General features: G+C 38.6%; 2 protein-coding genes across 2 annotated transcripts; both read right to left on the bottom strand.

The window, feature by feature from the left end:
* Positions 1-6,846: 6,846 nt before the first annotated feature.
* LOC124269496 (sodium-dependent multivitamin transporter-like) lies at positions 6,847-11,162 on the bottom strand. The gene is made up of 4 exons (XM_046704523.1): positions 10,772-11,162; positions 9,070-9,176; positions 8,514-8,629; positions 6,847-8,280 (listed from the first exon to the last, which is right to left on the bottom strand). Exons 1-4 carry the CDS (start codon positions 11,008-11,010, stop codon positions 8,209-8,211), a joined length of 534 nt encoding a protein of 177 aa, XP_046560479.1. The 5' UTR covers positions 11,011-11,162; the 3' UTR covers positions 6,847-8,208.
* Positions 11,163-13,584: 2,422 nt separating this feature from the next.
* LOC124269491 (sodium-coupled monocarboxylate transporter 1-like) lies at positions 13,585-39,360 on the bottom strand. The gene is made up of 12 exons (XM_046704509.1): positions 39,083-39,360; positions 24,313-24,381; positions 24,145-24,196; positions 23,857-23,924; positions 21,307-21,387; positions 20,517-20,590; positions 18,621-18,758; positions 18,182-18,317; positions 17,571-17,659; positions 17,297-17,415; positions 14,274-14,344; positions 13,585-13,850 (listed from the first exon to the last, which is right to left on the bottom strand). Exons 1-12 carry the CDS (start codon positions 39,278-39,280, stop codon positions 13,743-13,745), a joined length of 1,203 nt encoding a protein of 400 aa, XP_046560465.1. The 5' UTR covers positions 39,281-39,360; the 3' UTR covers positions 13,585-13,742.
* Between the last annotated feature and the right edge of the window lie 15,101 nt (positions 39,361-54,461).

Below are 54,461 nucleotides of genomic sequence, written 5' to 3'. Positions count from 1 at the left end.
CTCAGAAGGAGTTAACTAACTGTAATGTTGTTAGACCTTGCTAATGTGACCAAGGTACTCAGAGAGTGAACTCAGAAGGAGTTAACCTAACTGTAATGTTGTTAGTCCTTGCTGTTATGTGACCAAGGTAGAGACTCAGAAGGAGTTAACTAACTGTAATGTTGTTAGTCCTTGCTAATGTGACCAAGGTAGAGACCTCAGAAGGAGTTAACTAACTGTAATGTTGTTAGTCCTTGCTAATGTGACCAAGGTAGAGACTCAGAAGGAGTTAACTAACTGTAATGTTGTTAGTCCTTGCTAATGTGACCAAGGTGTAGAGACTCAGAAGGAGTTAACTCACTGTAATGTTGTTAGTCCTTGCTAATGTGACCAAGGTAGAGACTCAGAAGGAGTTAACTAACTGTAATGTTGTTAGACCTTGCTAATGTGACCAAGGTAGAGACTCAGAAGGAGTTAACTAACTGTAATGTTGTTAGTCCTTGCTAATGTGACCAAGGTAGAGACTCAGAAGGAGTTAACTCACTGTAATGTTGTTAGTCCTTGCTAATGTGACCAAGGTAGAGACTCAGAAGGAGTTAACTAACTGTAATGTTGTTAGTCCTTGCTAATGTGACCAAGGTAGAGACCCAGAAGGAGTAAACTAACTGTAATGTTGTTAGACCTTGCTAATGTGACCAAGGTAGAGACTCAGAAGGAGTTAACTAACTGTAATGTTGTTAGACCTTGCTATGTGACCAAGGTAGAGACTCAGAAGGAGTTAACTAACTGTAATGTTGTTAGTCCTTGCTAATGTGACCAAGGTAGAGACTCAGAAGGAGTTAACTAACTGTAATGTTGTTAGTCCTTGCTAATGTGACCAAGGTAGAGACCCAGAAGGAGTTAACTAACTGTAATGTTGTTAGTCCCGCTACTAATGTAGAGACAAGAGTAGAGACTCAGAAGGAGTTAACTCACTGTAATGTTGTTAGTCCTTGCTAATGTGACCAAGGTAGAGACTCAGAAGGAGTTAACTAACTGTAATGTTGTTAGTCCTTGCTAATGTGACCAAGGTAGAGACTCAGAAGGAGTTAACTAACTGTAATGTTGTTTTGAGACCTTGCTAATGTGACCAAGAGGTAGAGACTCAGAAGGAGTTAACTCACTGTAATGTTGTTAGTCCTTGCTAATGTGACCAAGGTAGAGACTCAGAAGGAGTAAACTAACTGTAATGTTGTTAGTCCTTGCTAATGTGACCAAGGTAGAGACTCAGAAGGAGTTAACTAACTGTAATGTTGTTGAGTCCTTGCTAATGTGACCAAGGTAGAGACTCAGAAGGAGTTAACTAACTGTAATGTTGTTAGACCCTTGCTAATGTGACCAAGGTAGAGACTCAGGTAGAGGAGTTAACTAACTGTAATGTTGTTAGACCTTGCTAATGTGACCAAGGTAGAGACTCAGAAGGAGTTAACTAACTGTAATGTTGTTAGACCTTGCTAATGTGACGACCAAGGTAGAGACTCAGAAGGAGTTAACTTGCAACTGTAATGTTGTTAGTCCTTGCTAATGTGACCAAGGTAGAGACCCAGAAGGGAAGTTAACTAACTGTAATGTTGTATAGTCCTTTGCTAATGTGACCAAGGTAGAGACTCAGAAGGGAGTTAACTCACTGTAATGTTGTTAGTCCTTGCTAATGTGACCAAGGTAGAGACTCAGAAGGGGAGTTAACTAACTGTAATGTTGTTAGTCCTTGCTAATGTGACCAAGATAGAGACTCAGAAGGAGTTAACTCACTGTAATGTTGTTAGTCCTTGCTAATGTGACCAAGGTAGAGACTCAGAAGGAGTTAACTAACTGTAATGTTGTTAGTCCTTGCTAATGTGACCAAGGTAGAGACTCAGAAGGAGTTAACTCACTGTAATGTTGTTAGTCCTTGCTAATGTGACCAAGGTAGAGACTGAGAGAAGGAGTTAACTCAACTGTAATGTTGTTAGACCTTGCTTAATGTGACCAAGGTAGAGACTCAGAAGGAGTTAACTCACTGTAATGTTGTTACTCCTTGCTAATGTGACCAAGGTAGAGACCCAGAAGGAGTTAACTAACTGTAATGTTGTTAGTCCTTGCTAATGTGACCAAGATAGAGACTCAGAAGGAGTTAACTAACTGTAATGTTGTTAGACCTTGCTATGTGACCAAGGTAGAGACTGAGAAGGAGTTAACTAACTGTAATGTTGTTAGACCTTGCTATGTGACCAAGGTAGAGACTCAGAAGGAGTTAACTAACTGTAATGTTGTTAGACCTTGCTAATGTGACCAAGAGTAGAGACTCAGAAGGAGTTAACTCACTGTAATGTTGTTAGTCCTTGCTAATGTGACCAAGGTAGAGACTCAGAAGAGGTTAACTCAACTGTAATGTTGTTAGTCCTTGCTAATGTGACCAAGATAGAGACTCAGAAGGAGTTAACTCACTGTAATGTTGTTAGTCCTTGCTAATGTGACCAAAGTAGAGACTCAGAAGGAGTTAACTAACTGTAATGTTGTTAGTCCTTGCTAATGTGACCAAGGTAGAGACTCAGAAGGAGTTAACTAACTGTAATGTTGTTAGTCCTTGCTAATGTGACCAAGGTAGAGACTCACTCCGAGTTAACTAATGTTACCGTTAGTCCTTGCTAATGTGACCAAGGTAGAGACTCAGAAGGAGTTAACTAACTGTAATGTTGTTAGTCCTTGCTAATGTGACCAAGGTAGAGACTCAGAAGGAGTTAACTAACTGTAATGTTGTTAGACCTTGCTAATGTGACAAGGTAGAGACTCAGGAAGTTAACTCACTGTAATGTTGTTAGTCCCTGCTAATGTGACTCAAGGCAGAGAGACCCAGAAGGAGTTAACTAACTGTAATGTTGTTAGTCCTTGCTAATGTGACCAAGGTAGAGACCCAGAAGGAGTTAACTAACTGTAATGTTGTTAGTCCTTTGCTAATGTGACCAAGGTAGAGACTCAGAAGGAGTTAACTAACTGTAATGTTGTTAGACCTTGCTAATGTGACCAAGGTAGAGACTCAGAAGGAGTTAACTAACTGTAATGTTGTTAGACCTTGCTAATGTGACCAAGGTAGAGACTCAGAAGGAGTTAACTAACTGTAATGTTGTTAGACCTTGCTAATGTGACTCAGCGAGGTAGTTAAGTTAGGCCAGTAGAGTAGCCAGTTAACTAACTGTAATGTTGTTAGTCCTTGCTAATGTGACCAAGGTAGAGACTCAGAAGGAGTTAACTCACTGTAATGTTGTTAGTCCTTGCTAATGTGACCAAGGTAGAGACTCAGAAGGAGTTAACTAACTGTAATGTTGTTAGTCCTTGCTAATGTGACCAAGGTAGAGACTCAGTAAGGAGTTAACTCACTGTAATGTTGTTAGTCCTTGCTAATGTGACCAAGGTAGAGACTCAGCTGAGGTTAACTAACTGTAATGTTGTTAGTCCTTGCTAATGTGACCAAGGTAGAGACTCAGAAGGAGTTAACTCACTGTAATGTTGTTAGTCCTTGCTAATGTGACCAATGTAGAGACTCAGAAGGAGTTAACTAACTGTAATGTTGTTAGTCCTTGCTAATGTGACCAAGGTAGAGACTCAGAAGGAGTTAACTCACTGTAATGTTGTTAGTCCTTGCTAATGTGACCAAGGTAGAGACTGAGAAGGAGTTAACTAACTGTAATGTTGTTAGTCCTTTGCTAATGTGACCAAGGTAGAGACTCAGAAGGAGTTAACTAACTGTATGTTGTTGTTAGACCTTGCTATGTGACCAAGGTAGAGACTCCGGAGAAGGAGTTAACTAACTGTAATGTTGTTAGTCCCTTGCTAATGCTGACCAAGGTAGAGACCCAGAAGGAGTTAACTAACTGTAATGTTGCTAGATCCTTGCTAATGTGACCAAGGTAGAGACTCAGAAGGAGCTAACTAACTGTAATGTTGTTAGACCTGCTATGTGACCAAGGTAGAGACTGAGCATGGAGTTAACTCACTGTAATGTTGTTAGTCCTTGCTAATGTGACCAAGGTAGAGACCTGCAGAAGGAGTTAACTAACTGTAATGTTGTTAGACCTTGCTAATGTGACCAAGGTAGAGACTCAGGGAGCTAACTCACTGTAATGTTGTTAGACCTTGCTAATGTGACCAAGGTAGAGACTCAAGGAGTTAACTCACTGTACGTTTGTTAGTCCTTGCTAATGTGACCAAGGTAGAGACCTCAGGAAGGAGTTAACTAACTGTAATGTTGTTAGTCCTTGCTAATGTGACCAAGGTAGAGACTCAGAAGGGAGTTAACTAACTGTAATGTTGTTAGTCCTTGCTAAATGTGACCAAGGTAGAGACTCAGAAGGAGTTAACTAACTGTAATGTTGTTAGTCCTTGCTAATGACCAAGGTAGAGAGACTCGTGAAGGAGTTAACTCACTGTACAAGTGTTAGTCCTTGCTAATGTGACCAAGGTAGAGACCCAGAAGGAGTTAACTAACTGTAATGTTGTTAGTCCTTGCTAATGTGACTAAGGTTAGAGACTCAGAAGGAGTTAAACCAACTGTAATGTTGTTAGTCCTTGCTAATGTGACCCTAAGGTAGAGACTCAGAAGGAGTTAACTCACTGTAATGTTGTTAGTCCTTGCTAATGTGACCAAGGTAGAGACTCCAGAAGGAGTTAACTCACTGTAATGTTGTTAGTCCTTGCTAATGTGACCAAGGTAGAGACTCAGAAGGAGTTAACTAACTGTAATGTTGTTAGTCCTTGCTACTAATGACCAAGGCAGAGACCCGGTGAAGGAGTAAACTCAACTGTAATGTTGTTAGTCCTGCTAATGTGACCAAGGTAGAGACTCAGAAGGAGTTAACTAACTGTAATGTTGTTAGTCCTTGCTAATGTGACCAAGGTAGAGACTCAGAAGGAGTTAACTAACTGTAATGTTGTTAGACCTTGCTAATGTGACCAAGGTAGAGGACCCAGAAGGAGTTAACTAACTGTAATGTGTTGTTAGTCCTTGCTAATGTGACCAAGGTAGAGACTCAGAAGGAGTTAACTAACTGTAATGTTGTTAGACCTTGCCAGGTAATGACAGAGAAGCTGTTAATCAACTGTACCGTTGTTAGTCCCTACATGTGACCAAGGTAGAGACCCAGAAGGAGTTAACTAACTGTAATGTTGTTAGTCCTTTGCTAATGTGACCAAGGTAGAGACCTCAGAAGGAGTTAAACTAACTGTAATGTTGTTAGTCCTTGCTAATGTGACCAAGCTAGTAGAGACTCAGAAGGAGTTAACTAACTGTAATGTTGTTAGACCTTGCTAATGTGACCAAGGTAGAGACTCCAGAAGGAGTAAACTAACTGTAATGTTGTTATTTAGTCCTTGCTAATGCGACAAGGTAGAGACCCAGAAGGAGTTAACTAACTCCCCACGTTGTTAGTCCTTGCTAATGTGACCAAGGTAGAGACTCAGAAGGAGTTAACTAACTGTAATGTTGTTAGTCCTTGCTAATGTGACCAAGGTAGAGACTCAGAAGGAGTTAACTAACTGTAATGTTGTTAGACTCTATGCTAATGTGACCAAGGTAGACTCAGAAGGGAGTTAACTAACTGTAACGCTGTAAGACCTTGCAATGTGACCAAGGTAGAGACTCAGAAGGGAGCTAACTCACTGTAATGTTGTTAGTCCTTGCTAATGTGACCAATTAGAGACCAGAAGGCGTTAACTAACTGTAATGTTGTTAGTCCTTGCTAATGTGACCAAGGTAGAGACCCAGAAGGAGTTAACTAACTGTAATGTTGTTAGTCCTTGCTAATGACTTGCCAAGGTAGAGACCCAGAAGGAGTTAACTCACTGTAATGTTGTTAGTCCTTGCTAATGTGACCAAGGTAGAGACCCAGAAGGAGAGCTAACTAACTGTAATGTTTGTTAGTCCTTGCTAATGTGACCAAGATAGAGACTCAGAAGGAGTTAACTCACTGTAATGTTGTTAGTCCTTGCTAATGTGACCAAAGTAGAGACTCAGAAGGAGTTAACTAACTGTAATGTTGTTAGTCCTTGCTATGAATGTGACTTCAAGGTAGAGACTCAGAAGGAGTTAACTAACTGTAATGTTGTTAGTCCTTGCTAATGTGACCAAGGTAGAGACTCAGAAGGAGTTAACTCACTGTAATGTTGTTAGTCCTTGCTAATGTGACCAAGGTAGAGATTCAGAAGGAGTTAACTCTGACTGTAATGTTGTTAGTCCTTGCTAATGTGACCAAGGTAGAGACTGCAGAAGGAGTTAACTCCACTGTAAATGTTGTTAGTCCTTGCTAATGTGACCAAAGGTAGAGACTCAGAAGGAGTTAACTAACTGTAATGTTGTTACTCCCTTGCTAATGACCAAAGTAGAGACCCAGAAGAAAGGAACTCAACGTTTAGGAGTATATTCTTACTCCATCATATTGAATGAAACTAGGAAATAGATAGCTATATACGTATATGTGAAACAACAGTGATAGGATGAGGGAATAAGAATATACGTCGGAAACGTTGTGTTCCTCAAAATAAAGAAGTTCACATGTATAAAGTCGGGGAGGTGGGGTAGCCTAGTGGTTAAAGCGTTCGCTTGTCATGCCAGAGTTCGATTCCCCACATGAGCACAATGTGTGTAAAGCCCATTTCTGGTGTCCCCCGCTGTGATATTGCTGGAATATTGCTAAAAGTGGCGTAAAACCATACTCACTCATTCACTCTTTCCGTCACCACCTCAGTCAGAAAGAAGTTGACACTATCTTGATAGTGCGCATGCCTCCCATAATTTGAATATTTGTAGATGCACATGCTCACAGATGAGAAGAAGAACAACGAGAACGCATTGAACAATGGGTGTTTTGTGTTGTTATTCTCATCTAACAACAAACATGACCATCAGTTTCTTAAAACCCACTCCACATGGACAACATTGAAACCAGTGATCATTGACCTTACGTTAGCATTAAGACACAATTTCATCACAACAGTTCAGATGACTCTGCACTGAGTAAAATCAGTGCCTCCTAAACATCTTCTTTCATGAAACAATGTTCATCTCCAAATAATCACTTTGTAAAGGGAAGCCACCGGTAACTGAAACAGCTAGCTAACAAAGAAAGAACTGTATTGTTGCCATGTCAGTGGTATGAGGGATGTAGCACTTTTGATCGTGTGTATGTAGCAAGATTAGATATGAGTTTAAGTTTGAGTTAGTTTTGAGTTGTGTAAAGATTTCACAAACGCGGACATTTGAACATATCAGTGACAAGAGGGATGTCGGATGTAATTCCCTATGAAAGTTTATCAAACGACCCCGGTTATTTGGTGAACAAATGATTTGCATTGCAAGTGTCATCGCATAGTTGCCACATTTACCGTAAGCACACATTCTTGGCATTTACTGTCTCAAGAAATAACCTTTGCTTTTACCACATAAAGATTGTAGGTTATCTTGGGGAAGCAAAACGAATGAAGCGCTCGTAAAATCTTGAGTCTTTGCGTACTTCAGGGTTATCCGTTCTTAGAAGTTAGAATTTAGTCACTTTCTCAAAACAGATGAATGCTTTAATATAATTTGTTGATTATCGATTGATGTCGAGCGTTTCTTTACTGATTTCATGAATTTAGTGTCTCATTTACAAACCTGTTGACGTTAATTCAAAATTTTCTTTCTACAAAGATTTGAAAGAGTTTGACACTCATTTTTGGTAACAAGGTTTTAAGTATTATTCGTGTGAAGAACATCTAATAATTGGCACATTTTCGATAAAAGCGATTCCTTCTTTTGACTTGTATATATTTGATAAAGTACAAAAGAGATAATCAAAGGCAACCAACTTAAAAGCACATTCCACTGTACGAGTATACCATGAGCAGTCGTTTGGAATCACCGTCAAATAGTAGGACGGCTGTTGTTCGTGAAAAGGTGAGCATATCTTAGACACCCGTAGGTAACACATATAAGCAAAATAGGGATTTGTATCGTACGTCATTATTAATGATGAGCTATACCCGACAACACCCGTAAGTAGCACATATAAACAAAATAGGGAATTGTATCGTACGTCAATAGTAATGATGAGCTATAGCTGACAACGTCACCCAGCAGTCATTGTACATGCATTTCACCTCCCCACATGACACATACCATATGTCTGTTTTGTACTTAGATTACACATATTTTTTATGCCTACATGCACAAGCAAAAACCTATAAACGAGTCTCTATAGAGGATGTCTTGCATGCAATATCTTTGTGCGCCTCACTAGACGCGCCCTGAATCTGAAACAAAATTGAAAAGACATTCAGTGTCACAATATGATGTTATGTTAAATCTGGTCGAACACTTTATGGAATCATACAGTCATGAACTAAGATTTTGTGTCGGACATAAGACACAAACGGAATTAATTAAATAACTATTTCCTTTCACAACATGTAGGATTAAAACAACAATTTGTCGTCAGAATGCATATTTTCGCTGCATATTTTCTGTCCCTGATGATGACACTTACTGCAACTTCTTTGTAATTCTCGGCGTCAGCAGTTGCGCTGTTTGACCTCAAGTTACACAGTTTTCTGATGACAGGGAATACCAGTTGCGGGTCAAGTGTACTGGGGTCACGGCGACCTGGGTTTTAAGAACATTCTATATTAAAATATATACAGGTACCAGGTATAAGCCACTAGAGAACATTCTATATCAATATATACCAAACTACATCAGGTATGAATAAGCTAGCACTTTTAAAACTGGGAAACATACATGTATGAATTTCGGTTGGCCACTCGTGCGTTTAGAAAAACATTTTCAAATAATATATCTACAGAAATACAAATATCATAGGGGGTAGCATATAATAACAATAAGTATTGAGTTATTATTGTAAATTACTTCTTTTAATTATTTGATGCTGTTTCAATTATAGATTTATTGTTTAACAATGTTATATACAACTGGGTTTTAGAAATATGTTGTTTTAATGTATAATAAAAACCTGTGCCCTGCCTTTTTCACGCTTTCGTGTAGGTACAAAAGGTTTCTAGTTAACTTGTCTGTGCATTACAAACCTGTTATTAATGAAACCCCAACTCCAACAATGATAGCAATTAACATGCCAGTGGTCCCGTACCAGCAGTAGGAGAGGTCGTACATGTGAAACGTTGACGCCGTTTTACTGTGATTAGACAATAACAACTTAGGTTAGGTTGTTATTAAAAGACGTAATCAACATCAATCCTACACTATGACGGCGGTCTGTACAGAAAGTCTAGTGATTGACTTCATTCGCTTCGATCTACGCAACTAGGATACGATGACATGCTCTGAACCAAGTCACCGAGCAGCATCGTCCGATCGTTTCAGTCACCTCCTGCAACAATGTTACCGTGAAGCCGAAAAAGTTGGCGGGAGTAACTTCTTTTACTACAATGCGTTCTACAGACCTATAATCGTACCAAATACAGGCTAAAACTTTCATCTGTGAGCGGAACCAGGCTGACTGTAAGCCACAAACTGTCTAACCCGTGAAGGTCCGGGTTAGAATATTGATCTTCAGTAACCCATGCTTGTCGTAAGAGGCGACTAACGGGATCGGGTGGTCAGGCTCGCTGACTTGGTTGACACATGTCATCATATCCCAGTTGCGCAGATCGATGCTCATGCTGTTGATCACTGATTTGTCTGGTCCAGACTCGATTACCTACAGAGCGCCGCCATATAGCGGGAATATTGCGGAGTGCGGCGTAAAACTAAGCACACTCACTCACAAACTGTTTAATCAGCAGTTTCGTTACAATAACAAAGGCAATACTGATTTACTTAAGTGCAATAAATGTTATCATAATACAAAAGAAATTTGATCCATTATTCGCATCAAATAATTTGAAGTTCATAAAAATGTTGAAAATTTGAAAAAAACCTTATCGTTTAATGTATCATAAATATTATATTAAGACAGTGTAACATTTGTCCCACCTGTACTTGTGTACCAGCGTGTATTGTACTCTTTGCTATGTGGCTTATCATACTGAATAAACGTCTTGTTCCTGTTCTATGTTAAATTTCTTTATACCACAATTCTCATAAACACAAGACAATTGTTTGTTTGAAATTCCTGCATTAGTAATAACATCAAATTAGAATGAGTGAGTGAGTGAGTTAAAATTTAACGTCACATCGGCAATATTGCAGCCATATTGTGACGAGGATTTGAATAATAAAAAAAAAACCCGTCAAATTATATAACCCTGTCACCGAAGGACAGTAAAATAACAAGAGGATCACAGATATAGATATAAAACTAGTATGAAAAACTAAAAACTTTTAACTATAGAAGACAATACAATATAAAAAACAGGCTATATATTGCCAAGAACTGAAGGTAGATCACCATACTAAGGACCATGGGGACTTACAGTACATTTGCTTCCTGCATGGACCCTAGCTGGATTTACACCATCCCTACAGCCGTTAGCAATTCAGTCAAATCTAGCCATACATTAATAATGACATATATCCTACGACTAAAAAGGTGGTAAGAATCAAGCTAAAATAACAATTTGCTGACAATCAAGTGTGTGAGTGAGTGAGCGTGACAGCGCTTTAACCTGTTCAGTAATCCAATAGAATTGTCAGCTCTTGGTCCACTGAAGCATTCTCAGCTTCATTTTACGCCAAGGTAAACATTCATTAGATGTCAAGAAAAACACTTCTAAAATTCCTTCATGCCGCTTAACAGCACAAGAGCTTTTCAAAAATGTATCCTCCTACCTTTGTGGAGGTACCACAGAAGTCAGTTCATGCTGGGTGCTGCCATTAGTGGACATTAAAAACGTTGTTCCGTCATACAATGTACTGCTATTTGTGCATGCGTAAGTTGGCGCCGGATGTAGTTTAGGGGCATGGTGGCCATACAGTTGTCCAGTAATACTGAGGTACATATTGAGCACCAGCGCAGTCGAGCCACCGATAAAAGCTCCCTGAAACATCGTCACACAATTATGGCACATTTGGAAACATCGTCACATAATTATGGCACATTTGGAAACATCGTCACACAATTATGGCACATTTGGAAACATCGTCACACAATTATGGCACATTTGGAAACATCGTCACACAATTATGGCACATTTGGAAACATCGTTACACAATTATGGCACATTTGGAAACATCGTCGCATAATTATGGCACATTTGGAAACATCGTCACAAATTATGACACATTTGGAAACATCGTCACACAATTATGGCACATTTGGAAACATCGTCACACAATTATAGCACATTTTGAAACATCGTCACACAATTTTGGCACATTTGGAAACATCGTCACATAATTATGGCACATTTGGAAACATCGTCACATAATTATGGCACATTTGGAAACATCGTCACACAATTATGGCACATTTGGAAACATCGTCACACAATTATGGCACATTTGGAAACATCGTCACACAATTATGGCACATTTGGAAACATCGTCGCATAATTATGGCACATTTGGAAACATCGTCACACAATTATGGCACATTTGGAAACATCGTCACACAATTATGGCACATTTGGAAACATCGTCACACAATTATGGCACATTTGGAAACATCGTTACACAATTATGGCACATTTGGAAACATCGTCACACAATTATGGCACATTTGGAAACATCGTCACACAATTATGGCACATTTGGAAACATCGTCGCATAATTATGGCACATTTGGAAACATCGTCACACAATTATGGCACATTTGGAAACATCGTCACACAATTATGGCACATTTGGAAACATCGTCACACAATTATGGCACATTTGGAAACATCGTTACACAATTATGGCACATTTGGAAACATCGTCACACAATTATGGCACATTTGGAAACATCGTCGCATAATTGTGGCACATTTGGAAACATCGTCACACAATTATGGCACATTTGGAAACATTGTCACACAATTATGGCACATTTGGAAACATCGTCACACAATTATGGCACATTTGGAAACATCGTCACACAATTATGGTACATTTGGAAACATCGTCACACAATTATGGCACATTTGGAAACATCGTCACATAACTTTGGCACATTTGGAAACATCGTCACATAACTTTGGCACATTTGGAAATTAATCCTTCTAAAGCAAAACAGTTGTTTGATCTGTTAAAGTGTTCTTATCATTATCCCCTTTCCCTGCCCCGATGTTTTGGTTGTACGACACCCGGAGTATGCAACAATCGGTTAAAATTGATCACATAGTCAATCTCTGTTGTTTCATTGTGTCATCGTGACCCGGTGACAAGCATCTTTGATTTTAGATTTATTCAACGTTTTGCCTGGTTCATAATCGATTTGTTTGTTTGTTTGTTTTTACTGTGTAACGCCGCACTCAGTAATATTAGAGCTATATGGCCGTGGCCTGTAAATAATTGAATCTGTACCTGACAATCCAGTGATTGACTTCATGAGCATCAATCTACGCAACTATGTGTCGAACCTAAACACCCGATCCCGCTAGTTGCCTCTTACGACAAGCGTGGAGAATCACAGTGCAGGGGCTTGTGTCACAGGCCCTCAGGTCTTTGCGAGGATTAAAGATGTTAAAAATATATAAACAAATTGAGATGACCCCCGACTCGAAACGCTTAACAGTATAATACATTATGACAAGGCCGGATACTTTGCTGTACCCCACCCGCCTGCTTTGCCGATCGCTACGGTACCATCGCATGCAATCGATCAAAACTTAATGTAAACATAATTATGCATGATTGGCATGTCGATCACCACTTATCACACCTACCTCTTCTCGATTGAAACCCGATTTTGATCCTCAACTAAACGATCTTGACATAAATGAATAACGATGTGTAAGCGCAAAACGGATGTGTGGTCGAAGCAAGCCAACAATCGTTGTGAAAGTTAAAATATATATACTATTACACATCACATATTGCACTTGCATACCCCACTTGTAATTTGTAGTTTTCTGTTCACTATAATATAATTTTCCACTCATGTACTTATATATTCAGTTTGTACTGACTGCAGATTTGGGTGTATGTTATTTGTCATTTGATTACCATACACGAGTGTTAGTGTGCCAATTCTGGTTGCACTGGTAGGCCTGTGACTTTTTGCTGGTCACATTAACCTTACCTACATAAGTGTCATGGCTGTATATATTATGAAATGGGAGAATACATTAATTGAAGAAATGATTTCCATTAATACAGACCAATACTTACAATGTTGGTGTCCGATGAAGGAAAGATTATATTTGATCAATTTATATGATTATGTCATATTTTATGCGTTCAAATTGAAATTAGAGGCATATTATATGCCATTGGTTATTTCTACATCATGCATCATAAGCTACCTTTTGATATGCTACATGACTATGTTGTGAAAAGTTTATGAAAACATTTTTGTCTCAAATTGGTATCGCAAGCAATTTTGGGAACTCATATTCAATCACCTCAAAATGACACTTATAGCAAACAGAAGAAATGGAACCATTTTTTTTTCTGAATCCATACACAATAGTGATTACAATTAGTATTGGTTCCATCAACTAACATGAATTACCCACGGAATTATACAAGCCCCTGCTCTATCAATTATAAAACCGGTTCTTCACGGGTACAATGCTCCGTAACAATGCTCCGTAGCACGGCTCCAATAATGATGACAGAGGTTTACAACATCCCTTTCACACGCCCATATTTCCATACGTTAATGCAGGATTAGTGTTACCATTTTGTTGCACCATGGAATCAGAGCTCCCAAGAGAAACATGCCAAGGACAGGACCACCGGTGGCACCAAAGGCCGCAAGGGAGGACTGGAACAGAATATATTGGCATTATTGCCAGCACTCAAAGCATTACATAACACTCTATGTTGTGGAAGGCGATACATAGTCTGTAAATATCCAGTCACAACTGCGAATACAGGTTTCAATCTGTGTATATATGCGAATAGCTGCTTACATATATATATATATATATATATATATAATAGAAATAACCATTTAATATGCTTCTAATATATATATATGTGTGTGTGTGTGTGTGTGTACAGGTGTTTATTTGCATATATCTGCGAGTGAATGAGTATATGTGCCTGTCTCCAGGTACAACTGTAATTATTTTAATGCACTTTATATATCCCTGTTTATCTGGCTATAGCTGTTGTATGATGATTGTGTGTGAAATTGACTTGAGCAGTGGAGTTCTGGTATCTGCAACTGTATTGCACATCCAACCTGTGACACTGGGCCTTTCATTGAGTCTGCAGCATAAGCCAGCCCAATAGCCAGGATACCGTAGACAAACACTGAAAGATAGACGCATGGCATTCAGCAAACAGTGGGAGAAGAATGAATTTTGTTTCTTTCACCATCACTGCCATAGTAGTCCGAAATGAGAAGCAGGTAAAACCTCAATTACACAATGCGTCTGCACCACCAATATCTACTCCTGTTATACAAGTAATTAACTTTACCTTACATAAATACAAACCTAAGACTAGACGTTAATGTCTTGAGGCATGGATTTAAATGTAAACCGGGTTATGGTTTACTGCTTAACCAACTGGCAGATATTGACAGACAAAATGGGTTCCGTTAAAAAATGGAGTAGGTGTTTAAAGAACCACTAAACTTTGTTTTTTGTTACTCTTTTAACCATTACATATGAAAGATTTGTGGTTAGTCTTATGCGGAACACCAAATTTATTCTTTAAAAACTTGTGGTTAATTAATACCGAGCGATTAAAAGTGGCCAAAAAGTCGCCTGCTTCCCTCTCGCCCGCCAACGAAACCACAGACAGGTTACGTAACTCTGTCGCCAGAGCACTGCAGTGACGTCATATGAGGAACGATTTTCAGTTAGTTGTATAGAAAGTGTGTAGCACGCTCATCATTTTGATGATTTCTCGACATCAACGACGACGTGCCGAATCGTTGCTTTGTCGTCAATTGCTCCTATGGGTCGGGTGATGGTGTCACCATGCACAGATTTCCACAGGGCCCCGCAGTTCGTGCTAAATGGGTTATGTTTGTGAGTGCGAAGCGAGCGTTGTGGAAGCCTGAAACGATATCTTACTTGTGTTCAGATCGCTTCACGGAAGTTAAAGAATCAAAACTACTTACTAGTTATAGTAAAATATGTATATGATTGATGACCATAAAGATTTTCCATAACACAACTTGTAACATAACGATTTCTTCCTCGGAAGTGAGGTTGTGTAACAATAATATTGTAAGTAGTATTATATTGACAACCACCTCGCTGCCAGGAGAAAAATTGTTATGTTATACGCTATGTCATGCAAAATCCTATTGGCCATCAATAAAATACATATTTTACTACCAGTAGAAAGCAGTTTTGATTTTGTAACTCGGTGAAAACAAACCTAAATAGCATTTATCCACAGACTGGCGGATGTTCCCGACAGGGCGCCACCATTTTTGAAAATCGTAAAGTCTGTTAGAATTAATGAGATTATAGTTTGTTTTCATCAAGTTAGAAAATCAAAACTACTTTCTACTCGTAGTTAAATATGTATTGGAATCATAACCAAACGGATTTTGCATGACACAACTTATAACATAACGATTTCTTCCACGGAAGCGAGGTGGGGGTCGAAGTCACAATACTGCGCGATAAATTTCTTGCTACATTCACATGGTTAATGTCCACTCACCAGTATGTAGACACTAGTCAATGTGCGTCTTTATATTTGGTCTTATAATCCTAATTAGTTTATTATCATACTTTTATGCATTTTGAAACTAAATAAAAAGCTGACGATCTGCTGATACTTATAGTGAATTTATAACAGAACTGTAATATCTAGACATTTTATAGTTTGCCAATGTGAATCATAATTCGCACACACACCCTAGTGTATGTTGTCTGTCTCATTACACTTCACGGCGAAAACAATGATTCTGTTGAATGCTACGACAAATGAATAAAAAACAAAATGCAAATATTAAAATGAAAACAGATTAAAGTTATAGGAACAATGTCAGGCCATTACCTTGTTTTAGGAATGTATCCATCAATATCGACAAAACTGTTCCAAATGATGTGTCTTTTAACAGTTTAATATACGAAAAAGTGATAAATCTTTTCAGGTATTGGTGTATAGTCTCACTGGTCACCCAAGATAGCACACCTGGCAACTAATTGCATAATGTCCGCCTTTCATTAAAAACAGTAATTTAGTTAGCCAATAATGGGCAATCAATCAATGTATTGCCGGTAAATCCTTTGAAAGAAGGACGTTGTTTTTACGCAGACACCGACACGGCAGAGTGTATTCAGTATAGATTAGTAAATCTACATACATAAACACTACCTTTTGACAAATCCGCTGCGTAAGATAAAAGTAATTAATCAATCAGCGTGTTATCGGTTAATCCTTTGATCGATGTTTATAATGTTGAATATTTACTCCAGACACAAGAAATGCCAAATGGGAACCTTTGTCGGGTAATCTAAGTGTGTTACCACTAATTATACCTGTTATAAATTCATTAACTGACCATCAAGTGAATGATGACAAATAACATGTGTAGGTTTATACCACCTAACACGGGTTACAATGAGTATTAATTGCTGTATTGCATGTGAAAACTTATGGGCCGACACTGTTTTGAGAATACAAACAGATTTTTACATGACATGATTAAATATCGAGGTAAAAAAACACAGAAATGGGATCAATTTGGATCAGTCATTATACAAATAGGGCCTAACAACACCAATCAATTGTGACAGAAGCGTCTATGAAAACAAGTTGTAACTCGGAAACTAGGCAAAGCAGGAGACAAAATTAAATGCCAGTAGATTGTGAGAACATATAGCTTTCATTTTCCACAACAATTTTCACGATTTCAGGTTTATGAAAGCCTGTAAACAAGATAATTTACCCCCTAAAATGTAGATGAATTCTGCATCGGCCCTCAAAGCTATTCCTCATATGACGTCACAGAGTCGCGCCGCTCTGATTGGTTGAAATTTCGTTCGCGGGTGAGAATTGTGCACTGTTGTCAAAACGGTCGATTTAAGTCAATTAAAGGTCGAAATGAGTAGTTTTAATGACGGGGTTTCATTTATAACGATGCCAGTTAGTGATTTATGTATTTTTACCCCCTAGGGTTTATGTGACCTTTAAAGGCTTTCAGATTCTTCTATCGAACAAATTGGATTGTGAACCTGACCACCCGTGTGTATGTACAATCCATCCGTTGTTAGCTGCTGTGAGCAAAATCTTTACCCAACACTTTGGCTAAAATCGTAACAGCGTAATCAGACGTTCTGTTCCTCTGAAGGCACGGTCGAAGAATATCCTCAACAGTGTTGGCTGCTAAACCGTTGATTCCAGAAGACAGGGTGCTAAGAAAACAAAATATATTAAAATCATACCTCGTTAAATACATTGATGAGGACAATGGCTTATTGCTCATGTGCCTGACTCTGTATTCTTCTAACAGTAACTTGTAACTCTTTGAAACACCTTCCGTTTTGCCTGTCCTTGCATACATACATACCTGAGGGCGCCACTGAACAGTGTAGACATGTACAGACCAGTCACGCCAGGGTAGGACGACAAGAGGTTCATCATGAAGAAAGGCATCAACTACAAAAAGGCAAACCATGTTTCGATGACAGTCTGGTGACATCGACATTATAACACAGCAGGTATATAAACAGTAACAGTTCCCTTGTAAGGAGGATGCAACCATCTCCACATTACATGTCTAAATTATTTTCTGTTTCTAAAGACTACATCCACCTCAAGAACAACATCGCTGCTATATTCGTCCACTGTTTCAAGACAACAACATTGTCACATTTAGACATTACTCCAACAAGTAGCACTTCATGACTGCCGCACCCACCAGACACTTACACACATCATTCCCATGGCTTCTCCAGTCAGTATCATTCTGCTACTCGTGTTGTTTCTTCACAACAGTCTTTCACGGTGGAGATCAATTTGTACATTATCTTGCACCATAAGCAGGACAGTGAATTAAAGTGACAAGTCTTCACACCAACACAAACATACTTCAAAATATTGTCCTTTATTGATCACTACATCACGATACCAATACAATAAAGTTCTACTTGTATTACAATGTTTTATCTAGATGTTCACCTGGTTCCGATTAGACACGTATCCCGCCTCGTGGGGATCACATCCAAGTTGATGGAAGAAGCCATAGAGAGCCAGTCCTGTTGTGGTGAGCAAAATCCCATACACAATCACCATCGGGACATTCAAGAGGTAGGCACTGAAGTGAAGGCAGTTACACAAATAATATGAATATAAGTTACAATGTCTCAATGAGACCATAACTGAAACCTCGGGGAAAAGTCACAAGTAATTGTTAAAATCCCACGAGCAGGGGAAACCTGCTGTCAGATCAAGATTGTTGCATCAACTTCGCCAAAGGGACGCAGTTCTGATCTAATGAATTCTAGTCACTCGGACGATAGGTACACCACTGTCTTACCAAATCCAGAAACAAACTAAAACAAATTTAAAACATCAAAATGCATACGATAAGGAAATTATATATAATAGCTCTACTTACACTTTGGCTCCTTTCGGTGTCGGGATTGCAGATATTCTTTGCACCATCGACTGACTGAAGAGGCTGACATACCAATTAAAAAATCCACCAATCACAAGTCCCCAAACTGTATGCCGCACCCTCGGATCAGGATCAAATCTAAATTAATGTTCAAGAGACACAAAGTGATATGAATGGCTAATAAGTGAGATTTAAGCTTGAAACCGTTTATCACTGTGTCCGCATAATATGTGAGAAAAGCAATAGAGAAACAATTCTGAAATGGGCTCCAGCACTGTCAGGGGGTAGTGTGACAGACAGACAGAAGGTTATTCGTAATATCGGCCTCATGGCCTATAATACAGTCACAAACTTTGGCAGTTTCGTGAAACAGTGGTCATAATTTGTATTGGGATCTTACTTTAAAACATAATGTAAAAATAGTGCTGTGCAGTATATAACTTGGGGGTTTTTGCATTGCAAAATTGACGGCAGAGTGAGTGGGCCTTTGTAGACATTTTGTAATTGTTTGAAGTAACTGTCTCTGTACCGCTGATATTTGTCACATCGGAAGAATACATGGTTCTCAGTTTCTGTTTCTGCGGCATCACATAATGAACACAAGTAGTTCGTACGTGGGGCATCCTCATTAAGTCTGTACATGTTCACTTTAAAGTTGTTATTCGAAATACGACACTTGATAAGTGCACGGATCAGATGTTTATATTTTAGTTCTGTTATGTAGGACGCCAGGCAAAGTTCATGTTTAAACTGTAAATAATGGCTGAAAAAAGTGGAGCTGTTGATTTCGTTGTGCCAAGTTTGGCTGGCAATATCCTTCAATCGTTGTTCAAAAGTATACATGAATAGCTGAACGTTAGCAACGCCCTGGTTTCACCAGACATGACAAACCCCGTTTCTGAATAGTAAGTTTCTAACATTGGATGCCCAATTTGTTCTGCCCAAGTCATCAAATGTTTTTAGCATTCTGTAGCACTGCAGTGGATAACGTTGTTCATTCATACTTAGTATCTTGAACGAAAACTTTATTACTCGAATCTGTGTTAAAACGTAGATGGGGTAACGTCCAAGCTCTCCAAGTGTGGCTTTGTTTGAAGCACATTTTCCAATTTTCAGAAATAGTTTGACATACATAGTATGGACCCTCTCGATTACATCAGAATATTTATGTCCCCATATTTCCGAACAGTATAGTAGTATAGGTGCCACTTTTCGATCAAATATAGTTCTTGCACTTGAATAGGTTAGTTCTTGATACTTGTTAAAAAGTCTGGAAACAGAGAGGCAGGCTTTACTTGCTTGTTGAGCAAGTATTTCACAGGCTTTGGTCCACACGGGCCTAGATGAAATATTATGCCGAGATATTTGTAGTATGTAACCACCTTAAGAGGATTTTTACAAAAAGTCCATTTTTCAGAATGTCTCAGAATTCATCCGTTACGAAACACTATGATATTTGTTTTGTTAAGATTCAGCTGTAATCCCCATTTGATACACAATTTTTCCAGGATATTAAGTTGGCGCTGAAGACCTATTACACTGGCAGCAAAAAGGACGATGTCATCCGCAAACATTAGTAGCAATAGATCTTGTATATCGTGAGTAACAAATATTCCATTGTTGCCTGATTGGTAGAGCTTAATTATTAACGTGTCCTTTGATAAATTATGATATGAAAACATCATACTTGAATCAAATAGGGTGTTTATCCTCTTGAACGTCAAATACCACATTGTGGATATATTATATAACATAATAAGATACTATTGGTAAGAGGTATTTGTAAAAATGGCACACTGTAATAGCAAACGTCAATGGTTATTTATCAAAAGGAATAACAATCTTTAAAGAAAACCGAATTCCGAGTTTGTCCTATCATATTCTGATGCTACATACTCATTAAATTGTAGTCTCCCTTCTTCTTGTGCAACTCTTGCTACAGTCGTCACTCCTCCAGCCTTCATAATTCCCTAAAATAGTGAAGGAGTATATTTGTACGTCTTTTTTAACGTTATTCTAGCAATGTCGGGGCGGCCGTAACAAAGAAGTTGGCTTTACATTTTGTATTTTAGTTTGGAATGAACCCAGGCCTTTCGCCTAAAACACGAACACGCCGTATATTCCTGCTGTGCAACATCAACCATCAAATCTGGTTTATATGTAACACTCCAAGCAACATGAACAGTTATGCATATGTGTATTCAGATTGAGGACATATATTCATAACCTCAAAGCCTTTGGAATATTGTCCCCATGACACCTTCGATGTGATCTACAATGGCACTCAGATAATGTACCCCTGATGACTAAAGTCAACCCCAACATTCATGAGCAGCAGCGAGGTCTCGCGTAAAAGACCTCATTGTTGATTCGGAATGCATCCGTTGTTATGGAAAGGATCATTTATTGTGAGAAGACTATTTTCCTCGTCCAGTTGGTTGTACAAGTTTAGATGTTGGATATCAAGAGCATTGGTTTTATTGCTTTTACTATATTTCAGTTGTGTCACGACCTAAAACATTGACCCAAATCAGGGCTATACTGCATAGAAAATACCAATCATTGATTTAAAATGTCACTAAGCATTACAGACAGACATCGGAACCAGATCAGCTGAACGTCATCATGAGTCGTTTCATACATGAACCGTAACAAACCGAGGATCTATCACGCCCAGTCGACGTACCAGAACAATCGCTGTGAGCATTCCTCCCAGCATGACCGTGGACTGGAACACGTCGGTCCACACCACACTCTTTATACCTCCCTGTAGTGTTAGCAGATATAAATACATTAGAATTTCAAAGAGTTCTTTTTCGTTAGAAGCAATATATACTGAACAGCAAAAGAAACGCAAGTCTGGCTTTTTGTCACGTTTTTGGATAGAAAACCACCAAGAGTATGTCTTATCATTAATTCTATAGAAAACACTGTCAATTTAACAGCTGAAAGGTACTGTTGACATTGAACTTCGATAAGTTGAAACTGATCACAGTCCGTCAAATGGAGATACCCCTGAACCCGAAAAGTGAGAGTCTCTTCAGTACCGCGTATAGCCACCTTGAGCTTGCACACAGACTGTGCAATGTCGCCTCATTGAGTTCACTAGAGTCTGAAAGAATGCCTGTGTTCACTGGAGTCTTTACGCCTTAGGCAATTGGTTCCGCTCAAACACCCATCTCTATTCCAATTGTGCAAGTGTGAGTGGCTGTCTACGTGCAGCAATCCTCCGTCCAATTTCGTCTCAGAATGTTCAATGGGAGCCATGTCCGGGGAAAGAGACATCCATGGAAAAACGTTAATGTTGTTCTGAGCCAGATAATCCATCGACACTCTGGCTGTGTGAGAGCTGTAAACGTCGCTGGCGTTGTTGACGTGTCAAAATTGGCCCCACATATAACCTTCGGCAGTGGATTCCAGGACGCCTAATCGTATCGCTGGACACTGCTCCCCTTGACCAAAGAACTAAGGCTGCTGTTACTGTTGCTGCTTGAGTTTGGTTCCTTAGATGAGTGACCCGGATGAACCGATCTTGCGCATGAGTTGTCACTCGTTGCCGTCCGGTAGAGTGATGATCAGCAGCAACCCCGGTTTGCTGATGACGTTGAGCAAGTCGTGTAATGGTGGTAAAATGACAGCCCAATTGTCTAGCTACAGCAGTTGCAGAGCTAACTCCGTGTAACTTTCCAATGGCCATTCCCCTCTGCTCTGTCGTTAGTCTAGGTATTGTTTATGTGGCTTGTACACCTCCTAGCATCAATCCTGAACTGATTTTTGACACAAACCTTTATAAAGGATACCTCAGAGTGAAATGCATGCTTTCCATTCAGAACCATCGATGCACATGCTAAAACTATGGTTTTGCTGCACTGTTGGTGTGTTTGTGCGAATGTTTCGTATGGACGTCAAACTGCATGACATCATCTCATCTGGGATCGTCACGTCACTTTACCATGAACCTTCCATAAAAATGAACGCTTACCTTCATGAGATTTAAATTTTTATAACTTGCATTTCTTTTGCTGTTCTATGTTGGAACGATATTTCTGATCCTGATAGGCATTCTAAAATAGAACAGAACAGAATAGAACCTCTGTCGATCTTTTGGTTTACGTGTATGAGGAAAGAAAGTTTGGCAAATAAAATTTAACATGACTCCCCACACATTTTAAACACAGAGTGAGTGAGTGAGTTAAAATTTAAAGTCACACCGGCAGTATTTCAGCCATGACTCAGAAAGTTGTACATACATAAATGAATAAAAAGAAAGTATATACTTACCTGTCTGCTAAGACAGTAAAACAACTAGATTATCACAGAAATACATTTAAAACTAGTAATTAAAATCTAAAATACTTTAACTACAAATGACAAGACAATATAAAACAGGCTATAGATCGCCAACAACTGAAGGTAGATCACCATGCTAGGGACCATGGGGACTTACAGTACATTTGCTTCCTGCATGGACTTTTAAAAACAGAAAATGAACTTTTACCGTCTGGCAAATTCCACAATTTTATCAAATAGAGCCCTGAAATCGTTCATTCCGTCCAGCATCGGCTTTTTAAACAATAAATGAAATGTTTAAATACAAATCTTATCTTTACCTGTATATGTACATTGTTGTTGTTATATTAATCATAACTGTTGTACCTGCACATTTTTAATCTGTGCTCAGTAATTTATTTTACAGTACATTTACCTGTGAGAAACGTTCTTAGGTTTATCTCATTTATCCTATATTCATATGTGTGCTCTGTGATAATGTACAGCAAATTCCCATTCAGGGTAATAAAGTTTTTTCTTCTCTTCTCTGCACCCATATGCACTTTCATTTGCTTTAGGATCAACATATGTTTCCCACAATTTGCAAAGATATGTCTGATGGTAGGAATTGGCATTTCATTAGTTTTGTATGATTCTGTTCAAAGCCTAATCAAAGGTAAGTGATTCCAGTGTATCCTTTAAACCACATATCTCTATCAATAAAGATAAAATTACTAAATGGGAATATACATTTCTCATAATTAACCAACCAAACGTTTAATGTATGGTTATACTGAATCAACGCAGTTTATATATATTAGTGCATATAGACTGTTTTCAGTTTTGATTACGATCAACATATGTTCCACTCAATGATATGTCTGATGGTAAGAACACATATCATCGCCCATATCAGGTATTAACATGATATCATGTAATATACTGTAGGTATATGAATTTTACTCACAATGGATGTGTATATTGTCCCAACAATGCCCACAATGACAATCGACAACCACAATGGTAATCCTGCCACTGAAAATAAACAAAAATCTGAAGATAACCGAAATTCTGATCACAGAGATCAAATGTGAATAGCCAAGAGGTATCATGAAAATCTTGGAATATATCAGGAATTATATTTTCCTGCGACAATTCATATTTCAACATTACTTCAACAATGTTGACATCCCAAAGGGATGTGCCATGTAGTTTTGATTTCAGTGGAATCAAGGTGAAGGGGGAGTGTACGTACCTGCCTGGAGTGCCAGCCCCGGGGAAAGCAGAGCAATTGCCATGTAGACTAACTGGAATATACAAGGAAGTATCATTGTCATAATTACACGGCTCCGTGTAAAGGAATGTCCCAAATCTGATGTATTTTATGTTATCAAGGAAGTGATTTATGAAAACACAGACCTACCGTTTGTAACATCCCAATGCATGTGCCCAAAAGCCGGACAGCATTTGAGTCGAACCTCATTCCAAGATACTGGAAAAACACAACACATGGATCTAACTTTGTTTCTTATGACGGAGAATTAGTTTGTGTTGCAGATTTTGCGTTGTATATATTTCCCAAACATGTTTCTTTTCTAAAAGCAACAGAACCTCTGTGCATTTATTCAAAAATTTTTGTTTAAACAACATAAACAATGCAATGGCTGTGATCATTTCGCCATGACAGGAAGACGTCTGTCCACACCACACTCTTTGTATATTTTCATTGGACCCTTCAAGATCCGGCTTAAAATTGGTCTTCAGTAACCATGCTCGCAACTAACGGGATCGGGTGGTCAGGTTCGCTGACTTGGTTGACACATGTCATCGTACCCCAATAGCGTAGATCGATGCTCATGCTGTTGATCACTGGATTGTCTGGTTCTCACTCACTATATTGTGTTTGCCCTTTTGTCTGTGTAAACACTTGTTATCCGCTTGCAATATTGGCATATGCTATGAATTTTGACAAAAGGTTTATTTCGGTTGCATCCGACCACTTTTACACTTTCAACATTTAGATCAGCAAAAGGGTACACACTATTGTTGTTATGGAACTGAACAGGGAGACGATGAGGGATTGGGTGGGGACTGGCGTTAAACTGACTGATGCTCATGTAACCTACAATAGTATCTATTTCCAAACCAACCATACATATAATAAGTACATCATACCTTCTCGAAAATAAAAGAAATAATGCTAATAATTTTATCAACATCAAGTCCTCGTATGTAACATCTGTCTGGAGTAAGGGATATTAGTGATCAGGGAAGGAAGCATTAAACATTTATTTTCATGGGAAATTAATCCTCAGTTGTGTGTTTCATCTATAATATACAGTATAACATATACGAGGCTGAATTTCTGCTCGGCTTGGTAACATAGGATATCGTTAAATAACGGTCAACAGACATATTCTGTTCCACTGATATTCCCATATGAACTAGAAATAACATGCAAAACAGAATACAGTATTCCAGCAATTATTTGATGTCAACATTTCACAACTTTTGAGATGCCATAAAGTATTCTGTTTCAACATAGATTTTAATGAGCGTGATACGATTCTTGCTAATAGGGTCACAACATTTTAGGTTTCAGTGAACCTTTCAGAAGCTTAGAAACTCTTTTTTCTGATTATGTATCATCCAAGACAATTAGTCGTGTTCAGTTTGACCTATAATATTGAGAACCTCAAACCCAATTGAAAAATCCGTGTGAAACCTTTTGCATGTTTAGCAGCCTGTACCTATTACATCAGATAATGCTTCAAGTACGTTCGACACATATTCTCCTCTTATGTCACGTCAGGGATACAGCACAGACTGATTGTTGCATCTGGATATTCGTGCTTGGACATACGATACTGTCTCAAGTTAGTGTATTAATGTTATTCAAATGACATCGTTCGACAATCATCTTCATTGTGGCCCGAGCTGATTATTAAACAAGATAACAATAACGTTAACGGTGACTCTGTGCGTCGGAGACACATGTGACCTGATCATGATAATTCTGTATGTTAGTGGTCGGTGTACGGGTTTCGATTGCAAGAGTTTGCTTTTGCAGGTAGACAAATTAAAAGGCACTATATGCTAGGTAGCGGTGATAGCAGTGGCAGCACCTTGCCTTACCCCAGCAAGGTTGTTGTTGTTGGTGGTTTGTTGTTTGACACCACACTCAGCAGTATTCCAGTCTGGACAAGACAATCCAGTGATTGAATTGACAAACGATGACATGTGTCAGCCAAGTCAGCGAGCCTGACCATTCGATCCCGTTAGTCGCCTGTTATCACAAGCATGGTTTATCCCAGCAAGGCTCACATCCAATGTCACTTGATGCATATTAAGTCATAATTAAAAAAAAAAAATAATTACTATATAGGATACCGCCGTGATATTGCTGGAATATTGCTAAAAGCGGCGTAAAACTAAACTCAGTCAGTCAGTAATAGGATACCTGCACAGCTGGTTTAGCATATCTGACAGTCATTGTACAACACATTTGGGATTAACCAGGGTATTAGCTCATAATATTACTTGAGTAATGTCATTCTAGACATAAATATATCCTGTCTACATAATTAATTTAACGTTTGCCAGTTTCGTATAGTAAAATTAACAATTCCTCTTACTATGATAAGATGAACAGTCCATTTTAGACATCTCGTGGACGTGATTATGCACCGAGTTTTTTGTGAAAGTTACATAATCAGATAGAAAGATTCACTTTAACACCATCACGTTGATGTACGGAGACTATACTCTCTGCGTAACGAGTCACCATAAATTTTCACAGGTTTATGCATGTCACGTAATGAACATTATTACCGGCTCCTGTGACAAACGTTTTAAATGTATGTATTATTTGCACTTGGGTCTCAAAACACTTTTATATTAGTTTCAGCAATATTTCAGCAATATCACAACTCATATCATCATATAATTCCGTATTGCATATAATACTGTTAAAATTAATGGAATGACAATATGAGGGAACTAATTATTTGATTGTAACTATCCTTGAGCTGTACATTTACCATGCCCTTGCCTTGCACATTAAAACGCATGACATTCGAAATTATGCATGAAGAACACGTGTTGAATATGCAGACAAAAGCAATAACGTGATCCCATAAATGGGCAATTAACTGTGTAGTTGTAATGTTAGTGCTTAAAAATAGCTGCAATACATAATGTAATTCATAGTACCCATGAGCCAGAGTCTTCGGCTAAACACCTGTCAACGAAGGACAGTAATACAACTAGACTATCACAGCTATTAATTTAAAACTAGTAACTAAATCTAATACAGTTTAACTATAGAAGACGATACAAAATAAAAATATTGCCAGCAGCCGAAGGTAGATCACCATACGAGGGACCAAGGGGACTTACAGTACATTTGCTTCTTGCATGGACCCTAGCTGGATTTACACAATCCCTTCAGCTATATCTTCAGCTATATATACTGCAGTTAAAATAATAGTAAGTTTGAATTTACTTTGAAAGTTTTGGGACTTACGTACCCTCTCAGGAGTACAATAATTTTACAATACTTTAACCCCTTTCGAGGATACAGCCACTAACAATCTCAGTTGTTAATTCAGACTACTAGTCATGAAACATTTTTTTTCTATTTACACAACGTTAATAAAGATTTATGTAATAACTCTATTCCTTTTAAAAATGCAATAATTAAATGATAATTTACACTAAAACGATCCTTCAATGTTTTGACATTGAAATGTGTATCACTTGTGATGGAAAAATCAGTTCAGTCAAGCAAGACATGCTTGACCGTGATTCTCTCATCACAAGGTATGCAAAACGGAGGATCCTCACCTTTTAACGGGTATTCATGTGTATATCGAGAATGGCCAACGCGGCATCTTCTTAAAATGATTTCATCAAATCTGGACTGACAACCCAGGTAAGTGTAACCAATATAGGGTCGTATAGCATGTAATTTATTAATACTTCCCACTTCTTCTGCATCAGATCACGGATGTACGATCTAAAGGTAGCATTCGGAGTATGTAATGAGAAGTGGTGTCACAGATTTGTTGAGTGCTGCCTTAGCAGCAAACTCGGCCATGATGTTACCAGAAACTCCAATGTGGCTTGGTAACCAACAGAGGACGATGTCGTATTGGCCAGTAGCAAGATCATTATATAATTCAATTATTCGATTAAAAGTGGATGTTTACAAGAGAGATTTTTCATAGTCTGAAGGCACGAAAGAGTGACTGAAAAGATTATATACTGTTTATATTTAGGGTGTGTATTAATATATTTAAGAGTTGTTAGTATTGCATTTGCTTCTGCTGTAAAAATTTAACTGTCATCGGGTAATCTAGAAGATATTGTTCTGGACCCAGATACAGTGGCACAAGCAACTGCGCCACCATCCTTGGACCCATCTGTAAATACGGATTTGTAGGTATTATATTTACTTTTGAGCGATTAAATTCTTGTCTATATTGTAATTCATTAATTCATTTAGATTTTTTAAATGTGGTCAATCTACGGTCAACTTGTGGTCTCACTTATTGCCATACACGATGGAGGCGCAACCTAGTTTCGAGCGGATGGGTGATCTGTGTAAGTGTAGGAGGGTAGTTTGGTCCCCTCCCCACTTTGAATTAGAAACGACTTTTAACGAGTCAAGTGCCTTCAGGCATTTATTTGTGAGGTATTTGATATGCGGAAGAAATATCACGCATATTGGCGTGGCCTTCTTGACAACTTTGATGGCAGTGCCATTTTATAATTCGTTCAAGTCATTATGCTGTTTATATTTTACGACAGAAATGTATACAATTTGTTTTTGATTTAGAAAATTTAAAGCCGTTTTCAAGACACCATTTATTTATTTTATTTAAACACATCTGCAGTTGCCGTTCTATAGTATGCATACTTATACCGCGACAAGAAATATTAAACTCATCCACAAATAATCATCCATCGATTGGTTAACACTGATACTAAACATTGTGACAGACAAAATGCTGCCTTGTGGCACACCCTGATCCTGATTGTAATGATCAGACAGGGTTGAACCCACTCGGACCTGTGATAAAACTGTGATATAAAATGAGGTAAACGACCCTTACAACCCAAATCATGTGAATCCTTTAATATGCCATGCTTCCAGGTGGTATCGTATGCTTTTCTGAAATCAAAGAGTTTCGATACTGCATGTTGTTTATTTTGTATCCATATTGTATCAAAAATATTTAGAAGTGTTTCCAAACATGATTCAGGTAAAATACTTCTTCTCCTGTTGTTTCTGGTATTTCTGAAACTCAGGGACATAATTGGACGAAGACGGATGCTTGGCGAGAGTTTCACCAAGCTTATTAGCATATCAGCCTTTTCAGTCAATAAATTGTCACCATCCTTCAGATGGTGGACAGTAGATTTTGAACCATCGCCCTTTATCCTTTTTGTGTTTCATGTTCCACACCTTTGACATCGGTGTGCGGGAATTTATCTTGGAAACATAATTTCGCCAAGATTGACGCTTATTTTGTTTAATTGTGCATCGAGCCTTGGCATTTAAAATTATATTTTATTTCAAATTAAGGACAGTAGGATCCTGGCCTGTTTACATTCAATATTGAACCATGGTTTAGGAATATGTGGAATTGCAGAGGACTTGGGTATAGTTTGATCAGCAATGTCATTGAGTATATCTAAAAACAACTGTGTAGGGTATTCGCTGTTTGCAAAAACGTCATGTTTTAAGTGATCAGTACGAAGTGTTTTATATAATGACCAATCAGTCCTGGCGAAGTTCCTTCTTGATAAAGGTGGATCATCACCAAGGCTGAGGGTTTTGAGAATGGTGGGGAAGTGATCACTCCCACATAGATCATCATGCACCATCCATTCAAATTCATTATACAAGATAGATGGAGTCGGCGAGTGACAGATCCAGTTAAGAATATGTTCCCATAGCTGGATGTAAATTATTGAAAATACATAAATTATCATCGGAAATGTATTCCTCAAGGATTTTACCTTAAGTATTAGTGTGGGCACTTCCCCACAGCGGGTTGTGTCAGTTGAGGTCACCCATAGTGAGACATTGATCATACGAATTTTGAAGCTCTGACTGTCGCATATTAGTAGAAGGAGGGATATACAAGCTGCACAGTGTTAATGCAATGTGAAGGGTCAGTCGAACAGCTACAGTCTGAAGAGTGGTATTAAGAACGACAGAGCTATGTAAGATACCCTGTCGTACTAAAATGGAAGCACCTCCTGCTGCTCTATTCCAAGGAGGAGAATAGGAGTGATAAGTCTCAAATTAAAGGTATCTGTGTCTTTGAGGTATGTCTCTTGAAGACATAATGCTGACGGTTTAAAGCTTTGTATCAATAAGATGATCTTTTTGAAGTTATTCTGCAATACTCTACAATTCCACTGCATTAAAGTCGATAACTGAGTCATGGTGGCGCAATTGGCGATCGTTCACGTGAATGTGAGGAGGAAAAGCTCCTCCGCCTGTCTTGTGAGGACAAAGAGACCTCCATATCTCGAGGTCCAAATGAATTTGGAGAGGAACCTCAGGGACAGTAAGTTGGGTTCTATATATTTTTTTTCCTTTCTTCTTTTTCGATTGATCTGTTGTTGCTTGGGAAGCAGGTGGTTTTGACGAAAAAGCTTGTGACCCGGACGTAGATTGTTGAGTGAGTAAGTGAGTTAAATGTTTAAATGACATCGGCAGTATTTCAGCCATATCGTGACTATATCAAGTTATATATTTATACTAACTATACGTATATCATAAAAACCTGCCAACGAAGGACAGTAAAACAACTACTTTATCACAGATATGAATTTAAAAACTAGTAATTAATTTTAATACATTTTAACTATACAAGACGATACAATATAAAAACAGGCTATAGACTGCCACCAACTGAAGGTAGATCACCATACTAGGAACCATGAGGACCTGACGTAGACTGGGGAAGTAGGGTTTGAGGTTGAAGAGAGGTTGAGGTTTTTCTGACTTGATCCATGTCTGACGTGCAGTAGAGGTCACCGCAACAGAGCGGGTGACTGTAGCGGAATAGGTGATACTTGACGGAGGTGAAGACTGATTAGGGAAACGTTCCCTGGCCTCAAGGTAAGAAATATTGTTTCACATTTAGTTTTCATTATTTCTGATTCCCGTCGAAACACAGGGCAGGACCTGGATGCAGCTGGATGTAAGACGTCACAATTAGCGCATTTGCGCAATCTGTATTTTCATGGTGGTCACCACAACGATGACACACCACAGAATTACGACACGAATGAGACCCATACCCTAAGTGTTCACATTTATATTGGGGACATATATCCATCCCGATGTTAAAATAACCTGCTTTGATCGACTGCGGAAGGGATGATCTGGCGAAAGTCAGGAGATAAGTATTAATATTGTGAGTTTACCCTCTTTCTCGATGGTGAAACGGATACCCAAGACGCCGACACCAGGCGATACAGGGGTGTTATACTCCAAAGAAGACGACACAAATAGCTGCATTTGTTTACCAACTCCATGCCACACTGCGTGGAAGCATTTTTTTATGAAACTGGCAATAGCTGTTACTTTTGTTCAACAAGCTCTCTCTCCAACTGTACCTAAATCTATCATTTCCCTAGGAGTACATGATAAGGCAATCCAAACATTTAATTCTTCTAAAGGTACCGCTTATCGCATTTTCAAAACTACACGTGTCCTTGAAAATTAATTGACATCTATTCTTTTCACTTTAGGTGTTAAATTCATCTTCCTTTGCTCTCGCTTAACTATAGAATTAGGATTAGAAATGCTGGAAACCTCCAACTAATGGCATAAAAAGATTTCACATCAAGTGAAGGTTAAACAGTTGTATGTGGACAAATGTTTTTGAACAACAATCACTGTCAAATATAAACACTGGAAGGTCCGCGAAACTGACCTGAATTTGAGATTTGCGAATTGGATGACTTAACCAGATCCTGCTGTCTATACCGACGAAGACGCACGCTCGCCACACTTTTGAGTTATAAGCGCCAGTGTCGCGCCTTCATGGACACAAACCTAACAGTGAGTGAGTGAGTTTGGTTTTACGCCGCTTTTCGAAATATTCCAGCAATATCACGGCGGGGGACACCAGAAATGGGCTTCACGTGATGAACGAACACTTTAACCACCAGGCTACCCCACCGCCCCCAAACCTAACAGCCTGAATAGGATCAACTGATGTATTGGAACTTGACATAAGCCTGGGAAAGTCCCTTGTTGACTTTCTGTGACTGGTGAGTATGCGGTAATTGATTGGATGATGAACAATAACCTGCATTACTGGTATCTGATTGGCATGGGTGTAGCCATGTGTGTTGACGTTTAGTACTTGTAATTAACAGAGGAAGATTATTCTAAATTATTATTTAAAAAAAATCTTAAGAGTTAATGGAGATTTTTAAGTGTTGATAACAAATGCAAATGAATTTCGTAATTTAACCATGCATCTCCCGTATGGTTGATAAGGAGAGGGATCACCCAATCACACCATGCCTGTTGGCTTCTAAATTAGCTTTATAAGGCCACGTCGGGACGATTTGCACTCAGTTCACTTCATACTGTCATGGGAGACCTAGAGGAAGGCGACCCCCGTGAGTATAATTAAAGGGACTGTTCGTTGCGGAAACTTAGGTTATACTTTATTTCCATTTTAATAAAGAATGTAAGTGTGTTGGATGTATCGACACAAGTACATTATTGTTGTTACCGCGCGGCGAGTGAGTAAATATTTTGAGTATATCAGGCTTATTTCAGGACTTGTTCCTACTTGTGTTATTTCTACTCTAGCAGTTTTTATAACGAACTATTGTAAAGTCAAACACCATTCGGGAGGGCTGGAATGTGTACATAAATTACTTTTTGGCGGTCTCTTGATGAGAACGACTTTAACCTTGTGTTGAGAATGCTGTGTGAAACTGTACTGTGCTTGTTATGATATTTGATTGCTTTGATGTGTGAAATGTTTCTACGTCTACGCGATCATTATAACCCCTCTTACGAAGTAAAGAATATCAGTCTATTCCATGTTTTCAAAGTGAGAAGCGGGGCTATGTGAGCTGTGCTCACTTCTACACTTCTTGGTTCTGGAGTGGATCAATGTTGTACTCATTAAAATAGTCATTCGATTGTGGGACACATCACTGCGTTCACTGTACTCTTTAACATGGTGTGAATCAGTGCTATCAACTGTAAAAGTTGTAATCAGCCTAAAATGTTTTCTATTCGTTTGTCATAACATATTGGCTGACTAGCTCTGCTTTTGATTGGTGACAGTGTCCTTAAGGTCATTGGGGCGGTGGGGTAGCCTAATGGTTAAAGCGTTGGCTCGTCACGCCGAAGAACCGGGTTCGAATCCCCACATGGGTACAATGTGTGAAGCCCATTTCTGGTGTCCCCCGCCGTGATATTGCTGGAATATTGCTAAAAGCGGCGTAAAACCAAACTCAGTCAGACTTAAGGTCATTAGAATATGTTAGTACCTATTCCTTTGACAATTGAATAACCTCATTACGTTCAGCACGATATTTACAAAGTCATGTGTACTCATGAATTCCATCTTTGTCGGTTCTTGATATAAACCGGTGATAGATCCCCTTCATGTATGCACATACTGAGTGAAAAGATAGTACACTTGTATGTATCGTGATTTTCAGTTATATACTACCCAGAGTGAGGCATTGAATACTATTTTAAAAGGTAATGCGACTAACTGTATGCATTTGTTGAAATAGCCAAAGACAATATCATGTGAAGTCATGGTTAAGTAACAAAACTCTGTTGTCATAGTTCCCCCCACAAACAAAGATGTGCCCAATAATCAGTCAGATTACACGTTAAAATTATTGTATATGAGCGAAACCAAAACGCTAAAAAAGTCACGAACACTCTCACAGTATCACGTACGTGATGCACATGTTGCAATCACAGTCGGGTACCTCCGCCTCATGCTAGCAATAAGATTGCCGAGGGAAGATTGTTCCTCTCTTCAGTAAGACCATGGTAGGCTTCCTGTAGAGTTGCCGGAAGCGTATTCTGGGAGTATTCGAGAACAGTATCTTGTACATCTTAGGCCAGCTGTCCGCATATGACAGCCATGTCATTGCATGTTGGTAATGATACCGAACCTCCTGTCAAAGGTTCGGACAAATCCTGTGCCGAGACCAATTAGTGACAGACCTTTGTACAACTAGTTGATGGAACAGCTCCTGATGTCCAGCAATATGCCTAACGTTGCTTCCATGTCACCGCCAGACCGCCTCACTCGGCGAAAACAGCATCATATCGGTTCAGAAGGCAAGATTAGGACAGTATAGTGTTCACAGATGAGTCTGGGTTTCATCTGGGCAGTTCTGGAGGTCGTCCATGGTCTACTGGCCCGACGAGATTTTGTTCTACCGCTACGAATACATAGAGGTAACGTCACGTTGCAAAAGGATAATACCCTCCTAAATATCGCACATGTTTACACAAACTCTTTGAGACAGCGTACATTGCTGTTGTACTACATTTGCCCACAGCCACTGTGTGGTGAGTGAGTTGAAGGTTTAACGTCCCATCCGTATTATCTCATTGAGTGAGTGAGTTGAAGGTTTAACGTCCCATCCGTATTATCTCAGTGAGTGAGTGAGTTGAAGGTTTAACGTCCCATCCGTATTATCCCAGAGTGAAGACAGAAGTTAAACATATACAATGTCCACGAAGGACAGTAAATAAAAGCAGCAATCATTTCTGCATCAATAAGAAAGCACTGTCATAACTGATATAAATACTAGTCAACTGTTCTTTTGAAAAACGTATGTGTACAATTAAACCTTTTGAAAGAATTATTGAGGCTTTGAATGTTGAAACCTTGATTGAACACCTTTGAGCAGTAGTCCTAGGACGCTCTGACATTTAGAGAAACGAGCCTGCTTAATTGTATCTGAAAAAAAGAAATGTAAACACCAAAGATTAGAGCTTTTGGAATATTGCTCGACATAAACGGGAAAGTTTTTTTGAAAATTGAAATCATCCCTTTCGTTATACAGCTTTGTGGAGAACCTCTCTCTGTATCTTTAAGCAAAGCCTTAATCTAAGATTAAAAAATATCACATATTTGTGGAAATAAATCTACGAATGTATAAACCTACACTCGATTCAGCTTTTAGCAGAGATTTCCAATGGATATTGAAAGGGTTTTGTCGCTTCCATCCGTATCAGTTTGTGTTTTTTTCTATATGAATTTGAATGTACTCAAAAAGAGACACTGCCTGACCCGTTTCCACAATGCACATGTCTAGGTGAATTTCACCCTCGGTCGTATTAACATGGAAATAGGACATGAACATGTCACATTCATTCACATACCTCATAAACACTTCTGATCCTTAGTGGGTACAACAGAGGAAGACTTGTAAATAAACCACACACGTAGGCGAGTGAAACGCCGATATACAGATAAAGTATCATTGTCCCATAGGTATATACGTCGGCAGGCACTCCCAGTAGGCTTATGGCGGACTGCAGAGTCACAAACATTGAAATAGCCACTGAAAACACGCCCATGCGTCTGTTTCCCAGAAAATAGGCAGCTTTAGTGTTGTTATCGCGGACAGCGAAAAAGACACCAATTCCAAGCGAGATTGACAGCATGGTGCCAAGAACTGCATAGTCAGAAGTACCAAGTTTCTGGACGGTCGCCATTTTGGAAAGTAAAACTGCTCACAGCATCTCAACATGTGACCCAGGTGTCTATGCGCAAGAGGTGTGCACATTAGTGTCAAGTGATATGTAAATTCAAGGCCATTTATTAACCCCCTTGATGCCAGAGAGGCATATATGTTCTTCCGCTTCAACCCTCACTTTGAAGTTGAATACAATTAACAAGAGTCATCAGACAATGACAAATCCCCCCCGGCCCTCCACAAATTTGAAAGAACAAATCATCTGACAGTTATTTGAAGTACAACTTGATATTTTTAGACTAAGTCCAAATCGTTCCCATTAAAAATTAAAAATGCCAGAAAGCTGCAAATAGCAAAAGGCAACACTTCTAGATCTGTTTCTTGATGCCAACTACTTTCATGTTAGACAAAGCAAAAATGCTGAAATTGAACTTTTAAAGTTAGGTGCATTTGTTTATTGGGTGTACAACGTTATACATAAGCACACAAACCCATTTCATAAATACTTATGGCGTTCAGATATCAGGCAGTATGTCGTTCGCTCACACTTTCCCGTAAGGTTTCCAAAGAAATCTATCGTCGCACAATGCTTTTATCGGTGTAGGATAAAAAGCGGAGAAATTTACTGTTTCTAATGCATAACAACACTTAGCAGTGTTTATTTTTCAAACCGCGTACGTATTTACATTTTAGTTTTCATCATCGGATAGGAAATTTAATATTCTACATTTCTGTGTGATTTTATAGCGACGGTGTTTAAAAAAGAACAAGGGTTGCGTCGTTAATATGACACTGGATGGGTTGGAGTTATACTATACTATTACTATTACTTAATAACAATATTAAGCCTTGTTGGTATAAGTCCTGATAAAAGAAAAAGTGTAGTAAAAAATCTTCCTTTCGCATGATTACCTATGAAACGTTAAGTACAGTCCTTACATGTGTTACACGTAATGGTATGCGTAGACGTTCACACGGATCATTAGACTTGAGCGTTGTGCATATGCCCGAAGAATGACAGATGTTAAAACATATGTTAATTTTAAGGCTGAATGCCCCTAAATACCTCAGGGCTATGTTCTAAGTATCCAATGAAAAGGCTCGCTGTCAGCTGAAACATGGCCTACTGCCGTGAAATGAATGTCCCCACCTCGCCAGTGTGTTATAATTATACGAATGGCCTAATTCTATTGTTGATATGTGTCGCAGCAAAGACGTTTCGTATACCCTTCCTCGCTTTCAGATGTGTTTATATACTTATAGGTCATAAGTTATAGTTATAAATATCTATGACATGTTAGTAAGAACTTTAAGTCTATTGAAAGTCTGTAATGATTATGGGGCGGTGGGGTAGCCAAGTGGTTAAAGAGACCGCACATCAAGCCGAAGATCTGGGTTCGATTCCCAACATGGGTACAATGTGTGAAGCCCAATTCTGGTGTCTCTGGAACTGGTCCGTTTCTATCAATCGGCTGCTCACGCCATGCTCTATATGCATTGACAACATAAAGTTAGAAATATCCAATCGAACAACATTTCATCTTGAAACATGATCATTCTATTTACGCAGATATCTTTTCTTCCGAGTGTCTTACGACAGAACTCTGTGTTTCATAGGCCAGTAGATAGTGACAATTTCAGTTTGTGTGTCTATAGGGAAAATACCTTTGACCGAACAAGCTTGACATTTCTCCTTTCCTCAGAAAACAATGTTTCATGCTGTCGTTTCTCGAGCATAACACCCCTGTGGCTCTGGTGTTGCAGCCTAACAACACCGCCCTTGATGAGTCGACCGCGGGTGTTTAGCACCTTTAAATTCCGGTTTAGAAGCAATCGTAGATACACGCATCCTCTTTCCTCTGATAAGGACGTCCTTTCACAATTGGCTGATTTAAGGCCAAGGTTCGTAAGCATCACATCCTCTGATTACATTCCCCCAAAACTGAATCCTATTGCAGCCAATTTTTTACAAGTTGATGTTTCTGCACACAAATCACAAGAAAATTCAACCCGTGAAGATCCGGGTCAGAATTGGTCTTCAGCAAACCATGTTGGTCATACGAAGCGACTAACGGTATGGATTGGTTAGGCTCACTGACTTGGTTGAGACATGTCATCGTATCCCAATTGCGTAGATCGATGCTTCTGTTGTTGATCACTGGGTTGTCTGGTTCGTGCTCGATTGGCCTAGGCCAAGTTTGTACTTCCAGAAATATACCCTTTTACCTCATCTTTTTACAATGTCTTGTCTATTTGTTCGTGCTTGAGCATAGTGAAGAAAATGAGCATCTTCATCAGTGATAATAAAGACCTAATATTAGCAGAGCACTAGCTATGATCATTTCGAAATAGGGAGCCAAAATGAATGTATCTGTGAACAAGTGAATGTTCATTTGGGATTGAAAGATAGTCTGTTCAAAGACAGAAGGATCGGATCATGGGTAGAATACTCCTGTCATGAACCTGCTCTGGCAAAACAACTGTCCCAGCTTGCAATGCAGGAACTAGGCTTTGGTGTTCTTGATGAGAGATTATGTGATGGCTGATATCTTGAATGAGTCTCTGGATTGAGAACGTTCTTGGCTGGCTTTAGATCTTGTATTCTACTCTTGTATCGACTTTAGACAACCTTTATAACGAACTTACATGATTCCATAATCTTCAGCCTGGAGCTATGTTCTCACATCCCAATAGTTCATTTTTATCTCAGTTCACCAATGGACCACTTCTTGGACAAATTACTTTGTTTCGATTTTGCCATTCCGACCAAAAATTCGATTCATGTGCCTAGAAACTGATTCACAAGGAGAGGAGTGCAATGCCCATAAGGTTTTTATTTTTAAGATTAACGCCTGAGAATTTAATAACTTTGCTTTACTGGCATATGGCTGTGTTAGCAAGATGTGTTTTACACTATTTCAAAACTCTTTCAGAAAAGCTTATCCATTCGATTACGTTAATGAGACTACATTGTCCGTGTATGTAAATAGTCACTATGAGAATTAAGCAAACCAACAATGTAACCCTACAAATACTGCAACACAATATAATATGTAGGAGCGTCAAAAACACATATGTAGGAGCGATCAAAACAAGACATCTCTGCTGAAAGCAGAGTCGACTGTACAATTGTGACTGTATCATGAGTATGTGTTTGTTTCAGCAGTATTACAGCAGTACGATGTCCACCTGAGGCCTGTCTGATGGGTACAATGAAAGAATATTTGTACAGCAGACATTTAAAAGTTTATTACCAGATAAACTAGATCTATTCTCTGAATTTACGTTTTCAATTTACGCCACTATCTGCAACACTGAAGTTTCATCAAAATGAAATATTCGAGTCTGAACTTAAGCAGAGACTACTTAATTCATTGTAATCGTATCATGCGACAAGGATAGGCTACTTATTCTGACAAAAACGACAGAATAAGAAAGTGCAAGGGACAGAGTCATGTACCTACCTCATAGACGCTTGTGATCTTGAGTGGGTATAGCAGAGGAAGGCAGGTGTACACACCACATATGTAGGAAAGTACGCTACCGACGTAGATGTAAGCGTACATTGTTCCATACGTGTAAACGTCGGCTGGCACTCCAAGCAGGGTTATAGCCGACTGCAGGGTCACAAACATTGAAACTGCCGTAGAAAATACCCCCATGTGTCGGTTTCCAAGCAAATACCCATCTTTCGTGTTGTTACCACGGATTGAGAAAAAGACACCGATTCCCAGAGATACTGATAGCATGGTGCCGACAACAACATAGTCAGAGGCAGCAAGGACTTGGACATTCATCATTTGAACAAATACCTCCGTCAATTCGGCTCAGACCATAGAGATTGAAAGGTAACTGTCGGTAACAGATGTTATATATATACATTGTATATACGAATTTAACCTTGTGATGAGAATGCTGGGTTAAACTAGACTGTGCTTGTTATGACATTTGATTGTTTTGATGCGTGAAATGTCACTGCGTCTACGCGATCATTATACCCCCGCTTACGAAGTAACAGGGATATATAGCGTTCATTCTGCCATTCCGTCCGTCCGTCCTTACGTTCCGAAACTTTGTCCGGAGCATATCTCTTAAGGTTTACATGCTTGGTTCACCATACTTCACACACACACATTAATGATTACCCATAGACGTGTTATTTTGAAGTTTATCAGAAATTATGTTTTATCTGTTTCCATGGAAACATGACTTGGTGCAAAATGTGTTGGATGGTTATCTCGTTCGGAGCATATATCTGAAGCTATACATGCTAGGTTCACCAAGCTTAATACACAAGTTTAACATGACCCACAGATGTGCCTACTGTGCCTCGTGCTAATTTTTTTCTTCTTTTTTTTTTTTTTTGCAAAATGTGATTATTCAAAGTGTGATGTTAACTTTTCACTTTTCATGGTTTTTCTTCATGTCATATGTACCAATATGTGGTTTATTCTCTGTACCTAGTTTAGTTATTTCCTTCATGTCGTCAACATGTGATTTATTTTCTGTATCTAAATTGAGAGTCAGTGACATTCTTCACCAACGTCCACTTCATTATGAGCAACATGATACAGCCAAGTTCAAAGGTATGTCAGATTTCCACGGAAAACATAAAAAAAATAATGTTTCCATAAATTATTAATGCAATCAATAAATGGCAAATCTATTATCTAACGTCTATCTAAAGTTTGGTGGATTAATGGAGAAAGTCTTGTGAGCTGCTGATCCTTGTCACAGTATATTTCCATGTCCCAAAGTAGGAAGCGGGGCTATGTGAGCTGTGCTCACTTCTACACTTCTTGGCTCTTGAGTAGAGCAATTTTGTACTCAATATAATAGTCATTCGATTGTTGGACACATTACTTCGTTCACTGAACTCTTTAACCTGGTGTGAACGAGTGCTATCAGCTGTAAAAATTGTAATCAGCCTAAAATGTTTTATATTCGTATGTCATAACATATTGGCTGACTAGTTCTGCTTTTGATTGGTGACAGTATCATTAAGGTAATTAGAATACATATGTATTTTAGTACCTCAACCTTTGACAATTGGCACCCTTGAAGAGCCGTCCCAGCGGGCACACAACGTTGAGTCAACGTTTAATCAACGTTGACTTTTGGTTGTTTGGTTGATCAACCTTTCATAAACGTTGATTCAACGTTTATCATGAGACCGAAGAAAGTTAGTCGAGATTCGTTTAGTTGTCAACGTGGTTTCAAGGTAAGGAACCAACAAAATGTCAACTAATTGTTTCCTTGGCAAATTTGACACATAATTCATATTGGTAATAGGTATCCAACTTAGCAACTATCATTTCGGAGCATTAATTTCATAAAAGATCAAGATCGAGCTAGTGACAGATATAATCTTATATATTGTTTGATTGTGCATCGATCAACGGACGGAAATATTACGTAAATCGCAATTGAAAATGAAAACATCAATGATTTTAGGTATAAAGTCATCGGTTATCCGAATTGCATTACATTTAATATTTCCCCACAAAACTGTCAAAATTGTATAATTCCCGACAATTTGCTTTCAAACACATGCCAGATGTTGACCTTTCGATCGCCTCGTTTGGTCATATCCGGACATGCGCACAATTATCGCGGGCGCAAAGGCAGTTGATCGTTGTCAGTTCACTTTGGCGAAGTTCAATGCAATATCGTTCTATTTTCAACATCTTCACGGCATGCTGATGTTTATTTGGTAAGTATGTCCTTCATGTATAATGAAAACGTAGGAATGTTGTTTAAATCTATCAGGTCAATGTAGCAAGAGATTTCGAATTAGGGTTCATGTTTACTAGTATCTCACAAGGTTACCGGTATTGTCACGTACATGTTTCTCAATTTCGTGGAAGCCCGTGTTTTCCATGAACTTGTTTTGTTATTTTTCAATATATTTGCATGCATATATTTGGCATTTTATTATATAATGGAATAAGATTTCCTTTCGTTCCCATCACCTAATTTGAATTTTGCAAATATACATTTTCAAAATCAATGAAGTAGATCAATATAAGGGACCGTTCATAATTTATGCCTGGGGGTGGTGGTGGTCATGATTTTTGTTGTTTTTTTTTGTTTTTGTTTTTTTTGGTGGGGGGGTTGTTTGTTGTTGTTGTCACCCATTTTGTTCAGGGGAGCTAAGGGGGTCAGCAATTTTGTACACACGTACTATGTTTAATATGATGCTTAGAAATTGTGGGAAGGGGAGAGGGGGGTCATTGATTTTGAACATGACATGCAGGGTGGGGCGTCACTTATTTCGTACATACATTTTACGGGGTGGGGGGGATAATTCACATTGTACATGCTTCTCCATAAAATTCATCATCACCCCCAAGCCATACATTATGAAAGGTCCCTAAGGGCAGCTATACAAAATCGAATAGAATTTATCAACATTTTATATTGCATTATTATGAACATTTGTTCGTTTCAATAGATCTATCAGTAAATTGTGCATTGAGCACGCTCTGAACCCTGTCAACATATGTATATTATTTGGGGGGAGGAGGGGGGGTGGAAAATGTCGAAACGAAATCTTTCTCAGATCATGCAACGAAAATTCTCATCAAAATGTCTTGTGCAAGTCTTTGTTAAGGATGAAATTGTATATAATGTATTTGAACTTTTATTTATTTACAACATGTGTAACTTCACTAATGATTCTTTGATGGGACAATTAACAAAACTGCACCCCATAGACTTTCATTCTTACACTTGTTTGGAAGGGATGTGATGATTCATGTCTCTTAATGGTTAAAATGTTACATACAAAAGAAGTAATTTAGTAAGGAACATTTAATTATGAAATACGATTTAATTTTAATGGAATTTGCAGAAATCTCATCTTCGAAGATTGGGTGGCCTCAATTTTGTGGATCCCATAAACGGAGCAATGCTAAGGTAACAAGTTTTTAACACTTCACTTGTTTCCAGTATATCCACCACAAAGTTTAAGAGAAAGAAGATAATGCTGTTTGATTACCACCTGTTTTGAATATTTGTGATAATGTTTGGTCTTTTTTGGTGATAATGGTTGGTCTTTATCTTCATTTATATATTAAGGTTGATCATGTAAGAGAATAATTTGACGATGATTTCTCCCGGAGATGTTTAGTTTAATGAGCACTCCCTTGCTTGGCGCCATATTGTTTTTCGCTGTAAAGAGCTGGGTGCGAGATAGCACGCGAGAGGACAGAAGTCTTCAGGTATTTGGTCAGCTGTAGAATTTGAATATGATGTTTTTTATTATTGCAAAAGTGTAGGTTTTTCATTATTTTGCATTTAAATGTGTGTTAAGTGAAACATGCTGAGATTTGGAAGAGTGTATTATTTAGAGTACAGGTATTGTTAGATATCAGCATTTTATGTACATGTACCCTTGTCAAGATCATCTATCGAGTATATTAGAGAGAAGGTGTATATTTGTAGTGTTTTAAATCGGAGTTATTTTCAGTGTATGACCTACATTTCAATATGTTTTGGCCACCTGTCACCCCTTTGGTCAAATAGAGTAGGACTTCCATTTCAGAGGTACACTGTTTCCAAGAATTTGCGTGTGACAGCGATGTTTGTTTACGAGTACATTTCAGTCTTTTTGAGTGTAGATTGGAGTTGTAAGAGATGTTATTGATTGTATTTTTATATCCAGGGTATAATAGATTATTTCTGGCAGTGTAGAGCTCAATATTTTATTGTTCATGATTCAGAGAGGCATAGTTATGACGTCACAGATATTATACGAACACTTCATTATATGAGAGATTTTCTAAGCGTTTCTAAGACATTAAGCGTAAACATTTCTGAATTATGAAGAAGTTATTTATCTGAGTTTTATGAGTGTACAAATGACAAAGAGAGAGAGTAGATAATAGAGAATCTGTTGTATACTTATGAGAGCTCATTATTGTTTTCAGAACTCCATAATCCAAACTTCCTTGTGTTTGGGTGTTGGAAGAACTCCCACAATAGACTAGTTTTTTGACCTGTGAACCACCACCCATTTTGTTTTCTTATCATTTAATGTAAAATGGCATTTGTTACAATTTATTACTCCTGTTAGCAAAATTGCTACATCAGTACAACTCCTATTAAATTTGAAATAATCGTTTCCGAGAATCTCTAAAGAAAACTAAATCTGACAGAATAACAACAATCTTCCATTGTTTTGCAGGACAATGTCAAACAATTTGATGTCAAGAATGAATGTTGATGGGTAAAACGGCAAGTTTTCTTTTAAGAATACAGGGTTGTATTCAATCATCTCTGGTTAGTTAATTACCAAATGCAGCATTTTCATCATGACCATAGCAATTAATATCTGACAGTAAAGCATCGTCTATTTCATCCTAATTCATAGTCTAATTAAATAATCAACTTGCAATTTAGGATTTTCTTTGAAAATGTTTAAGAAAACTTCAATTCCTTTAGTTGAAAATATAAATTGTTTACACTTTTTGTCATATTTTGTATGGATGCTGTTCATATACATGTTATATATGTTCACATGCCAAGTTACAGCAGTGAACTGAACCTTTCAAGTGATTGATTAAACAAATACTTGAATCATTTAAGACAATATATCTTCCATATAAAATTAATCATGTATTTAAATATAAAATTTCAGAATGTGTCCTATCTCATGGGAATGAGATGGGAATGCATCCGAAGCAAATTTCAAGAAAGAGTTAGGAACGTTTCTGAAGTATCCACCTGACCGCCAGGCAGGGAGTGGCAGAAAGAAGAGGAGCTGATAATTGTGTTTTTGGAGTTGTAATTGTGTTTTAAAAAAATGTAAACTGTGGTATTGAAATTGGTGGCGTAAATGTCAGTTTAATGCTATATGCAGATGATGTTGTGTTATTAGCACACACCTACAGACTATGTCATGTTTTACATTATGCTTTAAACCACTTTTTCTCTGTGTGTGTGTGTGTGTGTGTGTGTGTGTGTTCATAAAGATTTCATGAAAAGTGACTTGTTTTATGTGCTGTCTTCAGGTAGAGTTCCTGGTCATCTAACTGCATTGTGTTTATTGAGGGGTCTGTCTAATAGCTGAAATTCAGACAAAATGTCTTCTCGGGACAATTTCCACCTTTTCAAGATAACAATACAACAGTAAATAGTTTTTCTTAATTTGGAATACTCTTTCCTTCTTACTGGAATTACATCCAACTGACATAAAACTTAAATGAACATTATATTGAATGTGGAATTTTAACCAAGTATTTTATCAGGTAAATATTTTTACTGCAATTTTCTGTTTGAACACTGTTTATTGCAGGTAGCTTTTTGGGTATTTTAACTGGATGCAGGAGTTTGGTGCTACTTTAGTGTAGTTTAAAGATGAAGTGCGAGTCTACTTACAGGAAAGCGTAATACCTCCCATACACAACCACGGAACAACCCATTTTCAACATTAATAATGTGTCAAACTTCAACGTTGATTCCACGTCGGATATCTACGTCTAAAAAACTTTAATATACAACCATTTTTCAACGTTTATAATAGGTCAAACTTCAACGTTGATTCCACGTCGGATATCTACGTCTAAAAACTTTCATATACAACCTATTTTCAATCTAATTTTAACGTTGAGGACCAACCTATTCTCAACGTTGAAACAACGTTGATGTGCCTGCTGGGACCTCCTCGTGGTGGGTGCTGGGTAACGCTATGAGCTTTTCGACCCCCCGTTGTGGGCCCGGGGGTATATTTGGTCCACCAACCCGTTTGCCGTGGGTTGCGCCTCTGTGTCGGTGGAGGACGGGAGTCTTGTGGTTGAGGGCACTGGCTCCAGGAATAGTGTTCCTTTGCCCAACACACCACTTCGCTCCTTACTTCACCTAGACGGGTGGCTTGAATGGGCCAGGTTCAATCAATCGGCTGGTCATGCCAGGCCCTGTGCATGGAATTTTTGTAACTGCACAAAATTTTCTTTGGAATTGTATAAATTTTGGCCTTGGCACCCTTCGTTCATAGAACAGCATTTGACTTGTTTATTATGACCTTTGCCTAGAGTCTTATGCCCAGAAAGCGGTGGCTCATGGGCCAATCTGGTGGAAAAAGTAATCTTTTAGTTTTTCTGCTGGAGTATATCATCCGGGTATCCTTGGTGCTACAAGTAGGACATCCACTTGTTATTAGCATTGTCTTTATGATACTCCATGGTGGGTGGGGAGCGCGGATGATGAACCATATTACCAACAAACATGGACTACCAAACCCCTTAAAAAAAAAAAAAAATGTCCACTGGATAATGAAGATGAGCAACGACTTTTAACGCCTGTAGGACATTGGGCACGGTTTCTAGTGATTGAGACAGTTGACAAAACACCTCTCAAATTGAACCCTTTTGCACTATCTAAGGGTGTTCAAGGCATAGCTGGCGAGGTTAAAAACGTCAGACGATTGCGATCAGGTTCTTTGCTAATAGAATGCAACAGGAAGCAACAATCCCACAACCTCATGTCAATAGTTTCGTTTGTCGATGTTCCTGTTTCAGTTACAGCTCATAGAACCCTCAATACCAGTAAAGGCATTGTTCGAGACAGGGATCAGTTGTTTACTGATATGACTGAAGCTGAAATAGTGTTTGAGATGCGAGATCAAGGTGTTATGTATGTTAAACGGTTCTCCACATGAAAGAACTCACAAACACAACCTATTAATACATACCTTTTTTCATTTTCAACACCGACTGCCCCAACAACAATTAAAGCAGGTTACTGCAATATCAAAGTTGACACTTATATTCCCAGCCCGCTGAGGTGTTTCAAATGCCAAAAGTATGGCCATGGCGTCAATACGTGTACATGATCTGTCACATGTGCTCACTGCAGTGAGCAAACTCATACAACGGAAAACTGTGACAATGATGTTTGAAAATGTACCAACTGTTCAGGGAGTCACCCGTCATACTCCAAAGACTGTCCTATCTGGAAACAACAGATGGAAATAAATAAAATAAAATTTTCCAGAAACATCAGTTTCTCTGATGCAAAGAAACTTGGTTGAACTCTGAAGCACCTCAAATTTACTCAAATGAACAATCAACTCAAACATCGGATTCACATTCTGACATACAGACTCTATCACAAGACCAATCATCGTCTCTCACCCAGAATCAATCACCAGCACAAAACCCCCAAAAGTCTCACAGAAATATGAAGCAAACCAAACCAAAGCAAGAACTGAATCTTCGAAAGGACATCTAAGTGATAGAATTTCAAAGGGGTCAGATAATCAGATCTAACTATTTAATAAGTTTGGATCTCTGGAAAGAATAGATGTGGCTGCAAACATCGAGCCACGGGCACATAGCATTTCGCCCTCTAAAAAGGTACGGGGTAGATCCCCAATCATTCCACCCAAAAGATCGCTTACCTAAACAATATTATACAGTGGAATTGTCGAGGACTGAAGACCAACTTTAACGACTTACTACTATTGGCCCAGGACTTTAGTCCATCAGCATTCTGTCTGCAAGAAACATATCTAAAGCAGACAGATAATTTCAGTTTACGTCAGTTCAATGCATATCATTCTTTTTCTCCCCCCGGGTGATAGGGCTACGGGAGGATCTTCCATCCTTGTAAGGCATAATGTACTCCAAAGCCCTGTTTTGCTTAAAACTAATCTTCAACCGTTGCAGTACGCCTTACTCTGCACGTTGCTTTTACTCTGCTCGCTGTATATTCCGCCATCTTCAGCTCTTCAGCAGGATGATATTCAAACACTTTACAATAAATTCCGAAACCTTGTATTATTATGGGTGACTTTAATGGCCACAACCCACTCTGGGGTGGTACAACTCTAAACGCTAAAGGTAAAATACTGGAGGAGTTTATTTCAAACAATGATTTATGCATATATAATGATTGTTCAAACACATATTTACACTGGCACAGGAACGTATTCAGCTGTTGATTTGTCAATTACTGATTCTAACCTATTGAATGAGTTTGAATGGTCAGTCCACGACGACCTCTGTGGAAGTGGCCATTTTCCCACAATACTCAAACCTGTAAACCCATCTGATGTTCCTCCGTCATCAAGATGGAATTTTAAAAAGGCTAACTGGCCTGTATATGAAACTCTCTGTTCTGCCAAACTTAAACCTGAACTTTTTATTGATGTTCCTGGTCCTATAAAATACTTTTCTTATGAACTGAATATCATAGCTGACGAGTGTATACCAAAGTCCTCTGCGGTTCTACATATTCGGAAACCATGGTTCAACGATGAATGCAAGCAAGCTAGGAAGGCAAGGAAAAAAGCTGAACATTATTTCCGTCGCCATCCTATGGTGCACAATTTAAATAAATTTAAAATTTTCCATGCTAAAGCGCGGCGATCATTGGTCCGCTCGAAACTTGATTATGGCTCCATCGTATATGGTGGAGCCTGCAAAAGCAATCTAAAACTACTTGATTCTGTCCACCACCAAGGTCTAAGACTTTGTCTTGGATCTTTTAGAACTTCTCCTGTTGACAGTCTCTACGTCGAAGCAGACGAACCTTCTCTTGCCCAACGACGTATAAAATTATCTTTACAATATCTTACAAAACTATATTCTAACGAATCGAATCCTGCATTTCACTGTATATTTAATCCTCTTTATGAGGATTTGTACAACCAGAAATCTTCTCTTGTTCCGCCACTGGGGCTCAGAATGAAGCCATTCATTACTGCTGCCGGCATTGAGCTGGAGAATATAGCTCCTTCTCGTCTTCTTTCTTCTCCTCCCTGGCAATTGGTTAGGCCACAAGTTGACCTAACTCTGACAAAGTTTATAAAATTAGAAACTAATGAATTACAATATAAACAAGAGTATAATCAATTAAAAAGTAAATATAATACATATAAATCCTTATTTACAGATGGGTCCAAGGACGGTGGCGCAGTGGCATGTGCCACTGTCATTGGATCCAGAACAATATCTTCTAGAATACCAGATAACAGTTCAATATTTACAGCAGAAGCAAACGCCAGCTCTTAAATATATTCAAGGACATCCTAAACATAAACAATATATAATCTTTTCTGACTCTCTTTCTTGCCTTCAGGCTATTAAAAATCTATCTTGCAAACATCCACTTTTAATTGAAATAATCGTAATATATAATGATCTTGCTACTGGTCAGTGCGACATCGTCTTCTGTTGGTTACCCAGCCACGTTGGCATTTCTGGGAACACAATGGCCGATCTTGCTGCCTAGGCAGTACTACACAAATCTGGGACACCACTTCTTATCCCATACTCTGATTACAAGCTAGCATTAGAACCTACATCCGTGATCTGATGCAGAAGAAGTGGAACACCCAAGTAGGTATAAATAAATTACATGAAATAAAACCTTATATTGGTTACACCTACTTGGGGTGTCAATCCAGATTTGAAGAGGTCACTATGCGACGATGTCGCATTGGTCACACTAGATATACTCACGAATATTTACTGAAAGGCGAAGATCCTCCGTTTTGCATCCCTTGTGATGAAAGAATCACAGTCAAGCATGTCCTGCTTGACTGTGTTGAATATTCCATCACAAGGGATAAGTATTTCAATGTCAAAACATTGAAGGATCTTTTTTTTATAATGTTAATTATCATTTAATAGTTGAATTTTTAAAAGAATTAGATTTGTTCACTGATCTGTAAATAGCTAAATATTTTATTGTTGGTAGTTTAGATTAGTAACTGAGATTGTTAGTGGCTATACCCTCAAAGGGGGTTGAAGTAGCGTAAAATTATTGTCCTCCTGAGAGGGTACGTAAGTCCCAAAACTTTCAAAGTAAAATGTAAATTTACCATATTTTAAACGTAGCTTCTTTGTTCTTTTAACTGCCGGCTAAATTTTCCTACAATCGCCAGCGGCTGAAGGGATGGTGTAAATCCAACTAGGGTCCATGCAGGTAGCAAAAGTAATGTAAGTCCCCATGGTTCCTAGTATGGTGATCTACCTTCAGTTGTTGGCGATCTATAGCCTGTTTTTATCTTGTATTGTCCTAATAGTGCTATTAGTTTTATCCTTCCACACTAGTTTTAAATCTAATTGTGATTTTCTAGTTGTTTTACTGTCCTTCGATGACAGGTTTTATAATATACACATATTCCATTTCAATGTAAAATGTTCTCGTCACGATATGGCTGAAATATTGCCGATGTGACGTTAACTATTAACTCACTCACTCACTCACCTTTGACAATTGAATATGTTCATAAACTCATTACGTTCAGCACGACATTTGTATGTATATTCATGAATTCCGTGTTCGTCGGTTCATCATGTAAACCGGTGATGGCTTCTCTTCATGTATGTACATACTGAGTGCACTTATAGAAAACTAGTTTATTAACGAAGACAAAACAGTTTAAAAACAGGCTATCAGTCGCCAACAACTGAAGGTAGATCACAATACTAGGGACCATTCCGATCAGATATCAATGCCATGTGCATAGAAACGGATCCACAGGGAAAGGAGCACCAGGCACATAAGTCTTTTAGTATTACCATTAACGACAAAAGGGTTGTTTTTACTCGCAAATGGTTGTATTAGCAAAATGGCATGTTATTACACTTTTTCAAAATTCTTTCCTAATATCTGATCTATTCGATTACGTTAATAAAACTACACTCTCCGTGTTCGTAGGTACACACTGTGGGAATTAAGCAAAGCAACAATATAAACCTACAAAATACAGCTACACAGTAATTATATAGAATGTCCACTTGAAGCGTCTCTGACGCGTGGTGGCGCGTGGTCCTGTGCTTTAAGCTCAGGTCACAAATCGGTGAAGTTAAGCAGCGTCGAGCTCGGAGAGTCCTTGGATGGGTGACCGTATTTGGCAGCTTGACTCCTGAGAGTTTCTAGGACTTCAGTCCTGCCCCACAACGAAGCACATGTGACACATGTGGTCTCACCTTAGGCAAGTGAGTTTGTTCAAAATTGTCTCTGTTCACCCAGCAGGAAAATGGGTACCCGGTGGAAAAAAGTCATATGACTATAACCTTCTAGCGCCTAACAGGCAGCTTGGGTTATCCGGGGTAATAATGGCCTTGATTGTTAGCGCTATGAGCATACCTAGTGTGGAGTTTGGCGCTATATAAATGGACACATTATTATTATATAAGTATGAAAGACATCCATAATTTTATCACCAGATAAACTAGATTCATGATTCTCTGAATTTACGTTTCCAATTTACGAGACTATCCACGAGACTATCTGCAACATTGAAGTTTCATCAAAATGAAATATTCGAGTCTACTCGATCCATTGCGACAAGGATATGGTGTCTATTCTGACAAACATGATAGCACAAGGAGGTCAAGTGACACACCTTCTCTTACCTTCATGTAAAATACTCTTAGGGGGGTGACAACTTCAAATATTATTACCTGCTGCCAGGGTAACCGCCAAACTCTCCGCCGAGAAGCTGTATCGCTAAAGTCGTATGACCTCATAATATGACGCATGCAGTGCACGGAGTTCGAAAACCTTTCGATTAGCTGTTTTTGAGTTCACTATGTAGACATTTATTTTACCGACTTTCACTGCTTTATTTAAACTGTTGTATACATTGCATCTTTGAACTATCAACTTAAACGTAATTAACCATTTTTATAACAGTTTTAAGTTTGTCAGAATATATTTCACCGATTTTTAAAATCCAGTCGAGAGGCAGACGCCATTTTTCATGTCCTATAGTCGGTAGCGATCTTAAAAATAAAATAAAATGATATTTTGTTCATATAACATGGCGCCGAAGACCCGGGTTCGAATCCCCTCATGGGTACAATGTGTGAAGCCCATTTCTGGTGTCCCCCGCTGTGATGATGCTGGAATATTGCTAAAAGCGGCGTAAAACCAAACTCGCGCTCATATAACATGGCGGTAAGATGAATACGTTGTATGCTTCGCCCTCAGGTAATACGATCTGATGTACGTTTTTTGGTAGCAGTGTCATCCCTACCGGCTCGGGTGCGACTGCTACAAAGAGGCGAACATCACGCCGTATTACCCTCGAGAGCCGAATAAGAAGGTGCAAATGACTCAGTCATGTACCTACCTCATAGACGCTTGTGATCTTGAGTGGGAATAGCAGCGGAAGGCAGGTGTACACACCACATATGTAGGAAAGTACGATACCGACGTAGATGTAAGCGTACATTGTTCCATACGTGTAAACCTCGGCTGGCACTCCAAGCAGGGTTATAGCCGACTGCAGAGTCACAAACATTGAAACCGCCATAGGAAATACCCCCATGTGTCGGTTTCCAAGCAAATACCCATCTTTCGTGTTGTTACCACGGATTGAGAAAAAGACACCGATTAACAGGGATATTGACAGCATGGTGCCAAGGACAACATAGTCAGAGGCAGCAAGAACTTGGACGTTCGTCATTTGAACAAATACCTCCGTCAATTCGGCTCAGACCATAGAGATTGAAAGGGAACAGATGTTTGGTCTGTTTGTGTGTATGTGCATGTATGTATGCATTAATGCATGGATACGTAATACTGTCACGTCATATGCAAAGTTATTTATGAGAGACATTAAATGAATACAAAAGTGTTTTGTGTCGCTTTTAATTATTAGTTGAGTTGCAGTAAAAATTAAGTTGCCGTTTCTTTCGCATCACCAAACCTGCATATGTAAACAGTCTGTGTCCTCGTAAAACGGTTCTTTGTCATGCACAGAAAGGTGATATTATTCAGAGGTATATAGTCTGACTTCAGTCAGACGCGAATTAACGAATAGGATACGTAGTAGTTAAAATGCATTTTATGCTCTAGATTATTTTTGTGACATTTCTAGAAGATTTTAGAAACATAAGTGTTGAACGTGTGTAATTGCTGGAAGTTATACTAATGGCTGATGCACGTGTTATTTTTTCATATTTTCTGCGACCCATTCGTGTAATTTTAGTTTGCCTTTCAGGACCTATGGAACGAATGTTAAGTTAAGTCAGTTCGTGTTTGAAGTCACATCCATATCGTGACTATAACAATTTATACATTTACTATGAAACCTGTCATCCAAAGGTTTTAAATGTTCTTGAGTATCACACATTTCTTATTAAAACTAGTAGGAAAAACAAACCTATACTACACATAAATTCTCAAACAGGCTGGTATGGTAATATGGAATACTGGTCAGTCGTGACAGAACAATAAAAACGTCGAGGAGCTTGACTGTTATGTGTCGATTCCAAGGATGGGACAAAATGTAACCCTTAATCTGTATTTAGAAGAATTCAGTGTGAAAAAACAACAATGAAGCGTGGTGTTATTCACAATTGTTCAAAATTTAACTACGCTAACAAAACACAACACATGAATTGCAATTTCAGTACGAAAGGGGAACATAATTTAAAAACACTGATTATAAAATTAATGACTGACTGACTGAGTTTAGTTTTACGCCGCTTTTAGCAATATTCCAGCAATATCACGGAGGGGCACACCAGAAATGGGCTTAACACATTGTGCCCATGTGGGGAATCGAACCCGAGTCTTCGGCGTGACGAGCCAATGCTTTAACCACTAGGCTACCCCACAGCCCCATAAAATTAATGACGAGAATGAAAATATTGAATTCATCTAACTGTAACATAGATTGGAAAATGGGCGTCTTGGCCGGGGAATGCAGGGTTATTACCATTGTGCTAGTCTTGTAATGTGAGATGCCGAATCCCACGTTAGACACCAGCTGTTCCAAAGTGAATAACACTACCACATAAAACTGTGATTTCTTCATCACAATGGATACAAATTGGAGGATGCTCGCTTTTACAAATATTCATAGATTTTTCTAGTATGGTCAATACAACAGCGTCGTAATAAATCTGAACAGACAACCTGGACGTGACCAATTGTGGGCATAATTTTTATGTAATTTGTTGATACCTACTTGAGTGACCCAGGGTGACCCAACACCATTACTATAACATGAATCAAAACATGCATTCTGGTTCATCTGAAACAAATAAGCAGTGACATCTTTATTCTTCATCCGTGGCCAGATGTTTTGGTTGCAATTCCAATCGTCAACTGAATATCAATCCTAGATGTCCTTGTAACCAGAGTCCCACCCAGCACGATCCAAACCAGCGTCTAAAGCCAACCCACTCCGACCAATGCATACACTTGGACTCCATCCACCCCTTGAGAACCAAAACTGGCATAATCTCCACCCTCACCAGACGAGCCATCAACCCCTGTCTACCAGTATTATCACAGAAATCCAGCACCTCCGCCATTTTGTTCACCCAGTTTAATACTACCCACCCAAGCTTGTTGCCGAAATCATCAGCAATACGCTCCATCCACCTTTGATGGATTTGAATTTAGTATAAACCAGAGCGTTAATACCTCACTACAACAGTCCCTAGTATGGTGATCTACTATCAGTTGTTGGCAATCTATAGCCTGCTTTTACATTGTCTTGTTATTTCTAGTTAAAATGTTTTAGATTTCATTACTAGTTTCAAATGGATATCTGTGATACACTAGTAGTTTTACTGTTCTTCGTCAACAGGCTTTTATTTTCTAAATTTATTTATTTAGTATCTAATTATTAATTGTTCTTGTCACGATATGGCTGAAATATTGCCGATGTGACGATAAACATTAACTCACCCACTCACCCCTCACAGCAACATGCACCGTCAGCCCAACAACATCAAAGGATTTTTACTGTAATAACAAAATGTCTACTTCCAGGTAAGACGCCTGGCCGTATCTTCAAAGGGCAATAAAACATTGTAAAAGCATTGTCCGTAACTCCCTAAAAATTTAAAGTAAATTTTGATCTACCAT

This window comes from Haliotis rubra, unplaced genomic scaffold, assembly GCF_003918875.1.
Source record: "Haliotis rubra isolate DU_JTF1 unplaced genomic scaffold, ASM391887v1 Scf1014, whole genome shotgun sequence".
NCBI lineage: Eukaryota > Metazoa > Mollusca > Gastropoda > Lepetellida > Haliotidae > Haliotis > Haliotis rubra.
This window is presented reverse-complemented; position numbering and strand designations above follow the sequence as displayed.

What these genes read in the sequence shown, in the direction of transcription:
- LOC124269496 (XM_046704523.1), bottom strand. Translation starts at nt 11,010, where the DNA reads ATGTGCCATAATTGTGTGACGATGTTTCAGGGAGCTTTTATCGGTGGC. An exon ending in TCTGTGGTACCTCCACAAAG is followed by an intron (nt 9,177 to 10,771) that starts GTAGGAGGATAC and finishes GTCTAATCACAG; the next exon opens with TAAAACGGCGTCAACGTTTC. An exon ending in AGAATTACAAAGAAGTTGCA is followed by an intron (nt 8,281 to 8,513) that starts GTAAGTGTCATC and finishes ATTTTGTTTCAG; the next exon opens with ATTCAGGGCGCGTCTAGTGA.
- LOC124269491 (XM_046704509.1), bottom strand. Translation starts at nt 39,280, where the DNA reads ATGGGGGTATTTTCTACGGCAGTTTCAATGTTTGTGACCCTGCAGTCG. An exon ending in TGCTCACAGCGATTGTTCTG is followed by an intron (nt 20,591 to 21,306) that starts GTACGTCGACTG and finishes TCACTATTTTAG; the next exon opens with GGAATTATGAAGGCTGGAGG. An exon ending in GGGAGACTACAATTTAATGA is followed by an intron (nt 18,759 to 20,516) that starts GTATGTAGCATC and finishes ACATTAATTTAG; the next exon opens with ATTTGATCCTGATCCGAGGG.